Consider the following 72,089-nt stretch of genomic DNA (forward strand, 5'->3'; position numbering starts at 1 on the left):
CCGTCTTGCCTGGGAGAGGAAGGGGTGCCTCATTACTCCTCCCTACACAGCATTTACTAAACAACACAGGGGTGGAGAGATGGTGTCATTGCTCTCCTTAACACCATCACAACTGAGAGAGGTGTCATATTATCACCAAATGGTGGTGGAAGTCTTTGCTCTCTGCTTGGGCTTTGCTCACATGGGTGATGGTGAAGCTATAACTGAACAGAACAGGCTGGCAGAAAATATGTCTACTAATAACAAGTGAGTAAAGTATTCCCTGTTTTTACACTTGGACTGTTGCAATAAAGAATTCTAAATATATGAACATTAGGATGGGATTCAGTTCCATTTGTTTGACACATGGTTCTTTGTAGCTCATAATGGTAATACTGAATAAATATTTATTGAATGAATAATTATCATTTATTAGACCCTTGTGAATCCCTAAGCTAGGTACTTTGCTACATTATCCTTCTTCCTTACAACCGTATGTCAAGTGGGTATTATTACTACAATTCTGTACTTAAAGAAACAGAGGTTTTGAGACAAATTAGGTGACTTGTCTAAACTAATGTAGGTTAAAAAGATGGCTGAATTAGGATTTGAGTCCAGCACCACTCAAAGCCTGGGTGCTTGACCACAAGCCAAGGAGTGCTGAAGGGGGCCTGCCTGCTTGGGTGTGAGGATGAGTCAAACAGTGAGCAGAGGCACCCTGTTAATTGTCCTTCATTCGAGCCAAGAATCACATTATGTTGTTAATTAATACCTGCCAGTTGAGTCACTTAGGAAGGTACTTCAAGTTTGCCCTTTTAAGGGAGGGTGGTGGTTTTTCTTGATGCTGAGACCCAAAGACATTTGCCCCAAGTTTACCTTGGTTAGTTAGTTCTCTCTGGAAAGCCATAGGGTAGCCTCATGATTCCTGAGGAGAGGGAATTATTATTATATACCATTATTTCTGTCCAGCCCCTTTTTGTTCTTTTAATCCAAATCTTTGCCATTGATGAGTCTGAGTTTCTAGGTACAGCAGAGGGAAAAGAAAGTTAACTTTGGGTTCGACTTTTTTTATAATGCAACTGTATCAATGGTAAGTACCACTTTGGAACAGTGCCTTTTGTGTTGCCATAAAGTTGTACAGTCAATTATCATTAATTGAGACTTTATGATAATGGATATCCGGCTGGTTTGACGTTAAACTTTGATATGCCTTTGGAAATGTGAGTCTGTGCCAAAAAATAGTGTAAATAAGATTTCAAGTGGGAATATTTACCTATTTAAGACAATAAACTAATTAAAAACTGAGTAGTTTAACATAAAACCTACTAAAAGTAAATTGAAATAAATGCTTCTTACGCAGTTTGTCTTCTACATTTAAAACAGACCACTTTTATCCATTCACTGACGCTTTATTCAAGGCCAGATCCAGTTACTGCCTAAACTTGAAAATAAACTACTTCTTTCTAACTAGTCTATTTTATATTGTTCACTACAGTGTGAATGAGGTATTCATTGAGGATATGGGGGGAGTTCCCCAGTTCTGTTAACCAATTTAACAATCTATCCCAATCTGGAGACTAATGGTGTTGATGGGTTTCTGTGAGGCTTGGAGAGCTCTGAAGGTAAGAAACAAAACGACACCAAAAGCTACCTGTAGTGAATGGATTGGAAGGCTTGGCAGTGTTTCTATTTATTTATTTGTGCTTGTTTTTTTTACAGTAGGTCCTTGTTGGTTATCTGTTTTAAATATAGCAGTGTGTATATGTCAATCCCAAATTCCCAATCTATCCCTCCCTCCCACCCTTCCCCCTGGTAACCATAAGTTCATTCTCTAAGTCTGTGAGTCTGTTTCTGTTTTGTAAATAAGTTCATCTTCATCATTTTTTTAAGATTCTGCATATAAGTGATATCATATGATATTTATCTTTCTCTGTCTGACTTACTTCACTTAGTATAATAATCCCCAGGTCCATCCATGTTGCTACAAATGGCATTATTTCATTCTTTTTAAAGGCTGAGTAATATTCCATCATATATATATGCCACACCTTCTTTATCCATTCATCTGTCGATGGACATTTAAATTGCTTCCATGTCTTGGCTATTGTAAACAGTGCTGCAGTGAACACTGGGGTGCATGTGTCCTTTTGAATTATGGTTTTCTCAGGGTATATGCCCAGTAGTGGGATTGTGGGGTCATATGGTAGCTCTACTTTTAGTTTTTTAAGGAACCTCCATTCTGTTCTCCATAGTGGCTGTACCAATTTACATTCCCACCAACAGTGTAGGAGGGTTCCCTTTTCTGGCTTGGGAGTATTTCTAACCCAAGAGGACTTTCCATATCCTTTAATGTATACAGTTCCTTCTGAAAAATCCTTAGCCTTCTATAAAACTGTCCCCAGCAGATGAGGGTGGGTTTCTGCTAACTAGTTACCTTCCCCTCGGGTCCCACTTGTAGTTCCCAATCAGAGCTTGAGAAAAAGGGTCAAATTACATCCTACTCAATAATGGATTTAAATCTAGATCCTTAGGTGCAAAAGAATAATGATGTTTACTTTCAAAAGAGAGTGTTTGTCCTATTTTTGAAGGTAAGTTGAAGATGGTAAAATGTAACCCTTTGAGGAGTCATCATTTATAGGAGGGTGAATGTTTATCCAATATCAGGGTCTGAAATTATCATCACTCCTTTTAGGGATGAGGTTACAGCAGCCAGTACATATATGTAGCCAGGAAGCACTGGATTGGTCTCTGGTTTTGTTCAAGCCCATCCAGGCTGAGTCAGATAACCTAGAGATGAATGAGAGATGATCTCCTCGTAATACCTTACTAGCTGCAGAAATATTTTAAATGCAGTTTTTCTCTAAATGATAATTCTCACTCTGTGGTGAAATGGTAAGAAACACACTCTTAATGAGTTATTCTGGATTTTTAGCCTAAAACTTAAAAAATCAGGTTTCAGATACAGAAGCTTTTGAATAGGAAAGGAATTAAACCACCAGTAACTAGATTTAGGTAATATAGAAAAACACTTAAAAAACAAACAGGAAAGATACCACTCCCTTTTCTGTTTCCTGACCCATTCCACTGTGTATGTGTGTGTGTGCATGTGTGAATTTAAAATTACTCATGTGCAATTAATAACTTGAGTGAATTTGGCATTTTATTATAAATGGTGATATGTAAACTGTTACTGGGAGAGGCCCTAACAAAGGGCTTTGTTTTTCTAAATAGTCAGAGCTAGCTTAGTATTTGTGGAAAGAATGTAGTTTAATACTCTTAATTTGCTTTTGCATTTTCTGCTAGGGCCTGCTAGGGCCGGTACATTGAGAGTTGTCCTCACTTTTTAATTTTTAAAAATATAATTTTATTTATTTATTTAGTTTTGGCTGCATTGGGTCTGCATTGCTGCACACGGGCTTTCTCTTGTTGCAGCGAGCGAGGGCTACTCTTTGTTGCGGTGCGTGGTCTTCTCATTAAAGTGGCTTCTCGTTGCGGAGCACGGGCTCTAGGCACACGGGCTTCAGTAGCTGTGGCATGTGGGCTCAGTAGTTGTGTCTCGCAGGCTTAGTTGGTCCGTGGCATGTGGGATCTTCCTGGACCAGGACTCGAACCTGTGTCTCCTGCATTGGCAGGCAGATTCCTAACCACTGCACCACCAGGGAAGTCCCACTTTTTAATTTAAGAATGAACATTTTCCCCTAACTTCTTCAGCAAGATTTTAGATAAATAGCTAACTTCATAAGAGAACTTGATGCACTACTTAGATGAAAGCATCAGTATTAGATTATCTTTTATAAAGTTCAGTTCTGTAATTTGTTTTGTGCTGTGACACATATTTGAAAAATACCCAGGATTCTTTTCACCTAAAATAATAAACCACAATAAAATGCCTCTATCGCACTATATCGAAAGAAATATTTCTAAATAAAAAAGTTTCAATAGCTCAATAAACTATTATCTGAGAGAAATCTGGAAAAGCATGTTAATCCAGACAGTGAGAAAAAAGCAAATTTAACAACATCCCTGTGGAAAGTCCAGGTTACAGAATAAGAAGAATAAGGGAAAAAGTGGGTTTATGAGAATGAGCCTGTCATGTTGAAACTTCTGGAACAGTTTCCTGTTGATGTTTATTTTTTAATTGCAATAGTAAGCTCCAGAAATACTGATTTAACATCTATATTTATTTTTCTAGCTAATTAACACAGATCAACTCCAGATTTGTATTTCTATTACCCGTTTGTCCTTATTGATTTCTGGAACTACCTCTGAACGTTTACACTTTTTTGTTTAAAAATTTGTGTTTTGGCTCATTAAGAGATCTCCCTGAAGGTTTCTGCTTTCTGCCTGTTTGAAGTTAATTTATTTTTTTCCTCTTGTTTCATACTCTGCAATTATACTTAAAGTCAACTTAGGCCTTGTGTGATGGGGCCCCTGTCAAAGCATGTTGCTCTGAAGGCCCACTGGATCTTTTGCAGACTGGGGAACTTAAATGCCTTCTTCTTTAGAATTTTGCAGTCTATTCCAAATAAAAAGCTTTCTGTGGTACCTTGAACTCTATTCCCCTGTTTTCAGTTCTGTCCAGCAGTGTCTGATTGGTGCTTTTAATTTAATGTCCTCAAGAAGTTAATTTTATAAACAAATCAGAAGCATTGTATAGTAGTTGAAAATGCCCAGAGTTAGGGATCAGGTAGAATAGGTCAAATTATTCAGTCTCTCTGAGACTCAGCTTTCTTACCTGTAAAAGGGGGGCAATTATACTAATCTCATAAAGTTGCAAAGTTCAGATATTAAGTAAATATTCTAGCAGAGTACTTTGTACATACATGCACTATAAAAGGCCACTATTTTTTAAATCATAAGAATTCTACAGTTTAATCTTAAAACCCAACAGAATTTTTATGAATAGAGCTGTTTTTGCTCACTCCCTTTTCTAGGTACATGCTAACTCTACTGAATTTCTCCCTTTACCTAGTTTATGATGGGTCCTGAGTATCTATATAGCTAACCACAACTTCATTTTCTCATTGTCTTTGCTCTGCTCAGTTTGAGAAGCACCTTGGACGATTTTTGTTATAGTCTGCTTTCTTTCAAAGTACATGAGCCTAATATACTTTTTTTTTTTTAAACCCCATATTTGTTTATTTATTTATTTTTGGCTGTGTTGGGTCTTCGTTTCTGTGCAAGGGCTTTCTCTAGTTGTGGCAAGCGGGGGCCACTCTTCATCACGGTGCGCGGGCCTCTCACTGCTGTGGCCTCTCCCGTTGCGGAGCACAGGCTCCAGACGCGCAGGCTCAGTAGTTGTGGCTCACGGGCCTAGTTGCTCCACAGCATGTGGGGTCTTCCCGGACCAGGGCTCGAACCCGTGTCCCCTGCATCGGCAGGCAGACTCTCAACTACTGCGCCACCAGGGAAGCCCCGAGCCTAATAAACTTTTGACGGTTCTCAATGAGTTTCTGTATTTAGGCAATGGCTATTTGACACTTTAAAATTAAGTGCCTCTCCAAAATGTTTTGCTGCACAGCTATGCCATAAGAGGTATTCATCCTTCAGGTTATCTTAAAAGTTTCTCTCTCTCTCTTTTACTCTCTCTTGCCCTCTCTAGAAGCTTGTATTTTCCAAACAGTATACAACATCTCCCATTCCACATGCTCTTCTTTCAATGTGACTTTGACACTCCTCCCATTAAAACGTGGGCCCTATGCTTCCTCTTTGTCCCACTGGTGGTACTGTGTAATGTTATGTGACTTGCAAAGCCAGGTCATAAAAGCAATACAAATTCTGCCTGGTCTCTGGATGTGCTTGCCCTTGGAACCCAGCCACCATGCTTTGAGGGTGCCCAAACTACCCCACATTGGTAGACCACAAGGAGAATACACATACAGATTTTCTGACTGACAGTCCAGCTGAGGTCCCAGCATCAACTTCTAGACACAGGAGTGAAGACACCTTAAGATGCTTATTACAGCCCTTGGCTGTGGAGTTACTCTCCCCTACCTTCACGTCTTCCCAGCCGAGGCCCCAACATCATAGATCTGTGCTCTGCATGAAGTTCTGACCCACAGAATCAGTGCAAGTAATAAAAAATAGTTCTTTTAAGATAGTAAGTTTTGAGATGCTTTATAAAATTAGCAACAGTATCTAGAACACTTTCCTTCCCTTTCCTACTCCCCCTTCCCATGGCATGTCAATAGAAGTTAATTCTGTTACTTACCTGTATATTTTGAGTAGATGTGAAATGATGATTTGCTCTGTGCTATGCAACAATGATTCCAAGCACTTTATGCATCTTATTTAAATACTATAAGAGAATACTAAAACAATACCAACTATACTATGAGAGAACCGCCATTATTGTTATCTGAATTTATAAATGAAAAACCCAAAGGTCAAACATCTATTAATTGTTGGCTCCAAACCTCTCACTTTACATCCAAAAGTGCAGAGGCAAGTGAAAGCAGTAATGTATAATTCTAGGTCAGAGAGCTCAGTTTATGTTTTAGGTACATAGATCGAAAATATTAGATTCCAAATACACTAAAAATATTCATTTAAAACTATTTCCTTTTGAACTTTAAAGAAAACATAAGAGGTTACTTTTTCTTTTAGTAACTTAATAACAAATTGCTGGGATCTAGGGAACTGTGAATTAGTAAATCTAACCTTAGAAATCAAGATTAACATTACATTCTGTCCTTTACAAACATATTTCTTCTATTCTCAGATGCACATTTTTCAACATTTTTATAGCTCAAGAATGGGAATGCCTTTTACAGTTGATCATGTGTCATAGTTGAATTGGCAACACTTTAAATCATTTTTAGTGTTACACATAAAATAAGGATCTTACAATAGACTGTCTTGTTTTGGTAAAATGCACATATTTTACATTTTCAACCTATTAGATGGTGGAATCTGGCACTGTTGTTGCAACAATGGCATACACATACGAGGAAATGACAAATAACTCAAGAATCCTTCTGAATGATGGATGCAGCAGTGTTAAACTGAATAGTCAAAGACTGTCAAAAGTCTAGGAGGCTCTGAAATGAGACCAGCATTAGCCTCCCAGTATTGTCTTGCAAATACACGTATTTTTACCCAGAGAACTGTCATCACAGATAGACACTAGGTCGTCAGTATTTAATAGGGTCTCTGCTGGAACCAAGTTTCATAGGAACACAGCCAAAACCCAGTGAAATGTATTGGGGCACCTGATGGTGTTGCGAATTACTGCCCTTTTCTGCAAATAAAGGCATCTCTTGCATCAAAGAGCTCCAGTACCTAGTTTTATCCTGACATTTCTCTTGTAAAATTTATTTTTTATAAGTCAATTATCATAAATTTAGCTTTTCTAATCTATCACAGCAGGTTTGCAAGATTTTATATCAATTTGTAGTTTTTAAGCCATTGTGGTAGTGAACGGGCTAAATATTATTGGTTTTTGTTCCTCCACCGTATCTCATTTTCAGAGATCAGTCATGTTCCTAAAGACTTAACTTAGTGATTTTGTACACTACAATAAACCAGTCTAAGATCTTCATATTCACGGAAGGAATGATGACAATACAGTACGAGTTGGGATTCTTATAGACAGTGTTTTCAAAAGAAGGCATTTCACTGACCAGGTTGGCAAAGCAGCTGCCTGTAATCAGGACTATTGCATCTACTATGGCCATTGCAGATATGATCCCTGCCTCAATAACTCCAGATTTGTTAGTTTATATTCCTTCTTTTATTGGGGTTTTTGCTTGAAAAATAGAATTTCTTGACCGCTGAGGAAGCAAGGTTTTCAAGATTGGTTTCCTTTATGCTCCTCTGAGAATTTCTTGTTTTCAAAGGGGAAAATAGCAAATAGCTAATTATTTTTAAATTAAATGAAACCTCTATTTCAATTAATAATGTATCAATTACAGTAATTAAAGGTAAAATGCACTTTTAGGTCATTACACTCAATGTGATGAAATCCCTCAGAGATGTAGTGACATCTAAGGTCACATGGTTAGAAAGGGGGTGTGTATAACTGCCATGGTTTATTAAACAGCCCACAGCAGAAGAGGCAGTGCTCTGAGTTAAGATCAGAGGAACAAAAAGGAATAAATTGAAAAGCTGCCTGGCAAAGACTCTTTTAGGTAGGAGCAGTGAGTGCAAATAATCTGAGATGGGAAAGAGCTTCTTGGCATGAGAGAGCAATATAAGTGCCAGTGTACGTGGACACAGTGATCAAGAAGAAGACTGGTACAAGACTGTTGGATAGAAGGCCGGGAGAAAGGAAATGGATCAGTGGCACCTTACAGGCCATGAACCATGGACATTATTGGTTGCCTACCTAACTTTCATTTTCCCCTTACTGTGGACTACATATTTGTATTCCCCCAAAATCCATATGTTGAAATCTTAACTCCCAAATGAGATAATATTAGGAGGTGAAGCCTCTGGAAGATAATTAGGTCATGAGGGTGGAGCCCTCATGAGTGGGTTAGTGCCCTTAAAAGAAGAGACCAAGAGAGTGCTTTATTTGTCTGTCTGTCTGTCTGTCTCTCTCTCTAACATGTGAGAATACAAGGAAAGGACAGCTCTCTGTAGACCAAGAAGAGAGCCTTCACCAAAACCCCAAACGTGCTGGCACCCTGATCTCACACTCTAGCCTCCAGAACTGTGAGAAATAAATGATTGTTGTTTAAGTCACTCAGCCTATGATATTCTGTTACAGCAGCCTGAACTAAGACATCCTTCTTCCGTTTTTCTGATTTTCTGAATCTTTTCTATCTTCATGCATTGCCCATATTCTTCAGTGAGAAGCTGACCCCGTCTCCGGCTCCATGTATTTCTGGATCTTCCTTATGTGAGTCAGTGAATTCCCTTTATCATTTAAGTCCATTTGAACTGGGTTTTCTTATCTGAACATGCAGAGACATAGTCCACTGGGAAACCATTAAGTGGGTTTATGCCAGGGAGTGGTTTGCCCTTGTTCCATTTTTTTAAAACGTTATTCTAGGTTAAATAATAAAGAAGATTTATTGGCTTATGAAGGAAAAACTGGAGCAAGAAGAATAAAGAAGCAACTGCAGTAGTCTATGCGAAACGTTACAGTGAATAAGTCTAGAGGGTGACATTGGAGGTAGAGGAAAGGTCATATGCAAAGAAATATATTTCGGTGGTACCATCAGAAGGACTTGGTGAAGGGTTGGCTGTGGGGAATGAGAAATAGGAATAATCATGGGTGAGTTTTCCAAAGTCACGGGAAGGTTTTGGTTTGAACCATTAAGATGGCGCCACTTACTAACATGGAGTCTGGCGCCCAGTGCAGAAATCAGGACTGTAAGTAATATTTGTGAGTCATCAGTTTATCAGTAGGTTTTAAATACATAGAATTAGATGAGGTAACTTGTGGAGAGATTATAGGTAAAAAGTAAAGGAAGGCCTAGGATGGAGCCCTAGTGCTTTCCAAGTTTGGAGGTTGATCAGAGATTTGGGGAGGACGTTAGAGAAGATTGGCCTGGAAGGCAGGTAGAAAACCTACAGTATGGAGAGTTAAAATAACAAAAGTAGGGAAATATTTCAAGAGAGGCATCAGCCGTATGGAATCCTCCTGAGACTTTGAATAATAGGGAGAAAGGGAAATGTCTGTCTCTTTGCATGTGATGAAAATCTGAGATACTAGAAAGGTCTAAATAATCAAAGATTAATTTTATTATTTAAGACAGATATGTTCTAAAATCTATGCTTTGAAGATATTTCATGGATCATGAATCATAATTAAGCAGAATATTTGATCAAAGTAATGATTCTAACTCAAGTAACTCTCAGGTCTTATAGGTTCCATCCAACAAAAATAATTAAAAATTATTCCCATTTTTACTTGCACTTCTCAAAGAACATAAATGGATATTCATGTCATAACTCACTTCTCTTAAGTCCCTTTTTTCCCCCCTCTAATTGTCTTAAATTTGTGTGTGTGTGTGTGTGTGTGTGTGTGTGTGAGAGAGAGAGAGAGAGAGAGAGAGAGAGAGAGAGAGAAACTGTCTTTCCCTAATATTTTCACTAAATCTCCCCCAGATACTCGTCTGTGGTCCTAGTCCAAGCCATGTCAGGCCACTCTTGCATGACTAGAAAATTCAATTACTGCATTTCTCTGGACTTTCCTTCTGGAAGGAAATATAAGAAGTCCTTTGGAAATTCTATCTCACTCAGATTGCTTTCTCCCTGTGGTGAAAATCAGATGAATCAAATTATCTTCCTTCTTAAATCTAATTTTCCAGTTACCCTGGACGAGAAAGTTTATGGGTCAAACTATTTTGCTTTTTGGGGGAATAGTCATTTAAAGAAGTTTTCCTACTGTGACTCATTTTCAAAAGTCAAAATACCACATTTTAGAGGACCTAAAATATTTACTGTATTTATGAAATTAATTTTCATTCCAATGGCCAACTTGCTTTTCTTTGGTTGCTGCTTTGGAGAAGGTTATGTGTTTTCCATAATGTCACCATCCCATTGAAATCCATCTGTCTCCTTCCCCCTGCAGTGGGGCAGCTCTTTCAAGTCCAGCAGGGAAGCCAAATTAATTACCAGTCTCCCCCCTTTTCAGTAAGTATAGCAAAAACAAAAGTGAAAAAACAGGCCTACAAGGGAGAGACAAGTATGTATACTCGTGCTCTAAAGGTGTAATGTGAAACTCATATTCTGTTAAACCTGTTGAACATTTACTTAAATTTCTTCACCAGTGTGGTTCACATTTACGATGAAAAATGACCATATCATACTGTGGAAAGAAACAACATAAATTACTAGAGAAAGAAGACTAGATAGGCCACACTTTCTGGCTCAAGTTGGGAACCTGACTTGTACCCTTTTATTAGAGCTAAAGTATGCATGTACTTACACATCAAGGGGCTCTCCAAATGGGGGAAATCTAGTAAATCCCCAACAGACCTCACTACACGTCTGCCTTCCATCCTCTTCCTTTATTGACTGGGGCAGGTTTTAAGCAGAAGAGAAAGGAACGATAGGACCCATGGTTCATTCCCCTACCTCCTACAGCAGTTTAAATGCTGAGGTGCCCTAAAACTTCGGATATACTTTGGAAACTAAGCTGAGGTATGTTTTCTTATTCATTCTGGCCCAGTGCAAATATTTGTCTATTGAGAAATATATAATACATTAGACTTGTAAACCCACCATCTGCCTAAAATGAGCCAACACCCACCTGTAAGGAGGCGGATACAGGCTGGTATCCTGTTCCTCCAGCTCCTAAGTGAAGGCTGCTGACGCTATGCAGCCCGGGTTTGTTTGAGCTGCCCCATGCCAAGATGGCCTGGTCAGATTCCAAAGGGTGTGGACCTTTGTCACAGCCCATAAGGATTGCTTTCAGGTTCTGTTAGAGAAAACTTTTTGCAGTAATGGGGTCAAACGGAGGCTAAAAACTACTGTCAGCTTTGGGCATGTGGGTGCATTTGTGAATTCTTCAGGGGAATGATCTAGTGCAAGGGATGAAATAAACCAATCAATCACCTCCTGTTCTGCCATGGTAGCAACAGGTGTGATGGTCCACATTAGCTGAGAGAGAAAGAGATCGTCATTGGTAGAGAGGATGATAGCAAGAAAAGGATACTCTGCTCACAGTGGTTTGTCTTTTTAAATGACCAGAAGTCCTATTTGGCTGACCCTTGACCTTCGAGTTCTCCCTGAAAAGGTTGCTCTCGATACTTAACAATAAGCTTATAAAATCTGGAGAATGAATTTGTAGTGGAGCAGTGTTCCTTGAAGCAGCTGCCATTGCTTTGTTTTTTAGTTTTGTTTTGTTTTTGCATACCCCTTTTTATTGAAGTGTAATTGATTTACAGTATCATGTTAGTTTCAGGTGTACAGCACAGTGCCATTGCTTTTTAAAGAAGCCCCCCAGAGAACAAGAATTTCAGGATGATCACATCACGTACAGTGTTCCCCTGAAGGGCTTGCCTCTGAGATTGCCCTTCTTTGGAAAGACTAATACACAATGGATACAGAAAGATGACTAATTATTATATTTTAGGGCTTGAAAATTTTGAAACAAACTACCACATAATTTTTACAAAGGTTTTAGAGTGGTATTAACATGGCTGACCCAAGAAACATGATTGTCTAAGACTCCTGTGTGATTTATACAAGTTATTTGCCAAATATAGGCATGAAAGCAAATCAAGCTACATAACTTGCTCTTTTGGGGTGTGTTGCTTTACTCTGCATTTTTTTCTTAGGATACCAAAAAGTTTATGGTTAGTGTAAATAAAATTCCTAAACACCTTAGGATGAATAAAGTCAGAAGAGAGTAGCTTCAATATGGTTTCCAGGTTTTAGGTAGACAGCACAGGTGGTCTTAATGGGTCGTTGAAAGCCCATTAATTGTTAGTACCTGGAGGCACTGAAGCTTCAATAGATAGCTTCAGCTTTCCATGTTAAGGATGGGAACACAGGTGGAAGTACTAATCACAAATATCTTACAGAGGAGGGCAAAAGTCACTGATGTAAGAATTTACGCAGGGCTCGTCCCACAAGAGGGGCTCTGCGTAGCGCATGATTTCAAGAGGGCAATATGTAACCCGAAAAGAGGTCTTTGAGAATGTGAAGAATTCTGCCAAAGGTAAGCTGTCTTCTTGGAAGTTTTCCTATGGGTACAGCGCATAGCGTGGTAAAGTAGGAACAGTGGGTCACTTAGATTCGTGATTGTCAATGAGGAGGTGTGTTTGGGATTTGAAATCACACCGTCCTGTCCCTCTTCTCTTGGTTCCCTGGATGCTCATGTTGAGAATCAGTTGCAGAGTCATCAAAAGCTGGTAGAGGCTTGTCCTTCGGTCTGTTGGGGGTGGAGGCTCAAAGCCAAGAATGGCAGGACCGTGTACAATCTTTCCATAAAATGTTAATTGGAATCAATGCGAACTGCCCTTCCTTTATAAAGGACATACTCTACATGTTTTCAGTTATTGCACACTGTCAGTTTTAATTAAATCATATATTTTTTTTTACAACATACAGATCCAAAGCAGAATTATATGGTGGTGAAACATGTTGACCCTGGAGCCAAACTTGCTGGGTTTGAGCACTGGCTCTGCTAATTAGCTGTGTGATTTTTTTCCTTCTTTTTTCTCTTTTTATCAGATTATTGCACATTTTCAGGCCCCAGCTAATCATAAGTAAAATGAGGGTCACGGTATTTCACATTTGTGGTGAGGTATTAATAAGATAATCTCTGCAAGGACTTCAGCTCTGTGCCTGGAACGTAGAAAGAGTTCAGTATGTTTGCTTTAATAATAACGAAAAATACCAAATATAATAACTCTTTCTCTAGGTATGACTTTTGTTTCTGCATTAAAACCACAGTGTTAGATGTTGATATTTCATAAACCTAACTTAACTGATTATATACAGCTCTGAGTACTAAAATAACATCTAATTTGGCAGAAATTTGTTTGGAGGGTAGACTAGAACCAGACAAACTTATTGTGAAAAATGATTCTTCAGTTCTAGCAGGCCTTCTTTTTAAGTGTGTGATGAGAAGTTTTGGTGTTTCCTTACCTACCATGGGAATCATGAGAACTGGGGATGGGAGAGGGGAAAGCAGCTGGATTGGTTTTCTAGGGCTGTCTAACAAAGTACCACACACAGGCTAGCTTAAACAACAGAAATTTATTGTTTCACAGTTGTGGAGGCTGGAAGTCTGAGATCCAAGTGTTGGCAAGACTGGTTCCTTCTGATTGTTGTGAAGGACAGTCTGTTCACGCCTCTCATCTGGCTTCTTGTGGTTTGCCGGTAACTTGTGGCATTCCTTGGCTTCTGTAGCATCTCCAGATCTCTGTCTTCATCTTCACAGTATATTCTGTCTTTGTGCATATCTCTGTGTTCAAATTTCCCCTTTTTATAAAGATGCCAGTCATGTTGGATTAGGGGCCCACCCTATTCCAGTCTGACCTCATCTTAACTTAATGAATGATATCTCCAGTGACTCTATTTCCAAATGAGGTCACATTCTGAATTACTGGGGGATTTAGGACTTCAACCTATGAATTCTGGGGGAACATAATTTAACTTGTAACAGCATCCTATCCTTGCACTATAATATACTTCAGGAAGTTGCAGTAGTCAATACTCAGCAAAAATCCAGTAGCCTGATTTCAAAGCTGTGGGCAGTGGACTCATTTCTTCTTTGAAGAAAAGATGTCCGTAAACTGGTATTCATAAAGTTTATCACTGCCAGCATCGGGGGAGGTACCCACTTAATGGCATCCTCCTGTGGGTGCTTGCCGCAATCCTGCATCCCCGCACAGCAGTCACAGCTTATTTTGTGAGGGGGCAGTGTATGTGTGTGTGTGTGTGTGTGTGTGTGTGTGTGTGTGAGAGAGAGAGAGAGAGAGAGAGAGAGCGAGAGAGAGAGAGAGAGAGAGAGACTGATTTTTAAATCCCAAGGGCTTTTCACTTTGCTAAAAAACAGACATTGCATAAGAAACGATTTTTAAAAACAGAAAAAAAGCTTATCTTTCTCTACACAGTAAGGATGTCCGTGGATACATGGATTATGTATTATGCGTCATGTTAAGTACGGTTGTGTTCTAAGGAGTGCTACTGAGGACTGTCATGCACATCTCTATCAGTCTCTATAGTATGTAATCCTATATGTTAAAGAAGTTTGTCTGAAGCTTGACACAGTATCTTAAGCCTAATCTAAAATTCTCAAAGGCGTTACTAAGAAAACCTTGTATACTTTTGTATTTCAGAGTTAAACCAGTGAATGAGAATTTCTGTAGCCCCTATAATGTGCTTTATTCTCTGTCTCATCATGTGGATTTCCATAATGGTGGAATACATTCTTATTCAAGGCGCATGGGTGCTGCATCCTGTGTGAAGCCCCACTAGGAGTCAGGCCATCTCTCCTCTGCTTCCACATCGTCCTATTACATTATTTCTTAAGGAATTGTTTCTCCTCAGTGATCTCTCTTACCACTAAATTATGAACTCCTCTCGGGAACAAAACAGCCTTATTTTTATCTAATTTATCTTTGGATGTATAATATCAAACACAGTGTCTGGCATAGAGTAGAAGTTAAATTAGGAGACATTAAATGCTATAAAATAATTGAGGTTATTTTCTGGAACTCAGAAACTGAGAGGTTGATTTGAAATATAAAGAAATGTTGCAAAAAAACCCCCAACAAAACAAATGTTGCTATTTTAGGCAAAAATAAGGGGAAAGAGGAGAAGGAGGGGCATCTAGTGCAGTGATTCTAAACTGGGGTGGCCATTGTTAGCAAATGAAAGCACAGGTCACCCAGTTAAAAGTGAATTTCACATAAACAGCAAATACATTTTTTGCATAACTGTGTTCCAGATATTGCATAGGATGTACTTATACTAAAAAAAAAATGGTCGCTAATCTCTAATTTAAATTCAACTGGATGTTCTTTACTGACAATCCTATTCTAATGTCTTTTTCAATATGTAACTCTTTTTTATGATTAATTTCTTTTATTGCTGATTTAAAAATATAATATGAATAGACTTTTCACTCTCCCTTCTCATAAAATGTCTATTTAAAACCTCTTCCAGCCAACTCCTACACTATCTTCCCAGAACCGCATAACCACACTCTCCAACCCCGCCCTGCCCAGCTCTATGTGACTGCACAGAATCACAGAACACTCTTTTCTGGTGAATATCTAGAATGCCAGGGGATGCTCTCGACACACCATTTACAACCCACAGAACTCGAGCAAAGCGTCCTTTCGTTTGGCTGCATCACAGAATTTCCTGGCTTGTGATCTCCTGATATTTTTCTAGCATGTGATTCCATTATGCCTAAATTTAAGTTGCAAATATTTCTATGCCCAGAGCAAATTTCCTCTAATTGCATTTTCTGTCTCATATTTTTTTTTTAACATCTTTATTGGAGTATAATTGCTTTACAATGGTGTGTTAGTTTCTGCTGTATAACAAAGTGAATCAGGTATACATAAACATATATCCCCATATCTCTTCCCTCTTGTGTCTCCCTCCCTCCCACCCTCCCTATCCCACCCCTCTAGGGGATCACAAAGCACCGAGCTGATCTCCCTGTGCTATGCGGCTGCTTCCCACTAGCTATCTATTTTACATTTGGTAGTGTATATATGTCCATGCCACTCTCTCACTTCATCCCAGCTTCCCCTTCCCCCTCCCCGTGTCCTCAAGTCCATTCTCTACGTCTGCATCTTTATTCCTGTCCTGCCCCTAGGTTCTTCATGACCTTTTTTTTTTTTTAGATTGCATATATATGTGTTAACGTATGGTATTTGTTTTTCTCTTTCTGACTTACTTCACTCTGTATGACAGACTCTAGGTCTATCCACCTCACTACAAATAACTCAATTTCATTTCTTTTTATGGCTGAATAATATTACATTATATATATGTGCCGCATCTTCTTTATCCTTTCATCTGTCAATGGACACTTAGGTTGCTTCCATGTCCTGGCTATTGTAAATAGTGCTGCAATGAACATTGTGGTACATGACTCTTTTTGAATTGTGTTTTTCTCAGGGTATATGCCCAGTAGTGGGGTTGCTGGGTCATACGGTAGTTCTATTTTTAGATTTTTTAGGAACCTCCATATTGTTCTCCATAGTGGCTGTATCAATTTACATTCCCACCAGCAGTGCAAGAGGGTTCCCTTTTCTCCACACCCTCTCCAGCATTTATTGTTTGTAGATTTTTTGATGATGGCCATTCTGACCGGTGTGAGGTGATACCTCACTGTAGTTTTGATTTGTATTTCTCTAATGATTAATGATGTGGAACATCCTTTTATGTGTTTGTTGGCAGTCTGTATATCTTCTCTGGAGAAATGTCTGTTTAGATCTTCTGACCATTTTTGGATTGGGTTGTTTATTTTATTTTATTTTATTTTTATTTTTTTTCCCTTTGCTGTACGCGGGCCTCTCACTGTTGTGGCCTCTCCCGTTGCGAAGCACAGGCTCTGGATGCACAGGCTCAGCGGCCATGGCTCACGGGCCCAGCCGCTCCGCAACATGTGGGATCCTCCCAGACCAGGGCACGAACCCGTGTCCCCTGCATCAGCAGGCGGACTCTCAACCACTGCGCCACCAGGGAAGCCCTGTTTATTTTTTTGATATTGAGCTTCCTGAGCTGCCTGTATATTTTGGAGATTAATCCTTTGTCAGTTGCTTTGTTTGAGAATATTTTCTTCCATTCTCAGGGTTGTCTTTTGGTCTTGTTTGTGGTTTACTTTGCTGTGCAAAGACTTTTAAGTTTCATTCGGTCCCATTTGTTTATTTTTGTTTTTATTTCCATTCCTCTAGGAGGTGGGTCAAAAAGGATCTTGCTGTGATTGATGTCATAGAGTGTTCTGCCTATGTTTTCCTCTAAGAGCTTTATGGTGTCCGGCCTTACATTCAGGTCTTTAATCCATTTTGGGTTTATTTTTGTGTATGGTGTTAGGCAGTGTTCTAATTTCATTCTTTTACATGTAGCTGTCCAGTTTTCTCAGGACCATTTATTGAAAAGGCTGTCTTTTCTCCATTGTATATTCTTGCCTCCCTTATACCATAGGTGTGTGGGTTTATCTCTGGGCTTTCTATCCTGTTCCATTGATCTGTATTTCTGCCAGTACCATATTGTCTTGATTACTGTAGCTTTGTAGTATAGTCTGAAGTCAGGTAGCCTGATTCCTCCAGCTCCATTTTTCTTTCTCAACATTTCTTTGGCTATTCGGGGTCTTTTGTGTTTCCATACAAATTGTGAAATTTTTGTTCTAGTTCTGTGAAAAATGCTACTGGTAGTTTGATAGGGGTTTCATTGAATCTGTAGATTGCTTTGGGTAGTATAGTCGTTTTCATTGATGTTGATTCTTCCAATCCAAGAACATGGTATATCTCTCCATCTGTTTGTATCATCTTTAATTTCTGTCATCAGTGTCTTATAGCTTTCTGCATTGAATATGTAACTTTTTAAACTGTTTTATCTCTTTGAAATGCAATTGAAAGTTCCCCAAACTCCTCTGTGAAAAGGCCTATACACACAGAATTGTGCATACTGTTTCAGGTAGCTGGTGTAAGTAATTTAATTCTTAATATTGGATGTGTTAGAGAAAGAATAAATACTTTTTTGGAGGTTACAAGGCTAAAAGTAATAGAAGTAAAGTTATATATACACATATGGGTTCTATGCCTAGTCCTGCATTTCAAAGCTAAGGGTAACTACAGAAGTGATGGAATCTAAGCCACTAATTTTATAAAGTGAAGAAATTAGATAGAAATATCAACTAAGATATAGAATTTAATTGTTAAAGTAGAGTAGAGAAGGAAACTAAATTGGTTACAAGACTACCCTGATTAACATAACTTATTTTCAAATTATATACATATAAACTAGATGTATAGTAAATGTTAGTGTATGTATAATTATATGCATAATTGAATTATATGTAATTTAAATACATATGATAAAAATATAAAGGCACATATATTTTCATGGTAAAGAATAATCAATTTAGTAACATTTTTACACTAATTGAAGAAAAACAAGTGAATATTCTATTTTATTAGTTCTTAAATCAGCAACCTAATTGTCAACTGGTTCCTTCTTAGTTCACTGCAATGACCATGGACATTTTCTGCTTCTGCACTGTTTATGCAACAATGAAATCAGTTATATTAGTCTTCATACATTATATTATTAGAGTATGCCAGTACACTTTGGTCTCTTAGAATGCATTAAAAAATTAACTCCAGGGCTTCCCTGGTGGCACAGTGGTTGAGAGTCCGCCTGCTGATGCAGGGGACACGGGTTCGTGCCCCAGTCTGGGAGGATCCCACATGCCGTGGGGCGGCTGGGCCCGTGAGCCATGGCTCCTGAGCCTGTGCGTCCGGAGCCTGTGCTCCGCAACAGGAGAGGCCACAACAGTGAGAGGCCCGCGTACCGGAAAAAAAAAAAAAAAAATTAACTCCAAACTTTGATCTAAAATTAAAAAATAGGATATTTAATATTCTTTTGCAGTGGGAATACATGGATATCTAGTGTTGATGGTCTTGTAAACTGTTTATATCCAAATAGATCAGTTGCAGAAAGTCTGCTTAAAATGAACTGAATAATGATCAGATAAAACTTGGAAGAAACCTTTCTTTCTCTGACTCATGAAACATTGGACTTAATCAGACATCAGTATCATAGATGTTGTATATCTGTCTCATATAAATGTGTACCTTTATATTTCAAAACATCAAGTTATTTAAATGTAATCAAATCCTATGGATTAGGAAACATTTTCCCATCTGAAATATTCTCTCATTTCTGAGAATTATTCCCAGCTGATTATGGGGTTTCCATTAGTAATTAGAATTACTCCAAATGATTAGGGAAATTTTTTCATAAAAAATTAGGATTTTTGTGTGTGTGTTATTTAAAGGAATAGAAGACATGAATGTGATCCTACAAAAGCTTCCCCTGAAGAATTGAGTTGGTGGTTGAATGTTTAATAATTTCAGAATGGATAGATTCCTCTTCTGCTAGTTAACTGGAGGTATTCTTTAATATTCTGGAAGCAGTTACATTCTTCTTAAAATGATTAAAAGTGTTAAATATCCACCCAGTAATCAAGCAAAACATATTTAAAGTTTTAAAATATATTTTAAATTTATTGTAATTACTTTTTAAGTGTCTGTTTTAAAGTAAAAAAAAAGAAATAAATGGTTAACTCTAAAAGTTATGCTGCTAAAAGTTAAATAATAAGTGGCTAGAGATGCATCCATTTGCTTTGGCAACATGCAGATCATTTATGACCTAAACTTGCAGGTTCGATATAATAGAGGGATCAGAATTAAGATTAGCTTACTTGGTGGAATAGATGGTAGATGAGGAAATAGAAACAAGCAGTGTAGACACCTCTTATTTAGGTCTTCCTGTCTCCACTATAACTATCAGCAAGCTTTCTTTGCTACTGATGCAGGCAGAAATCAAACCACAATATTGTCATGCTCTGGTTTTGATATTTATTGAAATATCATTTTACCTTCCTAAGAATATTCAAACACATTAAAAGTCTAAATGGTAATGTTACAAAATTCATTTACCCGCCCATTAGTATTACTCAATTAGCCAGAAGTTTTTCTTCGTGACATTTGACCTCTTAGAGGTAATACATTATAACTCGGATTGAATAAGTTTTAATGCTTTCTTCATGTTTTCTATCACTGTAATAGAAGTAAATATATATTATTCTATTAGTAAATGAGAGTACCAAATTTTTTAATTAACCCCTGAATCTAAAATTGGCCCATTAAAATTAACAGCTATAAAGATTTGGGGATTTATCTGCAACCTTAAAGAATATTATGCTAAAAGTGTACATGTAAATTTAAGGATTAGACCATTCAGAGCTGGTTAATTAACTTAATGTTAAAAAATTTTATCAAAGGGATTTTGAGGGAGTATCTATTTTGTTAACTGATTATTTTGTAGCAGTATTGCTGGATATGACAGGCATAGCTCTCTTATTAAATATAGTTGATAGTGAATGTTGCAAAAATGAAAGTCCCAAGTCAGAGTGTATTTCCTTGCTTATAGGCATTAAAGGAAGAGAAAAGATTTAATTATGATCACTTTGAGGAAATCACATATAATCTTTCATACCAGAAGAATGGACTGACTTTCTTAAGGTTTAATTTTCATGTGTACTCTATTCTTTTTGGTGGTGTTAACATTTAGTGATCATAAGAACTATTAGAGATCCCTGTTGAAGAAAGAGATTCTGAGGTGCCCCAGAAATTCTGATCTTGATGGGAGCTAAGAGTTTGCATATTAACCGCTATCTCCACTACCAGCCCCAGGGACTGTGATGTGTGGGTAGCACTGTTTGTGGGGAAGCACCCATGTAGGGTATCATTGACCCTTCTAACAGTCAAGTGTTGCTAGTATCACTGTTCAAGATAATTTGTGAATACTTACATAGCGGTAAATCCTGAGGTTCATATGTATATAATCTGTTTGAGTATCTTCCAGTTATATCAGCTCTGACTGTTAAAGAAGGATCTGCCAAGAAAAAATAAGTACTTTACATATTATTTAAAATATTCTGAAAATCATTCTTGCCTCTAACTCTAAAACAAACGTTAAGCAAATTTATAAGCAAAATCAGTTTTCATACATGTGAATTTATTGTGAGTTAATCTGAATTCTCATTTTAGTGTGTCACAGGTCTCTGTCAACATATAATAGTTTAGAGAACAGTACTGAAACTACATTGGGATATTGATTTCATAGCATCAGTTAATTTAAAACATTAAAATTTAATATTTATAAGTTACAAGTTATAGATATAATGAGTTTGATTGTTGACCTAACAAGAACTGTTAATGACTGGGTTACTAATGACTTCCCTTTAAAAGGAATAGTAGGGCTTCCCTGGTGGCGCAGTGGTTGAGAGTCCGCCTGCCGATGCAGGGGACACGGGTTCGTGCCCCGGTCCGGGAAGATCCCACATGCCGCGGAGCGGCTGCGCCCGTGAGCCGTGGCCACTGAGCCTGCGCGTCCGGAGCCTGTGCTCCGCAACGAGAGAGGCCACAACAGTGAGAGGCCCATGTACCGCAAAAAAAAAAAAAAAAAAAAAAAAAAAGGAATAGTACTTGAACTAGCATTTAAAAGTAAATAAAAGCAAGAAGGCTACTGATTTTCTAAATCTGATGGAAAGAGATTATACAATTACCCACAAACATGATTCTAGGCACATATTGTCCATCAGGTGATAAATTCTTATCCGTGGTTTCATGCTAGGAAAAAGATGAAAAAAAAGAATGTTATTGGATTGGATTGTTTTTAACAGTTGATTTAAAAATATTTTATGTAAACAAGTCTTTCAGTAAGTTATATATTTTGGTCTCTTACAATTCTATATAACATTCTATATCCACTAATACTTTATAGCTCTTTTTGTCTTCAAAAAAAGACAAAAAAAGAGATTCAGCTTTTCCACTGAATTGAGATATTAAGAAAACATTGTAGAGGTCAGGTACCATGAGATTCAGCATGATGAAATTATTCTGAGCCATTTCTTGTATTTCTTTATTTTGGGCAAACACTTTTTTTAGTGCTGTGGGAGAAAACATAATGTCAATTAGTTTCAAGGATCAAGATGCCTTCAATATAATGTAGCAAAATTAAGCTAGTATTTTGCATTTGTTTGCATCTGTAACTTGGATGTAAATAGTTCATTGGCCCATTGCCACTTCGTCTAACTGGAAATCAATGAGGGACAGAGTCTATCCAAGAAGACATCAAGACAGAATCACATTGATGAAATCACCAGTTTTACAATGTCATGTAATTCATTGACTCATTGGTTAAAACAGCATCTTCTTTCAGCCATTTTTCCTACCTTTTTGTGGGGGGACAGGGGAGGAAGAAGGATATAAAATTCTAAAGGACATGTAATATGAATATATTCAATAGATTACTAACAATCACTGTAGGCTTTAAGCACCTTAGTAAAATGGTGGTACTCTAGCAGTTGTCCTTTTTTTTTTTTTTTTTTGGAATAGAGTTTCCTGAGTGCCTTCTTAACAATTTGTAACCAGGTCACTTTCCTACTTCATATTGGAGATACAATAAGATCTCAGGAGCAAAAATTACCTTGGCAGTATTGACAGTCCTCCAAGTGATGAATAACCATCAGTGGCTTGTTACTAAACAGAGAGAGTGTGGAATTGAGCCAAGTGATTAATCTGAGTTAAAATGTACAGTGAAATTAGATTTAAGATTCTCATACTTTCTATGAGACGTAAAGTAAACATCTTAGCCTGACAAATCACAGCGCTGTAGTCTGTAGTCCTCTTAGTCATAACATGGCCTCAGCACTGAAGCATCAGCGTCACCAGAAATGTAGCTCATTAGAAATGTAAATTCTCAGGCTCCCTCTTGGGCCCACTCAGTCAGCATCTGTGGGGGTGAGGTCCAGGAATCCTTAGCTTAACAAGCTTACCAGGTCGTTCTTATGTATACTGTAGTACAGTTAGAAAAATAAAAGTCAATTCTGTCTCCATAGATGAAAGGATATTATGAGCAAGATAGTATTAATTTCCAATGAACATCTGGTATAAAATTTTGGAATTGTCGAAGTTTTTACTTAGGTTTTTTGTTTGTTTTTCAAAAAGTCTATTAATATTTGACCATTTTCACAATCTTTTATTCTTGTCACAACTTACAATTACCAACAGTCTCAGGGAGAGTTCCCTTCCTATATATTTTTCAGTGTCATTTTGATTTTAACTCTCTGAAGAAAAGTTTTGGTGGTAGCTCATTGACTACCCTGCTGTTTAGAATACGAGAAAAATTAGAATGTTAACTACAGTGAAGGATAAAATAATTATGATTCGGGTATATAAGATGTTTTTAAAAATGTTTCTTTAATTTTGCAAGGATGCTAGGTACAAAAAGAGACGAGTGTATATGTATCAAGCATAAATCTTTTTAAAAACAACAGATGTAATCATATGAAATACTTGTTACTGAATAATCCTGTTTTTTCAAACTTTAGTCTCAAAAGTGTTAAATAACACACTTTGAAGTGTAAATAATTTCATTTAATCCTCAAACTTAGAATATAAGTTAATTTTAGGTAAGAATAAATCCTACAACTTATCTCTTAAAATTTATAACATAGAAAGCTAACATTTGCCAACAACTTCACATTTACTGGTGAAAGAGCAGATTAGATATCCAATGAATGAAATATTATTACCTCTTTTTAATTAGTAGAAAACTGAGCCTAAGAATATTCACTGACATTTCTTTAGAGACACATACAGAACTTAGACCTCCTAAGCACCAGGTAGTAATTCTTTTACTAGATAACTTTTTCTCTGATTGCACTTAGGTAGATAGAGGTGTCCTGTGATGGAGAGCAATTCAGGGGCATGAGTCATTCTGATTTCCTGAACTGCTACCCTTTCTTCCCAGCACAACAACTGGAAATAAGGATAGCTCTGTGTAAGGAAAGACATTGACGTAACTCTTGGAAAACTAATTTCTCCATCAGATTTCTGGCCAACTGGAGTCCAAGGAAAAATGTATCAAGACCACAGAATACTCAGTCTTAATAGTTCAGCTTTGAATGGGTTGTTCAGACAGTCAAACCAAGACAGTAATCCGTTTTAGGAAAAGCTTCTGTTTCTGGCAGACACTGAATTAGGAACACCTGAAAAAGGGCTCAGAAACTTTTAAAGCAAAGAGGCAGATGGTAAGTTATTTGAGGTTTTGCAGCCCATGTGGTCTTGTTCACAACCGCTCACCTCTGCTGTTATTGCACGAAAGCAGCCATGGACAGTATGCAACAAGGTGAGAGTGGCCGTGTTATAGTAAAACTTAATTTATAGCACTGGAATTTGAATTTCAAGTAACTTCCATGTTTCACAAGATATTATTCTTCTTTTGATTAAAAACATTCTTTTAATGTAAAAATCATCCTTAGCTCACAGACCAAATTATCAATAAAACAGGTGGTCCCTAGTCTTATGGTTACCAGGGGCGAAGGGGAGGGGGAGAGATAGACTGGGAGTTTGGGATTGACATGTACACACTACTATAGATAACCAACAAGGACGTGCTGTATAGCACAGGGAACTCAGCTCAATATTCTGTAATAACCTAAATAGGAAAAGAATTTTAAAAAGAATAAAAAAAATAAAGCATTTTAAATTGTGAAAAAAAAATCTTATGAAGTAGCACATCAGATTATGAGAAACTCGAGTGAGAGAAAGAGTAAAAATTTTGGGGAGCTGTACTTCTGAGATGCTCTAAAACCAGAGCCTTCCAAGCCTAGCTGCTTATCAGCATCATTTGGTGAATTATCTTTTAAAATTCTACATGTTTTTCATTGAAAATAAGTTACAAATTCAGATGGTTTAAAATTCAAAAGTTAAAAAAGTAAAAATTCTTTCTCCCATCCTGCCTTCAAGAAGTAAGCAGTGTTACCATTTTCTAAGTTTGCTTCCAGAGTTTTTCAGGTCATATAACAAAATACACATGTGCATATGCATATGCTTGTGTATATACTTATGTAAATGTATATGATTATGAATTGTGTATGTTCATATGCATGTCCATATGTATATATATTTATCCTTTCTTTTTTAAAAATACAAATACTAGCACGCTATACACATGTATTTGCATTTGGCTTTTTTAGCATAATCATATATCTTGGATGTTATTCCCTTGTGATTTTGTATAATATTCCATTATATGGATCATCTTTACTTTATTAGTCTCCTCAAAATAGATATTTAAATTCTTTTCAATCTTTTATGTTTAGATTGTTTTCAGACATTTAAAAAGATGCTTTGGTGAACATGATGTTACTTACATATAATTTTGCGCATGGGTGGGTATATTTGTAAATAAATTTCCAGAAGCGGAGTTTCTGCGTCAGAGTATGTGCATTTATAATTTTGATGCACTGTATATACTTTCCTTAGAAGCTGTACCAATTTATATTCTCTCTGATAATGTGAGAACTAAGTATTTACTCTCACTAAAAGTGGTTATTGAGCTTTTAATTCTTTTATCCAGTAGGTGAAAGAGGGAAGTTAATGTAGTTTTACTTTCTTATAAAAAATAGTCACCATATGATCCAGCAATTCTACTTCTGGGTATATACCCAAAGAAAATGAAATCACTATTTCACTATCTCAAAGGGATATCTGCATCCCCATGTTCATTGCAGCATTATTTACAATAGCCAGGACATGGAAGCAACCTAAGTGACTCTCAGTACATTTGTGACAACGTGAATGAACCTTGAGCATATTATGTTAAGTAAAATAAGTCAGAGACAAATACTATGTGATCTCACTTATATGTAGAATCTGGAATTTAAAAAAAAAAGTAAAAACCAAACTCATAGAAACAGAGAGTAGATTGGTGGTTTCCCAGGGTGGGGGATTGGGAGGTGGGGAAAATGGGTAAAGGTGCTCAAAGGGTACACACTTCCAGTTATAAGATGAGTGAGTCCTGGGAATGTAGTGATGACCAGAGTTAACAATACTGTATGGTATACTTGAAAACTGATAAGAAAATACATCTTAAAAGTTCTCAACACACACACACACACACACACACACACACACACACACGTTAACTATGTGAGGTGATAATTAACCTTATTGTGGTCATCATTGTGCAATATATACATACATCAAATCATCACATTCTACACCTTAAATCTGCACAATGTTTATATAAATTATATCTCAATAAAGCTGTAAAAAATAATCTTACTCATATGTTTAGGTTACTAATTTTTTTATTCTGTGTACTATCTTTCCTATCTTATGTTCATTTTTTCAAGGTCATTGCCTTGACCTTTTTCTTATTAATTTATATGAGTACTTTGTATATTAGAGAAATTCACTCTTGTAATATGAGCTATAGTTTTCTGTTAGTTTTGTATTTTTTGCCTTTTTCGTTTGCTTATGATAAATTTCTGGTTTGCAGAAATTTGCATAATCAAAAATATTAGTCATTTATTTTAGGATTTTTCTTTCTTCTTTTTTTTTTTCCTTTGGCCGTACTCAACTCTAAAGGAGGACTAGGGTGAGGCAAGGGTAGCATCTAGGGCACAAAAATGAAGTGTTTGTTTTTGCGTCCTAGACATCCCTCATGCCTCACCCTAATTGTACCCTACTCCAAGAATTTAAAGGAATAACAGTTTTGTAATAGTGTCTTCTAGTACCTTAATGGTTTCATCCTTATAATTAATCTTTATAATTTATTTTGATGTAAAATATGAGGTATAGATACAAATTTTTTTATTTTTCACAAATGGCTATCAAATTCTAACAATTATTTTACATACTCTATCTCTCCTACTCCTGATTCAAAATGCCACTTAATCATGTAAACAATTTCTGTAGTATCCAGTTTTCTGTTCTCTCCATTCTATTCAATTCATTTACCGGTAACATACTGTGTTATTAAAATGTTTCATATTGATTAAGGGCTAGTCCCCACTGATTTCTTCTCAGAATGTTCCTAACTATTTAAGTCTGTCTATGTTTCCATTTCAATTTTAACATCACTTAAAAACTTGTACTAATATATTGTGATTGTCTTAACAAATTTTTTAGCTATAGAGAGGATTGACATTTTTACGATATTGAATCTTCCTCTCCAAGAACATGATATCCCTTCACATAGGTTTGTAATTTCTTTCCTCACTAGTACATTTAGTTCATACAGATTTTGTACATTTTCTGTCAAGTTTATCTTGGGATATTTCATCTTTTTTTATTGCTATTTTATATAAGGTATTTTATAACTGCCTTTAACTATTTTGATTTTATATATATATATATATATAAATGCTGTCGGTTTCTAGGTATTAATTTAGTCTCATCTAATTTAACTGAATCTTCGTAGTTCTGATACTTTGGGCTGATTCTCAAGTTTTTCACAAACACAGTCATCAGCTGCAAATGAGGATTCTTTCACTCTCTCCTTTGTAAGTTTTTCTCATCTAATTGCATTGGTTAGTATCTCCAGAACAATGTTAGTAATTGTGGTGATTAAAGAATCCATCAGTGGGATACTTTAATTGTTTTTCCTCAGTAAGCATGATGTTGACTTTTTTGCTGGGATGGATAAGTTTTTTAACTTCAAATATGGATTTGGCATTGTATTAAATGCTTTTTCTTAGCATTTGTGGAGATAGGAGATACTTGTATGATTTGTGTCCTTATAAATATTAAATTATTTTAATTAATAGATTTCTTAATCTTGAATCTTTTGGCTTTCCCAGACTGAATCTCACTTTATCAGGGTATATTTTTTTAGTGTTCTGATGTCTGCTCTTTGCTAATATGTTGTTTGTTTTTTACATTTCTATTTGGAAATAAGATTATTCTGTAGACTTTTTTTTTTTTTTGTAATATTTGTCTGGTGTTGAGAGTGTTTTAGCCAGTTCTTATTTGGAATCTTTTCTTTTTCTTCAAAGAGTTGAATTGAACATTCTTTAGATATTTGATAAATTCTTGGGGTGCTTTTAAAAGTACAAGTTTCTCAGCTCCATCCCCAAAGATTTAGTAGATCTTTAGTAAATCACATCACTCTTGGTCACTGAGTGCCTGGCACATAGAAGTGGATACTCAGTAAGCAGTTGACCCTGAATATGGATTTTTAAAAAAGCTCTCTGAGTCGTTCTGATGATCAGACAGCCTTGAGAAGTGCTGCTATAAGTCAGGTTCCTGTTTAAGCTTGTATAATGCCCAGTGAGTGATGCTGTTTTGTTTATACAATTTATATTCAAAGTTTGTTTGGTGGATGTTAACTAGACTTATTGTGGTAATCATTTTGCATATATACAAATATCCAATCATTAAGTTGTATATCTGAAACTAATATAATGTTAAGTCAATTATTCCTCAGATAAAAAAGCTTGCTTGGATAATTAAGAAATTAATACAGAAGTGTCTAGAGCTGTTGTTTATTAAAAAATTCTAATAGCAACTCTTAGTCCAAACAGCATACAATATCAGAGCAAATTCTTATTGTATCCTCTGAAAAGCTAACATGCTAGTGTTTGGCTCTCCTGTGAGGAGGTATCTGTATCATCTGTCAAAGTTAACTGAGAGGTGTTTTACCTTTTTTGAATATGAAAGAGACCTTCCTCATAAGTCTGCATCCAAGTGATGTCATCTCCCCATCCTAAACAGAAGAGAGAAATCAATGTGTTAACTCAGGACTACCAAAGAGTTCTGAATTGGGGGTGTGATAACCAGGTATCTATCTACAGATATTTAAGCTACCAAGCAGTTGTCTGACATAAGGTATGGAGGATACATAATTATAACTAGATACAAAGAGGTTGTGTCCTTTCAGGTGATATTACTGAGGTTTTGTGACTATGTTTTAAATCTTAAGGCCCATGGCCTTGAACCCAGTAAGTGTTCAGTAGATGCTATTATGATTAGTGGTGATTGAAAGGACATCTCTGGACCATGCAAGAGCTCTCACTTTCAGAATGTACAGGAGGAAATAACAGTTAATCTTTGCATACTCTGTAAATCTGTCGGGAATACTTTGGGCTATACTGAACAGCGTCCTTGAATCTTGAGTGTCAAGAGATGTTGACTCCTTCGAAGTCATAACACATCATTGAAAAAAAGGAATTTCAAATTTTACTTTGAGTTTTAACGGAAAACAATTCTGGCATGGGAATTTCATGGTTGAGAGACTCAATAAAACCCTTGTTTTGGAAGCATCCAAAAGAGTGGAGGAGAGGGAAACAGAACACAACGAGTAGAGAGAGAACCCACTAGCTTTTTTTTTAAAGAATCAATTTTATTTATTTATTTATTTATTTTGGTTGCATCGGGTCTTCATTGCTGCACATGGGTTTTCTGTAGTTGTGGTGAGTGGGGACTACTCTTCGTTGCGGTGTCCAGGGTTCTCCTTATGGTGGCCTGTCCTGTTGCGGAGCACAGGCTCCAGGTGCACGGGCTTCAGTAGTTGTGGCGCACAGGCTCAGTAGTTGTGGCTCACGGGCTTAGTTGCTCTGCAGCATGTGGGATCCTCCCGGACCAGGGATCGAACCTGTGTCTCCTGCATTGGCAGGCAGATTCTTAACCACTGCACCACTAAGGAAGTCCCCCCACTAGCCTTTAAAGAAATGATGTGAGTAGTTGGGAATGTGTATTAGAGATTGAAGAATAAGACCATTGAAGAGAAGAATGCACAAAACATCCAGAAATATTTCCAAGTATTTTCAGGAAATGTCTCAGTCTATGGATGAAAAAGGTTGAATTAATTTGAAAATAGAAATAGTTTCAGGCTATTTTGGACCCAGATTTTTTCATAAGTCTCATATGTTGTCAGACTGGAGTTCCTGGTTTTGATACCATGGCTTAAAGATGTCCAGGACTTATGAAGCAGAATTATGAAGCAGGATAAATATGATCCCATGATTTCTGCCTGCTGGGTTTTGGTTTGTTTGTTTTTTAATAACAACTTTATTCAAATATAATTCATATGCCAATACAGTTCATCCATTGAAAGTATATACATTCTTTTAATATATTTACATAGTGTGCAATCATCACCACAATCAATTTTGGAAGATTTTCATCACTTCAGAAAGAAACCCTGTACCCTTTAGTTATCACCATGCAGTTCTTTCGTCTCCTACAACCCTAAGAAATGGCTAATCTACTTTGTCTCTATAGATTATCTTATTCCAGACATTGCATATAAGTGGAATCATATAAGATGCGATGTATCTTATGACTGGATGCTTTCACTTAATACAATGTTTTTAAGGTTCATCCATGTTGTGGCATGTATTAGGACTTCATTCTTGGGCTAAATATTATTCCATTTTATGGATATACCACATTTTGTTTATCCATTTATCAGTTGATGGACATTTAGGTTGTTTCTAGTTTTTGGATTTTATGAATAATACTGCTATGAACATTTGAGTGCAAACTTCAGTGTGAACATATGTTTTCATTTTTCTTGGGTATAATCCTTAGAAGTAGAATTGCTGGATCAAATGGTAACTGTAACTTTAACTTTCTGACAGTTTTTCCAAGTGAGTGCATTATTTTACACTCTTACCAGAAGTGTTGTTGGTTTGTTTTTGCCTGACCTTAGAATCCTAACATTGGAAGACATCTTACATTAGCTTAGTACCCCAACCCTAGCAGGAATACTTCCTATCTGTAATAACCCTGAAATACTTTCTTTACAACTTTGCCCAAACACATGTAGTAAGTTTATGCCACGTTTTGCATTAGATAAAAGTTATTTTGGAAACAGCCAGTGAGACTGTGTTCCTACTTAATTTCCCTATTCTGTTGCAAATATCATTCAATGCCAGAATGTCAGCAGTGGGAAGAATTACTGTTCTCTGCTCCTGTTTAACTTAGTTCCACAAATATTGAAGGAACATCTGCTATATGCCTTGCTCCACTTAGCACTGGGTGTATGCAGGTAAGACAATACAGTCTTATTGTTCTCTGTTCATTATCATGATTCCTAATTCCTAATCCATTACTGGCTATGCTTACTTATCTTCTGAGATTTTATTCATTCTCCAGTATGTATTTATTGAGTACTTACTGTATGCCAGGCACTGGACCAGGTGCTGGACACAGAGCAGTTTTGGTTTAAAAGGACGTTAAGATTTGGGGTTCACTTTTTTATTGAACCATTTCTTACCTTTTTCCAATTAATACTCCCTTTTCTCCCTAACACTGTGTCTGTTTAACTGGGGCTGCTCTGCCCTCTAAGAGGCTCCATATGCTACTTGGTACACTGTAGTCAAATTTCCCTTTCACCCGTACCTTAAATCCTCATTCTCAGTTGTTTTCTATGTGCCAGTAGAAGATAAAGGCTTAACCAAATGCAAACCATTTCTGAATAATGGAGTTCCCAGCTGCCATCAGTCATCTCCCCTATTGACATAGTTTAACTGAAATAACAGACTCATCACGTTGTTTAAAATTTCTTGTACGTATTGAGTATATTTTTCATAAAATTCACCAGTTTTAATGGACATTTGGAAGTGAATACACAGAATATTGGTACCTTAATTATAGTTACAGCATGCTGCTTAACTCAGCCCTCGAGGGTCTTTAAGGGCAGTGACTTTGATCTTTGGCACTTTAAGGCTACTGAGTTCATTGTTTTATAACTGCTGTATGTATATATGGAGGTACATGATAAATTACACTTAGGAAAATATTTCCCTCTTTTATTTATTTTGCAAAACTTACCAAGTTTTTTAGACTTATAGTTTCTGTGATTTTAAACTGAACACTGGCTGAACACTGACAGGCAATTGGCTGGTACCCAATACATCTCATCTGTTAAGGAATGAATTAACTTGGAGAGAAAGTCAATATTTTAAAATTTGAAATTATGCTATAGTTGATCTCCATTTGTTTGCTCCAGTCACATTACCATTCCAAGTACCAGTCAAGTGTTTTTTGGTTTGTGTTACTAATTTAGGATTAGCTATTTGGAGACAAATGATTTTCTTTCCATTTCTGGTAGCTGGAAATGTAGGAATCAATTCTGAGAATTTTCTTTATGAATTATTTCTTTGCAGATGAAGATATAATTGTTTCTCAGGCCAAAGTAAAACAGTTGGTACAAAATAGAAATGTTTTCAATGTAGCCAATGACAAATCTAGATTATGTCCTCTAAAAATACTGCAGCTGTTTTCTGGAGTCAGCATAGCCAACACTTGGTTAACCAAAATTCTTGGAGGGTGGAGATAAAGTATAATTTTCTGGGGACCCCAGTGTAAAATCATTCCAAATTATTTTCTTGCCTGAATAAAGAGAGGACAGGGCACTGGAACAGATTTTGAGGGAATCCTGATTGCATTTAGGATATCAATATAACATAGCAATCAATAGCATTTTGCAGGACTCTGGTTACCAAAGTTATAGGCAATGAAACCAGTTCTCCACTATTTCTACAGAAGATGCAGCAAATTGTTGTTTTTCATTTCATGTGGCTCACTCTTTAAAATTAACTGATCCTCTCTGTTGTTTTTTTTTTTTCTCCTATTTTAAAGTGATACACAACAAAAAATTTCAGTTAATTGAGTTGGCTTTATAGCTAGACTACAGGCAAGAGATGATGAATTTTAAAACAATCCAAATGACTGAGTCCAGAAAATAAAATGAGATTCCAGTACCTCTTGAGAGTGTCTGAGGAGGTCTTTTTCCCTTTTTGATTGCCATGGCAAGGTTAGAAGAAACCGTGATGAGTAAGAGACAGACGACCAAAGCTGAGTGTAACATCATATCTTCTTAAGAATCCCTCAGAAGCAGCTGGATGGTAAAAAATAATTGTCAGAATCTGGTAGGTTACCTCAGGCTGTCATTAAGACATTTGTTAAGAGACCAAACCTGTGCTGCCAGATTGCTCTGCTTGTGTGAATTGACATGGTACAACCACCTAGAACTTTCACATTTTATTTGTAAATTATTGTAAAAATACAGTCAACTCAATAGATGTCCACTTGATGAAAAGCCACATTCCTGGCATCCTGGGAGCAGTACAATGAAGTTGAAAGAGCACTGGACCAGGGCACCCAAAGCCTACTTCTGATGGTATTCTAGTGCTCACGGAACTGCATTAAAACTCAAATAAGGTGATATTGATTAAAGGCCTTGCAACTGCTAAGTGCAATGGAAAGGTGACGTTTGTCATGCATAAATATTCTTTGCCCTTTGATTCTTCTTGATCTGATAGGTTAAGATGACATTTTAACTCTGCCAAGACAGTAAGATTAGGCATGAACAAATACTGCTTAAATTAGAACTGAGGAAAAACAGAATATGGAGGTTCTTATTCTTCAGTTCCTCTACAGTTGCTTATCTTTTTTATCCTTCCATCATTTACTCAGCCTTTTGCCCTTAAATTTACAACCCTGCCCTATTTAAAATTCATTCCTCTCATTTTAGTATCTTTATCTAGCCAGTAGTACATCCCTCTCCTGGATTGAAAATGGTTAGTTTGGTCCTATTTAAATTATTTTCTTTCCTAATCTGCAAGGGACCCACTTTTAAATTATTTTGTATTGAGAAACCCTGTTAAACAATAACCATGGTGCTGATAAGGATCGCAGTTTAAGTTCCTATAACTTATTAATACTGTGAAACATTTCAGCATGCCATCTTTTACCTTATGGGCGTCATCTTGTACCATAAAGACTGAAACAAAGAAAGGGTAGATTTCAGTAGGGGATAAAGACAGCTGACTCTGGAACACAAAGTCCAACGTGGGGAGGGCAGACTCTGTCAGAGTGAAAGTTGCAGTGGAAAAATTGAAGCAACCATCTAGGGTAGGGTCTTAACTTGGGTCCAGTGAGCTTCTAGAAGGTCTATGATTGAGCTCCTGGAGTCTCAAAAATCCCTGAATTGTCTGTAAAATTTTATGTGCCTTTGTTCTCTTTTCTGGGGAAGAGAGCCCCTAATTGCCTTAAGATTCTCCGAGGGATCTCTGGAAGTAAAGAGTTAAGAAAAAGTTAATCTGGAGGAAGCATTAGGAAAAGTTCTTTATGAGAGAGACAGAGATTAGTAGGTAGAATCTACAGCAAAAGAGAGAAGTGATAACTTCACCATCTTCTTATTTTAAAGCTGCCAAATTTAGAATGAATAGGAACTGAATTTTTTTCAAATTTCAAGTTGCTATGTATTATTGCCAGATTGTTCTACTTAAAAATCAAAAAATTTTTTTTCTGTTTGACATTGATAAATTGTAAAATAGATAGTAAATATATTCTATGACAAAGCCAATCAATTTATATATTATTATCTTTGGATGAACAGTAATTTCCCTGGTAAGCAGACCATGAGTTAGTTATGATCCTATAGTATCAGATGCGTGGGTAAAGCTCCTTGGGGCACACGGATGAATACGACACGGTCATGGCCCTGGAGCAGCTCACGTTGCCCTCCGCAGGCAAATAACCACACGTCTACAATTAAGTGTTAAAAACACGGATAGTTAGCATTTTCTGACACAGTATTTCACTTTTCAAAAGTAATTCAATGTAAGTCATTTACTTAAATATTATGTAAAAATTCTCTATAAAAGAAAACTGGGAGTGAGATTTTACATTCTTTTTTAATATTCTTTTCCGTTATGGTTTATCACAGCATATTGAATATAGTGCCCTGTGCTATATAGTAAGATCTTGTTGCTTATCCATTCTATATATACTAGTTTGCATCTGCTAACCCCAAACTCTCACTCCATTCCTTTGTGCTCTTTCCTGGGGAAGAGGGCCCCTAAAGAATATTAAAAAAAAATGTATATATATGTATAACTACATCACTTTGCTGTACAGCTGAAATTAACACAGCATTGTAAATCAACTATACTTCAATAAAAAAATAACAGGGAGGAACAACTGTTGCTTGCAGCATAATTTTTAAAGGATCACTTTTGGTGAATGTTAGTTTATTATAATATCATTAATACACATAAAGAATAAAAGTATGAAGCCAACAAAGGAAATCTAGTTCATTAAAAGAAGAAAAATATCATTTCATTGAACTTGCCCTCTGCTTTACTGAAGACCTCACTTTTGTACAGCGATAATTTGATCCTTTAAGTATAACTGAGCTTGACCACTGATTAAGTAATCTGGAAATTTTGCTTGCTTACCTGAACTTGTCAGTGCTCTTGCTGGAAGTGTATTCTGGATATTTCTGGTTAAAAATGGGTGTGGATTTATAGACACACACAGGCACACACACACCTGATCTACAGCCCCACCTGCATTGAAACAAGAGCACAGTCCACCTGCGAACTTAAAAAACAGCCTTGTCTGAAAAATCCGTGCTTCTTTCCAGTTCTCATGCTCTCACACTAAAAAAAAAAGCGTCCTTTTTCTTTCCCTAAATTAAGATTGAGTGTCCTCATAGAATGAGGCCAAATACCACCTTTGTGCTTTTTTCTCGTCTACCTTTTGCTTCCCAAGGTAATTTAATGTTTGGCTGGAGTTCAACACCCAGAAAAAAAAAAAGAAATGGTGGCAAGAGTGGGGAAGGAACGGGTATAAATGTAGGAACTGTGTGTGCACCATTGTTCTTGATGAAAGGTCAGTGAGGCTTGCAGATTAGATATAAAACAAATAGAAATTCCTCAGGTTTACTCTCTTTACAGGAGTATAATTAACAGCTAAAGAGAGCAGGTCCCCCACCCTTTTTTTTTTCGTGAGAGAGAGAAAAAGGAAAAGAGAGAAATAAATAAAAATGCTGTTTTAAAAGTTAACATTTTTATAATTTGATGATTCTTTATAGTCTCTCTGTAAAACCCCTTACCTTACCATGCCAAAAAATAGGAAAACAGGCCATTAGAGATTATATTTATCTAATAGTTAGATTTTTTAAATTGTATAATTAATCCATGATCATGGTAAAACATTTTTAAAGTGTGGAATTGTGTCAAAATAAAAAGTAAAATTCTCTTCCCCTTCACCAGCATCACCTTTCTCTGATCACTCCAACCCCAAAGACACACACACACACACACACACACACACACACACACAAGTTCTACTTCCTGGACTTAATTACTGTTAAAGTGATCTAGGACAGGGTCATCAAATCTGGCCCACCTGTTTTCGTACAGACCAAGAGCTACTAATGGTTTTTACATTTAAAAATGGCTGGGTGAAAAATAAAAAGAATCATACTCTGTGACATCTGAAAGCTGTATGAAATTAAAATGTCAGTGTCTGTAAATAGAAATTACTGGATGCAGTGCAGCCATGTCCATTTCCTTATTATTGTCTATGATTCTTCTTGCATTCTAAGTGGAGTACTGAGACAAGGACTGTATGGTCTGTGAAGTCTAAAATATTTACTCTCAGGTCTTTTATAGAAAAAGTTGGCTCATCTTTAATTTAGGTGCTTGTTCAACAAATTTTTCCCTTCCTTCCTCCCTTCTTCCCTCTCTTTCTCTTTTTTTTGCTTAATGACTCACTATATTAATAAATGTACTGCTAAAGAATGGAGGTGGTGGCTATCTTCTGACATTAAAGAGAGTATGCTTTGCTTCTAGTATTTTAACTTTGGATATAGATCTGGTTTGATTTACCAGAAGAAGGCAGCCATTGTTCCTATACTACGTCTCTTGAAAGCAGGAATGTTGGATTTTGTTCTATAAAGATGGATAAATGTACATAGGGTAGCAAATTGATATAGTAAATGTATTCATTTCATATAGTAAATTTATAGTTTTCCTATTGAACCTTTCTTGTGATCCCAAGAGAAACCCCATGTAGCCAGGTTGTATTATTCTTTTACTGTACTACTGATTCATGTATTCATTTAATTGTGCTTTCTTCCTTCTGTAGAATTCTTAAAGGGAACCTTCCTTGGAACATGCTATTGAAATAGAATTCTCCTGCTGAAGGTTAAGGAACTTGACCAACAATTATAATTTTATGTCCAGCACTTACAAAGCAAAGAAACAGCTATGCAGTCGTCCCTAAGTTTTCCTCTTAAAGAGAGGGGCACAGCTTTCACTTTCTTCTTGACTGGTAGTGGTTTATAGAAAAATCTTTTTCTTTTTTTACCATCTATGTTGGAATATAATTGCTTTACAATAGTGTGTTAGTTTCTGCTTTATAACAAAGTGAATCAGCTATACATATACATATATCCCCATATGTCCTCCCTCTTGCATCTCCCTCCCACCCTGCCATCCCACCCCTCTAGGTGGTCACAAAACACCCAACTGATCTCCCTGTACTATGCAACTGCTTCCCACTAGCTATTTTACATTTGGTAGTGTATATAAGTCCATGCCACTCTCTCACTTCATCCCAGCTTCCCCTTCCCCCTCCCCGTGTCCTCAAGTCCATTCTCCACGTCTGCATCTTTATTCCTGTCCTGCCCCTAGGTTATTCATGACCATTTTTTTTTTTTACATTCCATATATACATGTTAGCATATGGTATTTTTCTCTTTCTGACTTACTTCACTCTGTATGACAGACTCTAGGTCCATAATCCACAGTTTCGTTTCTTTTTATGGCTGAGTAATAGTCCATTGTATATATGTGCCACATCTTTATCCATTCATCTGTCGATGGACACTTAGGTTGCTTCCATGTCATGGCTATTGTAAATAGAGTTGCAGTGAACATCGTGGTACATAATTCTTTTGGAATTATGGTTTTCTCAGGGTATATGCCCAGTAGTGGGATTGCTGGGTCATATGGTAGTTCTATTTTTAGTTTTTTAAGGAACCTCCATACTGTTCTCCATAGTAGCTGTACCAATTTACATTCCCACCAAGAGTGTAAGAGGGTTCCCTTTTCTCCACACCCTCTCCAGCATTTATTGTTTGTAGGTTTTTTGATGATGGGCATTCTGGCCGGTGTGAGGTGATACCTCATTGTAGTTTTTTTTATTTTCAACATCTTTATTGGAGTATAATTGTTTCACAGTGCTGTGTTAGTTTCTATTATATACCAAAGTGAATGAGCCATATGCATACATATGTCCCCATATCCCCTCCCTCTTGAGTCTCCCTTCCAATCCTCCCTATCCCACCCCTCTAGGTCATCACAAAGCACCGAGGTGATCTCCCTGTGCTATGCGGCTGCTTCCCACTAGCTATTTTATATTCGGTAGTGTTTATATGTTGATGCTACTGTCACTTCTTCCCAGTTTCCCCCTCCCCCTATGTGTCCTCAAGTCCATTCTCTATGTCTATGTCTTTATTCCTGCCCTGCAACTAGGTTCATCAGTACCATTTTTTTTTAGAGTCCCTGTATATGCGTTAGCATACGATATTTGTTTTTCTGACTTACTTCATGCTGTGTGACAGACTCTGTGTCCATCCACCTCACTACAAATAACTCAGTTTCATTTCTTTTTATGGCTGAGTAATATTCCATTGTATATATGTGCCACATCTTCCTTATCCATTCATCTGTCTGTGGACATTTAGGTTGGTTCCATGTCCTGGCTATTGTAAATAGTGCTGCAGTGAACATTGTGGTACATGTCTCTTTTTGAATTATGCTTTTCTCAAGGTATATGCCCAGTAGTGGGTTTGCTTGGTCATACAGTAGTTCCATTTTTAGTTTTTTAAGGAATCTCCATACTGTTTTCCATAATGGTTGTATCAATTTACATTCCCACCAACAGTGCAGGAGGGTTCCCTTTTTACCCCACCCTCTCCAGCATTTATTGTTTGTAGATTTTTTGATGATGGCCATTCTGACTGGTGTGAGGTGATACCTCATTGTAGTTTTGATTTGCATTTCTGTAATAATTAGTGTTGTTGAGCATCTTTTCATTTGACTCTTGGCCATCTGTATGTCTTCCTTGGTGAAATGTTTAATTAGGTCTTCTGCCCATTTTTTATTGGATTGTTTGTTTTTTTGATATTGAGCTCCATGAGCTGTTTGTCTATTTTTGAGATTAATCCTTTGTCCATTGTTTCATTTGCATATATTTTCTCCCATTCTGAGGGTTGTCTTTTCATCTGGTTTATGGTATCCTTTGCTGTGCAAAAGATTTTAAGTTTAATTAAGTCCAATTTGATTATTTTTGTTTTTATTTCCATTACTTTAGGAGGTGGGTCAAAAAAGATCTTGCTGTGGTTTATGTCAAAGAGTGTTTTTCTTATGTTTTCCTCTAAGAGTTTTATAGTGTCTTGTCTTACATTTTTTAATCCATTTGGAGTTTATTTTCATGTATGGTGTTAGGAAGTGTTCTAATTTTATTCTTTTACATGTAGCTGTCCAGTTTTCCCAGCACCACTTATTGAAGAGGCTGTCTTTTCTCCACTGTATATTCTTGCCTCCTCTATCAAAGATAAGATGACCATATGTGCGTGGGTTTATCTCTGGGCTTTCTATCCTGTTCCATTGATTTATATTTCTGTTTTTGTGGCAGTACCGTACTGTCTTGATTACTGTAGCTTTGTGGTATAGTCTGAAGTCCGGGAGCCTGATTCCTCCAGCTCTGTTTTTCTCTCTCAAGATTGGTTTGGCTATTCGGTGTCTTTCGTGTTTCCATACAAATTGTAAAATGTTTTGTTCTAATTCTGTGAAGAATGCCAGTGGTAGTTTGATGGGGATTGGATTGAATCTGTAGATTACTTTGGATCATATAGTTATTTTCACAATATTGATTCTTCCAATCTAAGAACACAGTATATGTCTCCATCTGTTTATGTCATCATTGATTTCTTTCATCAGTGTTTTATTGTTTTCTGAGTACAAGTTTTTTGCCTCCTTATGCAGGTTCATTCCTAGGTATTTTATTATTTTTGTTGCGATGGTAAACAGGATTGTTTCCTTAATTTCTCTTTCACATTTTTCATTGTTGGTGTATAGGAATGCCAGACATTTTTGTGCATTAATTTTGTATCCTGCAACCTTGCCGAATTCATTGATTAGTTCTAGTAGTTTTCTCGTGGCATTGCTGGATTTTTTATGTGCAGTATCATGTCATCTGCAAACAGTGACAGTTTTACTTCTTTTCCAATTTGTGTTCCTTTTATTTCTTTCTTTTCTCTGTTTGCCATGGCACGGACTTCCAAAACTATGTTGAATAAGAGTGGACGTCCTTGTCTTGTTCCTGATCTTAGTAGAAATGCTTTCAGTTTTTCACCATTGAGTATGATGTTTACTGTGGGCTTGTCACATATGGCCTTTGTTATGTTGAGGTAGGTTCCCTCTATGCCCATTTTCTAGAGAGTATTTTTTATCATAAATAGGTGTTGCATTTTGTCAAAAGCTTTTTCTGCATCTATTGAGATGATTATATGGTTTTTATTCCTTAACTTGTTAATGTGCTGTATCACATTGATAAATTTGCGTATATTGAAGAATCCTTGCATCCCTGGGATAAATCCCACTTCATCATGGTGTATGATCCTTTTAATATGTTGCTGGATTCTGTTTCCTAGTATTTTGTTCAGGATTTTTGCATCTATTTTCATCAGTGATATTGGTCTCTAATTTTCTTTTTTTGTGATGTGTTTTTCTGGTTTTGGTATCAGGGTGATGGTGGCTTCATAGAATGAATTTGGGAGTGTTTCTCCCTCTGCAGTTTTTGGGAACAATTTGAGAAGGAGTGGTGTTAGCTCTCTCTAAATGATTGATAGAATTCGCCTGTGAAGCCATCTGGTCCTGGGCTTTTGTTTGTTGCAAGATTTTAAATTATGGTTTCAATTTCATTACTTGTGATAAGTCTGTTTATATTTTCTAATTCTTCCTGGTTCAGTCTTGGAAATTGTACCTTTCCAAGAATTTGTCCATTTCTTCGTTGTTGTCCATTTTATTGGCATATAGTTGTTCATAGTAGTCTCTTATAATCCTCTGTATTTCTGTGGTGTCAGTTGTGATTTCTCCTTTATAATTTCTAATTTTATTGATTTGCATTATCTCCCTTTTTTTCTTGATGAGTCTCGTTCAGGGTTTATCAATTTTGTTTATCTTCTCAAAGAACCAGCTTTTAGTTTTATTGATCTTTGATGTTGTTTTCTCCGTTTCTATTTCATTTATTTCTGCTCTGATCTTTATGATTTCTTTCCTTCTACTGACTTTGGGCTTTCTTTGTTCTTCTTTATCTAGTTGCTTTAGGTGTAGGTGTTTATTTCAGATTTTTCTTGTTTCTTCAGGTAAGATTGAATTGCCATAAACTTCCCTCTTAGAACTGCTTTTGCTTCATCCCATAGTTTTTGGATCATCCTGTTTTCATTGTCATTTGTTTCTAGGTATTTTTAATTTCTGCTTTGATTTCTTCAGTGATCTCTTGGTTATTTAGTAGTGTATTGTTTAGCTTCCATGTGTGTGTGTTTTTTAGAGACTTTTTCCTGTAATTGATATCCAGCCTCATAGCGTTGTGGTCGGAAAAGACACTTGATATGATTTCAGTTTTTTTAAATTTACCAAGGCTTGATTAGTGATCCAAGATATGATCTATCCTGGAGAATGTTCCATGAGCACTACAGAAGAAAGTGTATTCTGTTGTTTTTGGTTGGAATGTCCTATAAATATTAGTGAAGTCCATCTTGTTTAATGTATCATTGAAAGCTTGTGTTTCCTTATTTACTTTCTGTTTGGATGATATGTCCGTTGGTTGTAAGTGGGGTGTTAAAGTCCCCTACTATTATCGTGTCACTGTCGATTTCTCCTTTCATGGTTGTTAGCATTCCCCTTATGTATTGAGGTGCTGCTGTGTTGGGTGCATAAATATTTACAATTGTTATATCTTCTTCTTGGATTGATCCCTTGATCATTATGTAGTGTCCCTCCTTATCTCTCGTAACAGTTTTTATTTTAAAGTCTATTTTATGTGATACGAGTATTGCTACTCCAGCTTTCTTTTCATTTCCATTTGCATGAATATCTTTTTCCATCCCCTTACTTTCAGTCTGTATGTGTCCCTAGGTCTGAAGTGGGTCTCTTGTAGACTGCATATATACGGGTCTTGTTTTTGTATCCATTCAGCCAGTTTGTGTCTTTTGGTTGGGCTATTTAATCCATTTACATTCAAGGTTCTTATTGATATGTATGTTCCTATTACCATTTTCTTAATTGTTCTGGGTTTGTTTTTGTGTGTCATCTTCTTCCTTGTGTTTCCCACCAGAGGAGTTCCTTTAGCATTTGTTGTAAAGCTGTTTTGGTGGTGCTGAATTCTCTTAGCTTTTTCTTGTCTGAAAAGCTTTTGATTTCTCCATTGAATGTGAATGAGATCCTTTCTGGGTAGAGTAATCTTGGTTTTAGGTTTTTCTCTTTTTTCACTTTAAGTATATTCTGTTACTCCCTTCTGGCCTGCAGAGTTTCTGCTGAAAAATCATCTGATAACCTTATGGGGATTCCTTTGTATGTTATTTGTTGTTTTTCCCTTTCTGCTTTTAATATTTTTTCTTTGTCTTTAATTTTTGTCAGTTTGATTAATATGTGTCTTGGTGTGTTTTTCCTAGAGTTTATGCTGTATGAGACTCTCTGTGCTTCCTGTACTTGGGTGACTATTTCCTTTCCCATTTTAGGGAAGTTTTCCACCATAATCTCTTCAAATATTTTCTCAGTCCCTTTCTTTTTCTCTTCCTCTTCTAGAACCCCTATAATTTGAGTGTTGGTGTGTTTAGTGTTGTCCCAGAAGTCTCTGAGGTTGTCTTTAATTCTTTTCATTCTTTTCTCTTTTTTCTGCTCCTTAGCAGTTATTTCCATCATTTTGTCTTCCAGCTCACTTATTCGTTCTTCTGCCTCAGTTATCTATTGATTCCTTCTAGTGTATTTTTCATTTCAGCTACTGTGTTTTTTATCTCTGTTTGCTATTTAGTTCTTCTAGATCTTTGTTAAACATTTCTTGTATTTTTTCAATTTGTGCCTCCATTCTATTTCTGAGATTCTGGGTCATCTTTACTCTCATTACTTTCAATTGTTTTTCTGGTAGATTGCCTATTTCCTCTTCATTTATTTGGTCTTGTAGGTTTTTACCTTGCTCCTTCATCTGTGACATATTTTTTTGCCGTCTCATTTTTCTTTTTCTTTTTTTTTTTTTGTGGTATGCGGACCTCTTACTATTGTGGCCTCTCCTGTTGCGGAGCACAGGCTCTGGACATGCAGGCTCAGCAGCAATGGCTCACGGGCCCAGACACTCCGCGGCATGTGGGATCTTCCCGGACTGGGGCATGAACCCACTTTCCCTACGTCAGCAGGCGAACTCTCAACCACTGCGCCACCAGGGAAGTCCTGGTTTTTTTTGAGTGGGATTGTGTTCCTGTCTTACTGGTTGCTTGGCCTGAGGCTTCCAACACTGGAATTTGTAGGCTCTTGTGTGGACCTGGATCTTGGTTCTGAGATGAGTATATCTGTGAGATCTCACTCTGATGAATATTCCCTGGGGTCTGAGGTTCTCTGTTGGTCCAGTGGCTTGGACTCTGAGTTCCCACCACAGGAGCTTTGGCCCGACCCCCAGCTCATGAACCAAGATCCCGTAAGCCACGTGGGGTGGCAAAAAAAAAAAAAAAAAAAAAAGAACAATAACAAGGTAAAGCATAAAATTAGACTAGGAAACTAACAGATATGTTAGAAAGAATATGAAAATAAAAATATAGATGAAACAACAACTGGAAGGTACAACAGTACCACGATAGTAAAAAAGAGGAGGAGGGAAAAGAAGAAAAAAGGGGGTGAAAGGGCTTGGCTGTGGAGGATGGGGCCTAAGCAAGAGCGAGGTTTTGGTGGTGGATGGGGCATATGCTTAGGACCCACAGGCCTGGAAAAGGCCCTGGGGTCTTTGGAGGGGTGGGACTTACGCTCACCTGAACAGAAGGGGCCCAGATGTGCCCCCATCCCCTGTTATCAGAGGGTGGGGGACCTCATGTGGGAGCCCCAGAGCCTTCCTGGGCTCGAGCCAGTGGGGCAAATGCACTCCTCTCCTCTCCTGCTTCTCCCAGATGGCCCCATCTGCCTCTCCTGCTCTCCCCGGCCAAGGACCCATGCAGACTGGAGGGGTCTTTGGAGGGCAGGAGATCAGCCTGGGAGCTCAGCAGGCTCCCCGTGTCCAAGTGGGCAGGGCAGATGCCCCTTGTTCCTCTCCTCCCAGAGGGCCCCTCCTGCTTGCCTCTCCTGATCTCCTCAGCCTCAGGGATGCCGATCCTGTCTGGCCTCCACTTCTCCTCCTCCCTCAGTCCCCTATGTCCTACTGGTTCACTTGGGGGTTCCTCCTATCTCCTTGGGCATCAGGGTCCCCCCACCAGTGGCTGGCAGGCGCCCTAGTTGTGGGGAGACACTAGCTCGGCATCTTCCCACACCGCCATCTTCCAGATTATCTATTTTAATAGATAGTGAGTGAGAATAAGAAAGTCAAGTACTTAAGGTGTAGTTAAATTAGGTCTCAATGTGTCTGCACTGATCAATATCATTGGTTTTTTTCCCACTAGTGTGACTCTGTAATATATCCTGTAAACCAGGACAACTTTGAGAGTAAAAGAAGGTAGTAAAAGCTATTGGAATTATGTAATTTTAGATAGTATTTTGAAATATATATTTGTCAGCCAAAATTGGTTTTATTCTATAATAGATCACAAATAGCTCTATTAATGATTATTCTCTGTGTCCACCTAGAGGGGTGGGATAGGGAGGGTGGGAGGGAATTGCAAGAGGGAGGAGATAAGGGGATATATGTTTATGTATAGCTGATTCACTTTGTTATACGGCAGAAACTAACACACCATTGTAAAGCTGTTATATTCCAGTAAAGTTGTTAAAAAAAAAAGATTATTCTCAAGAATAAAAATCTTTAAAATATATTCATGTATATTTTGGCAAAAATTAAAAAAATATTCTTTGTATATATATTAATGTTAATCAATTTCTTAACTATACTTGTCTCTTATACCAGGTGGTTGGTATTTTTCTGAAGATTTTTCTGGTATTATTGGTTTTTATTTTTCAGTGTGATCTTATATTTATTTTTTTATAAAATTGCATGCAATCATCTTCAAAGTTGTCCTTATGGTTAATATATTTAGAATTGTCATCAGCTTCAATTGGTACTCCTCTGTAGACCATACTATTTTTAATTAAGAAAATACTCTTTCCATAGTTGCTTGGTTACCTGCTAAATTCAAGAAAATTTATTTCAATGGAGAATAATATTTTTAATCTTATAATCAATTTTAATCTTATTGAAAAATGCTCTCAAATACTTTCTTTCTCTTTTTCTTTTTTTTTTTTTTTTTGCGGTATGTGGGCCTCTCACTGTTGTGGCCTCTCCCGTTGCGGAGCACAGGCTCCGGACGCTCAGGCTCAGCGGCCACGGCTCACGGACCCAGCCGCTCCGCGGCATGTGGGATCTTCCTGGACCGGGGCACGAACCCGTGTCCCCTGCGTCTGCAGGCAGACTCTCAACCACTGGGCCACCAGGGAAGCCCTCAAATACTTTCTTTTAGTTTCTGTTTAAAGTCATTTCTTTAACATTTCATTCCATTTGGGAATAGAATACAAATTTATCTAATTAAAAACTCCTTTAATAAGTCAAGGTAGTCCACACTTGTTAATTCTTTCAAGGTCAGTGACCCATATTTTTACAAGATTAATAGGTCACATAAACCGTAAATTGAATTTAGGATTACCTATCCACTCTGTGTGTGTGTGTGTGTGTGTGTGTGTGTGCGCGCGCATGCACACATGTATTTGTCCATCTGTCTGTCTGTGTTTCAATTTGTCTCTCACTGAGAATATACAAAAAATAAACAGTACAAAAAGGTTGACAGTGGAAAGTAGGCATCCCTCTATCTTCCAGTGTATGAGTCTCCTTCTTAGGGCAATAATGATTATCAACTTCTTGAGCTTTCTTCAGGAAATACTTTCTCTATATTCAAACAGGACACTATCAATTTATTATCTATCTATCTATCATCTCTGTATATACCTACATATTATATTTTTTATTTTAAAACAAATGGCACCATTCTATCAATATTTCTAATCCTCTCTTTTTCATTTAATAATATTAAATATTGTACCACATAAGAAGAAGAATTTTTGAAACTATTAGTAAATGAAAGAGAAAGAATATACAGTAGAAAATGTTTATCCATCTTTATTTTCTAAATCCTGTAGAGGCAAATATTTATTTTAAAAATATTGATTTTTGGGAAAAAAGAGAGTCTTTGCTTTAAAGGAATAGGTGTCTCCAGAATTGGTTATTGAGCCGTGTTAATTTATGTCAAACATTTAAAAGCGTAGTCTTTTTTTATAAGCTTCTCATGTTCAGGGTCTGCAACCTACAGATTCTTGCTCTGTCACAAATGGTTACATTTCCCAATGCAAAACAATAGCCCTTTCATTTCCAGTAAGTATCTTAAGTCTCTTAACTTTCGGGATACTACAACTAAACACTTGATAAATGTGCAGTATTTTCACAACATGGATAAAAATGGGATTTATTCCTTGGTACTTGCCCTGTGGCTACATAAGATTAAATAGAATTACAAATGTCATTTTTGGACTACAGATTCGGTCCTTCATTTAGACTCTTACCTGTAGCTTTTTCCTTTTATCCCTAAAAATGTTCCTATGCCTACAAATAGGCAACACATTTTTCCTCTGATGGAGGGAGATCTGGGACCTAGACTAGCCACTCAGTTTCCCCAGATTCAGTTTGGGGAGAGCCTATTTTGGAAATTGTGGGTGACGTTCAAATGGAATGTAGAGAGCTGGGAGGCAGCCATGACACGTCCTCAGAGGGATTTAAAAATAGTTTTCAAATGGATGAAGAACATATACGGAAAGTAGGAAGAAGAACGGAGCCAGTGAGTCACAGAACCAGGGAAAGGAGAGGAGAAAGCAGTGGGTCTAAGGATAAATGGGGACAGGGCTCTCGGATGATGTTAGGACAGCTGGCTCTGTTTAAATAGGTGGAGAGAGTGTGGATATGGCCTTATTATCATGAGATTGGAGGATGAAAAATCTTAAGATGGTATCTATAATGTTCATAATGAGATAAATTTGAGTTTCAAAGCTTATGGTTTAATTTGTAAAAAAAGTAAATTATATTCATAAGCTGCAGTTGTGAAAGCACCAAGACACAGAATAAATTATGTTTCTAGGGGAATGATACATCTTTGTATATATCTTCAAAAGATATTAACAGAGGAGTGTTCCCTGAAAAGGATACTGCTCTTGCAGCTGATCTTCCCCTTCACACAGCCAAATGCAGTTCTTGGTCAGGGTTCTTAGGGGCTAAATGTTGTACATACAGACCCACAATGAAAATTAATGTTTAAAAACAAATTCCTATAAATCAAGTAAATTGCATATTATAATTCTTCTCAATACGGACTGATACTTTGTGTGCTTAATGAGTAAACAATGTAGTAGCAGACCTCAGTCCTGTTAAAGCTCTTCATTCATCTTCCCCCTGTTTTGTTTCAGACAATACAGGATTTTAATTTCATATTTTGCATTTGCTTATATCCCTTTTACAGAATTACTGAACTAAATACTACTGGTTGCTTACTTAAGACTATTTTTCTTTCATATACGTCTCTTTTCTGAAAGACACGGATTTAGTTCAGATATTCCCTTGTCTCTGTGCTGCTATATATTTAGGGGAGGTGGGCCTCATAGCTAGTCCTAAATGGAAATCTTGATTGGTCTATTCCAGTGGTTTTCAATCAGGGGACATTTAGCAACGTCTAGAGACGTTTTTGATTGTCACAACTGGAGAGGGTATTGCTGGCATTTAGTGAGTAGAGGCCAGAGATGATTTTAAACATGCTTCAATGTACAAGACAGCTCCCACAGCAAAAGATTATACAGCCCTAAATGCCAGTAGTTCTGAGGTAGAGAACTCTTGGTTTATTTTAACCCAGTCATGGTGGTTCCATTCTAAATTAGTGTTGGTTTACGCATGAACGTGTGATATGATTCTGGCCAATGAGCTGTGAGGGGAAATCTAAGGAAAGTTTTTTTCTCATTAATGCCATCAATAAATGTAAAGAAAATGGCTCCTTTTCCCATTGTATATTGTCATCTCTGGATGTAATACATGCAACTGTGGCAGCCACCTTGGTACCATGAGGGTGGTTAAGGAGGACAAAGTGGATTTACTTTAAAGAGCCTGATAGAGAGATGGAAAGAGTGCGTGTACCTGTGTGTGTGTTTAAATATCAGAGTCACCGTTTTAACCCGTCTTGGAACCATCATGATTTAGGGCTTGTTATACAAAAAAAAATTTTTTTTCCTATTGTTTAAGCCAGCTGAGTCAGAGTTTTCTGTCACTTTTAGTCAACAGCATCCTAATTGATAAAATTTTTTAGCATTTGCTTGTTTTGTAATTAAACTTTCAACCATTTTGGCATTTAGTTACATTGGTTTCATTTCTTATTGACATTTCTCTTTTGTCATATCTTTCTCATCAGAATTTTTTTACTTTGTGGAATTTTATTTATTTTTTTAATTTTTTATTTATTTATTTATTTATTTTTGCTGCTCCACGGCATGTGGGATCTTCCCAGACGGGGGCACGAACCCGTGTCCTCTGCATAGGCAGGCGGACTCTCAACCACTGTGCCACCAGGGAAGCCCTACTTTGTGGAATTTTAGAGCAAGGGTACGTGGGTGATATTTACTGATCTGTGTAAATCTAGACTGTCTTTCACTCTCATGGGAATGAGAGTTTGGATGTTGAATTATTTGTGGTAAATTCTAGATGTAGCTGTTTAGTGTTCTGCTTGTTTAGTATACAGTATTTTCTGTTTAGTGAAGAAAGATTCAAGGCCAATCTGACTCTTTACTATGTGACTTTATTTTTCTATCCAGATACTTATGGGAGTCTTTTGCTTATTCCTAAAATTAAAAAAATATTAATCAAGATATTGTAAAGTATACATTTCTGCTCCTTAATTTTACCTAGAACTCGATGAATTTGTTTAAAGTAAACACCAAAGTCTGCATTCAGTTCCTAGAAGTGTTTTCTCTTACTGTGTAGCTGGTCATTGATTTTCATTCTGTTCACCTTTTTCTTTCTGGAAAACTTGTTTTGTATATATTGGATTTCAGACACTATTATCTGTGTGTCCTTGATAATTTTCATCTCTTTAGGCTTTTCCTCAGAGGCCTAAATTTCTCAAGATTGTTTTCTAACTAACTGATTTGATTCTTGTAGTATTGAATTTATTACTTATTGCTTCCTTTACAGTTAAAAAGTTAGCAGTCACACTTTTAAATTATAAACCTCCTTTCTGTTTTCAAATTGTTCTCTGTGTATGACTACAGATCCTGTTGTATATGTGAGGCAAGATGCCTTTGTAGAAGTGTGTCCATCCAGATATTAAACCTTGGGAGTGACCTCACTTTCTTAAGCCAGTGTCTTTGCCAAATTTACACTGTGAGTGCCTTTGTGGCTCCCACTGTTTGAAGCCTCCAAGTTTTATTGCACTTGCTGGAAATTCCAGCAAAATTGAAATTCACTCCCACAACTTAGCCTTATTTTCAGGCCCCACTGCAAACCTGCTGGAGGGGTCCCTTCATTTATGCCCCTGAAAGCTTTCCTTTGTAAATTTTAGACCATGGCCATATCAGTCCTCTCTCACAGTGATCCTGCCTGTGCTATCTTAGAGAGATTCTTTGAATTTTCAGTTTGGCTAAGTATATCTTTCTGTAGTTTATAAGGAGGTATAATTTTTTTCCTACTGTATTCAAAGGAGAGTTTAGAAGCATGTGGGCTTAAGTTGCCATTTTGAACTGAAAGCTACCATTTACTGCACTTTAAATTGAGCCTAAAATGGGTTCAGTGACTTGCCCAAGCTCACGGTGACAGAGCCTGGTTTCATACTTAGATCTTTTGAACGCAACTTTTGTGTTTTTCCCACTCAGGGAGGCATCATACATGGTGGTGAAGAGTGGGGGCCCTAGCGAAGGGGAGCAGACAGGTTCTAACAGCTGGAAGGGTGGTCCCCATGATGGGTCACCATGGAGAACTGATTCTCCAGTGCTGATTGGAGGGAAATCAAGAACTTGAAAGGGGAATTTTCTGTTTTGTTATATGCTTCACAATGGGACCCCTGATTTTAATCCCATGTTTTATAATGCTTCCTCGAACATTTTCATCATTGCCTTAACAATTGTCATGACAAAACGATGTCACTTAAGGAACAATGATCGTGGGACCATTTGTCCTCTCCTGCCAGCCTCTAGTTGTCCTTCTGCTCTAGGGACAGGATGTCTGAGCTCATATACTTGATTAGTAGCTGGATAAATTATTAATGTAAATAGAAATAATGTTAATGTTCATCTTACAGAGTTGTGAGAATTACATGAGAGAAAACTTGAAAAGGGACAGAAAATGAATAGTATCTTCCCAAACATGTGGCTACCAGACTTTCTTATAGTTACTGGCAATAAGACAATATAGAGAATTGCTTTCTTTTTTGGAAGAAAAAATAAATATTTTAAAATGCTGTTTGATGAATTCCCAATAAATATTAGTTCCCTTACTTATTATTATAACTATTATTCAAATGAGCCCACTAAACCCAGAAACTAAATAAGAAAATGCTTTATCAATAGGGTGGACTAATGTAATATTTTAGTTATTTTCCAAAAATGTACACTTTTGTAAAGGGGAGACTTCCCTCAAGAAAAGGCCCACTTTGAAAATGTATCATTCTTATATAGTTTCAAATACTAATTCTATTTTCATTTTAAACTAGTTTAACTCAGTTTTAGTCACGTTTTTCATGGCCCAACAAATTATTCTAGTGCAGTCTGTCTTCACTAGAAGGTGAGGTTGTAATCTGAAGAGCCCCGTCAGTTGGGAAGCTTGACGGAGGTTGAGCTGATCTCTGATTCTGACGTTAGGTGTCACTACAATCAAAGAAAAACAGAGCAAACAAATGAGTGGTGAAGTGGACCTTGAACCTGGAGGGAGAAAGATACACATTTAAATTGTGCTTTGAAGTACCTGGAGAAGAAACGACGTATCCACATTGCCATGGTGAAGAAGGAACATCTTAATACATGGATGGCAACAGCACCCATTTTCCTAAACGTTGATTAGAAACAACTAGTAACTACTTTGCAATTTTTGCTATTTCTTCCCCTAAAAATGCTGAAACTGATAGTGGCCTCCAAGGATTTTTAAAGCCGAATAATCCCAATAGGTTACAAATGAGATTTTCACAGACTTGCTCGCTGAGAGTTTATTTCTTCTAATGAGCTTAAAGCTTAAACTTTAAATATTTAAAAAAATATTTAGAACTTATCAGGTGTTTCAAAATTCCCTTTGCTTTGTAAAGATGTGAAAAATCAAGAGATTCAATGGGCTTAAATTAAAAACTTGTTTCATACTTGGAAGGAAGTTATTTTTGTTTCTCCCACATTACTGACATTTCTGTGTTACCAGGTATGTTCACATTTGTTTATTTAAGCAAAATATCTACAAACAGTTGAAGACAATGGTACCCACCTAATGTTTTCTTCTATTGTTAGGCAACACTGTGAACTGAAAAGTCCATCCTCCCAAGAGGTGTACTAAAATGTATTTTCCCATGTATATGAATTGGCACACACTGTTGGAATAGATTCAGAGTGTTTAACAATTGATACACTGTAGGTACTGACAAATCTAATGAATGCTAACATTAGTGCTTGGGGTTCCAAGGGCAGGGAAGGGTGCTCCATATGTGTGTGGCGGAGGGGACTTGGTGGTGAGCAGTGGTGGCAGCACCTATTTATCAGCTCAGGGAAGAAGTATTTCAACAATTTAACAACTGGGATGGCTGTATGAGTACCTACCATTGAATATCAGCCTTGTGTGTGTGTATGGAACTTGGCTTATCAAGGGCCCACAAGATCTCTGGTTTAGACTCCAAATACAAGTATCAAAATTCAGTCTTGTTTCCCTCTTGATAATGGTCTCTACTGCCAATTTTTGGTTAAGAATGACCTTAGTGGTGGGAAGTTATACCTGGGGAAAAACTGAAAAATACAGGGAAAAGCTTGGTCTGTTCATTTCTACAACATCTTCCTTCCTCAGGCTGTGATGGAGGCCTTGATTCATCTTCTGTCATGATTCTGATGGGCCTGATGATGAAAACATTGCTGAAGATTCAGAAAGCCACATTAATATCTGACATAACTACATTACCTTGGCGTTTGCAGGGGTACACTGATATTGGGGACAGGGGTGAGGTTCTCAGTATTGGTAACATATTCATTTGTTTTAAAGTATCTTGAACACTGATCTCTTTTCTTTGTTCTACTTGGTAGCTAATATACCAGCTTGCATTACATGCAAACTGTTGCATTCACATTGGATGGACAGGAAAGACTGAATTGTACAGGCTTAGAGGGCAGGCATTGTCATGTTCAAAGTGTTTCTGTGTCATTTGCAGTGATTAGATTATGAGTCCATAGTAGTTGTCCAACTCTTATTTGATATTTGATACTTCTGTTGATTGTCCTTGTTGAAAAGAAAGGGACATAAGACATATCTCAGATCAGTGATTCTAGTATTGTTTGGAATCTGCTATAATTACTGAATGCTGAATTACTGGATACCTGTATCATTATCTTGATGAATCACAAGCAAACTTACAACTAAATTATCCAGGTTATATTAACCTTTATACTGTATTAGCATGCCTTAGAAGTGATTGTTTTCTATAAAAGGAAGGTGTGACATATCTACGTATGTCTCATGCTGCCTCTGCCAAGCTGTTTCAACAGTTATATTCACTGCCTAAATGTGGATGTGTCATACAATTTAGAAAGTATGAATATATACTTTGACCTTATGACTTTAAGAATTAATGATCATCATGATATTGGAGGGCTTTTTCTCACCAACATCAGGCACCTTTTGATGTCACAATAAGTGTATTTTTTTCTCTGTATGTGAAATTACTCTCTTTTAATTCCACCATTTAGCATTCTTTACCCACTTTGACTTAGGTGTTTTTCTCTAAATTTCGTTGATACATGTATACAGTTTGTTCCAGTGTCTTGACAGTTCCAATTCATAAGGTTGACCCCATTGTACATTTATGGATTTCACAGTGTAAGTTAGTGGTACTCTTGTCATGATGTGAAATTACCCTGATGCTATGGTAGCTCCAAGCATGCTGCCAGTAAACTATTTAAGAGGTTGGAGTAAGAAAAGTCTCACAGACCAAATTAAGATTCTCAGATTACACGGTTTATTGAATCAACAGAGAGAGAAGCAAGCAGAAGGAGTTAGCATAGGTTAACATGACTTGGATGGGTTATATACTGAGAGGAAAGGACTACGATACCTAAATCATGTGCTATACAATATCCATACTTCCTGCTGCTTTCTACTGTATCACTCTTTTTTTGCTAATGGTAGGTTTATGATCATTGAAGTTGGAGATGGCCAAGGGGACTCAGCAGAAGGAAGGTGCTCAGAGTCAGCTTGCTCTATCCAAGAGACAGGACAAAACGTCTGGCCAGTAGCTCTCACCAAATAGCAGTGGCTTTTATCTGTATGGGGTAGAAAACTTGAGGGACCAGTCTGAGTGTCAGCAACGGGTAACTGATTTAAGGTTGCCATAACTGAGGATGGCATGATCTGAACCTAGGAAATTTGTCTATTTTTACACCTTAATTGAGAGTAAATTTGCAAACAATTAAATGCATCCATTTTTAAGTTACACTTCAGTGATATTTTGAGGACACTTTTATCTCATATAACCACCCTCAGAATTAAGATACAGAATATTTCCAACTGCCCAGAAAATTCCCTCATGCCCTTTTACAGTTAATCTCCCACCCCCAGTCCCAGGCAACCACTAGTCAGCTTTCTGTCACTATAGATTAGTTTTGTCTTTTCTAAATAAATTTATATGCGATGTAGGCTTTTGTGTTAGCTTCTTTTGCTAACCACAGTGGTTTTGACATTCATCCATGTTGTTGCATGCACGAGTAAATCATTCCTTGTTATTACTGAATATTATTCCATCATATGGAAATACCTCGATGTGTTTACCTGCTTATCTATTGTTGAACATTTGGGTTGTTTCTAGCATTGGGTTATTATGAATGAAGCTGCTATAAGTATCCAAGTACCAGGCTTTGTGTGGATATGTTTTCATTTCTCTGGGACAAATATCTGCAAGTGGAATTGCAGGGTTGTATGATAAGTATATGTTTAACTTAATAAGAAACTACTAACCTGTTTTCCAAAATTGTTGTACTAATTTACAGCGCCACGTTGTTCCACACACTTGTCAACACTTGTGAATCTTTAACTTTCGACATTCCATGGATGTTTAATAATGTCTCATTGTAGTTTTAATGTTCATTTTTCTAATGATCAGTTATGTCAGGTATCTTTTCATGTACTTATTGGTTATTCATGTATCTATTTTAGTGAAAAGTCTATAAAATATTTTCTCCATTAAAAAAAATTAGGTTGTTGTGTTCCTACTATTGAGTTGTTAAGAGTAGTTTTATATTCTGGGTACAGCTCCTTCATCAGAGAGAATACTGTCTCCAATGCGTAGCTCCCTTTTTATTTTCGTATGTTGTACTGAAAACTGGTTTTAATTTTTATAAATTCTAATTTATCATTTTGAATTTTTTGTCTTTTCTGTGTTCTAAGAAATCTTTGCCTACTTCAATATTGCAAATTTTTTTCTATATTTATTCTAGAAAGTGTATAGTTTTAACTTTATGTTTAGGTCTATAATCCATTTTGAATTAATTTCGAGTTGGTGTGAGGGAAGCGTTGAGATTCATGTTCTTCACATACGACTATTTAGTTGTTCCAGCATCATTTGTTGAAAAGACTAATCTTTCTCCACTGAATTACTTTGGCACATTTATCACAGTTGAATTGACCGTATAGATGTGGATCTGTCTGGACTCTGTTCTATTCCACTGGTCTATATATCTTTATACCTGTGCCATACTCTTGATTGCAGTAGCTATATAGTAAGTCTTGAAATCAAGGCACTGTAAGTTTTGTTTCTTTTCAAAGTTGTTTTGGCTGTTCTAGAAACTTTACCTTTTTGTATAAATAACAACTTGTCAATTTCCACACATACGAAGAAACAAAACAAAACAAAAAAATCTGTGGGGATTTTGATTGGGAATGCATTGAATCTACAGATTAATTTGGGAAGAATTGGCATTTTAAGAAATCGAGTCTTCCAATCCAGAAACATTTTATATCTCTCCATATCTTTAAGTCTTCCTTAATTTCTCTGAGTGATGTTTCACTGTTTTCAGTGCACAGATCTTGTACATATTTTGTTAAACTTATGAAGTATATCATATTTGTGGATGACATTGAAAAAACATTTTAAAAATCAGCTTTCCAATTATTTTTGTTACAATATGGAAATACAATTGATTCCAGATATTGTCCTTATACCCCTGTGACTTTGCTAAATTCACTTAATAATTTTAGTAGTTTTTGGTAGATAATTCACAATTTTCCACATATGTATTTATGATTCTATGAATAAATATAGTTTTCTTCCTTTCCAGTTTTTGCTTTTTCTTCCTTATTGTGTCGTCAGTACAATTTTGCCTGCTTGTAGTGAAAGCAGAGATATTTATCTTGTTCTTTATCTTATGGTAGGACATATAATCTTTCATAATTAAAATGATATTAGCTATAAATTTTTTATAGATGCCATTTTATCAGATTGAGGAACTACTCTTTTATTACTAGCTCCCTGAGAAATTTTTTATAATGAATGAGTGTTGAAATTTTTCAAACGCCTTTTTCTGCATCTGTTGAGATGATCATATGTGTTTTCTTTTTTCTTCTGTTAATATGATAAAATGACACTGAATTTCAAATGTTAAACCAACCTTGCATTCCTAGTATGAACTCCACTTGGTAATGATACATTATTGTTTTTATATATTGTTGAATTTAATTTGCTAATATATTTTAAAGAATTTTTGCATCTATATTTATAAGGTATATTGATTAGTAATTTTGTTTTCTTTTTAGTATTGGCATAGAGTAAAACATAAAAATAATTGAGAAGTGTTCCCTTCTCTATTTTTTGAAAAACTTTGCAAACAACTGGTATTATTTTTCTATTTTAACTGTTTGGTAGAGCTCACATAAAGCCACCTGGGCCTGGAATATTTTTAGTGGAAAGTTTGAAGAATGTTTCAAAGTTTTATTTTGAATTAATTGTATATTTACAAGAAATTGCAAAGACAGTACAGAGAGGTTCTGGGTAGCCATCATCCAGCTTCCCATATTGGTCACATCTTCTTACTTAATTATAGTACAGTGTCAATACCAGGAAATTGACATTGCTTATAAAGTGTGCAGCATAGTACTGTGTAATTTTGTCACATGTGTATATTTGTGTAACTACTACTGTAGTCAAGATACAGAAATAATCTGTCATTACAAAAATCTCCCCTGTGCTGCCCCTTTGTAGTCACAACCTGCCCTCTCCTTGTCTACATCCATACCCCATGACAATCACTAATCTCCTTTTATGGCCCTTTATTCTCCCCTACTTATAATTATCTTAAATATTTCTTCTATATAAATTGAGAATTACTTCAGGGAGTATTGAAATATTTGTTTTAACTTTCAAATATAACTTAGAAGACTCAGTATAAAAAAGTAAGTCTATTGTATTTAGCCATATTCTTACTCTTGCTGTTGTTTTCTCTTCCTTCCTGATGTTCCAATATTCCATTTTTTATAATTTCAATTCTGTTTGAAGAACTTCCTTTAGCCATTCTTTTAAGATAAATCTACTGACAACAAATTCTCTTACTTTACTTTTATCTGAGAATATCTTGATTTCTCCTTAATTGTTGAAGGGTACTTCACTAGATATAGGATTCTGAACTGATAATTTTCTTTTTTCTACTCTTGAAAAATGTCCATTTCCTTTTGGCTTTCATGGTTTCTAGTAATAAATCTGTTATTTGAATTGGTTGTTTTTTTTTTTCCTCCACCTTTAGGTAATGTTTAATTTCCCTTCTCCTTTCAAGATTTTTTTCTTTGTATTTAGTTTTTAGAACTTTGACTATAATATGTCTTGGGATGGATTTCTCTGGGTCTATTCTGTTTGTGGTTCACTCAGAATCTTTTTTTTTTTTTTTTTTTTTTTTCCTTTACGGGAAATTATTTTGATGGGAACATATTACAAGGAAGGAGAATGATACTAGAGTTACTGGAAACCTACATTCCACAATCATGCAATGAGAATACAACAAAAGTATGCTTACTGTTAAATGATACAGGGAAAACATCAAAGCCTGTTAGATAACTTAATAGTCTACTACATCTTTACATATACAAATGAAAGTCATCAATCAGCTTTAAAGTATTTTAAAACACTCAGAATCTTGAATCTGTAAGTTTATGTCTTTTACCCATATTGGAAACATTTCAGCCATTGTTTCTTTGAAAATTTTTTCAGCCTCACTCTCTTTCTCTGAAGCTCTGTTCATTTTTTTTCCTAGCTCATTTTCTCTTGATGTTTCAGATTAGGTAGTTACTTTCATTCTGTTAGCAAGTTCACTGATTCTTTACTCTGTTCTCTCCATTTTGCTGTTGAGTCTATCCAATTAGTTCTTATTTGAGCTATTATGATTTTCAGCTCTAGAATTTCTGTTTGGTTATCACTATGTTCTATTTATCTATTGAGACTTTCTCTTTCTTTGCTAAGGATTTATACTTTTACCACTTGTTTTCTCATGTTAGTTATTGCACATTGAATAATCTTCAATTCTTCAAAATCCTTCTCAGATAACATCTCTGAAGGTGTCCAATGACACCTTTAGATTGTTTGTTTTCATTCAGGTTGATATTTCCCTGTTTGTTGGTGAGTGATTATACACTGAAACTTGGACATATTTGGTATTTTATGAGAATCTCCACCATATTAAATTTTCTGTTTTAGCTGTTCTCCTCTGACTCCATTCTGATAGGGGCAGGAGTTGAAGAATAATGCCCATTATTTCCAGGGAAAGATGGAAGTCCAGTTTCCCCAAATGACAACTGAGTTGAGAATACCACCTCCCCACAATGCCTTCACTAATGCCATTCTGCCTGGGAAGAGTAGGAGGGCTTTGTTACTTCCCCCATATGGCTTCCATTTATGCATCAGCGGAGATGGCCTCATTACACTGGGTGATAGTGAATGTCTATCTCTGGGCCTTTGACACTAACCCCACAGGAAATGGGAGGAGTAGTTTGTTAGCACCTGGTGGGTAAGGAGGTCCATGCTCCCCGTGTGATATCCACCAACACTGTAAGAGTGGGCCTCATTATCACTTCATGGATATCAAAATCCAGGTCCCTTTTTGGCTTTCTCTGACATCACTGTAATAGGTGAGGTGAGGTACCTCTTTCCAACCTGGCATGGTTTAGTTCCTCACTCAACTTCTGCTGGTAGGAGTAAGTCTTTTGTGGGTTTTTTTTTCTGTGATGTTTGGCTGGAGTAAAGTGGATATTGTCTAAACATTTTTTTTTTTCCTCTATAGCCAGGTTTCCCCTTTATTGCTTTTGCCTAGAGTGAGCTGTCTTTTGTTGGAATTCTTTTTGCTCTGTACCTTTTGGTATTTTTGGCTTGCTGGCTTCTTTGGCACTAAGTTTGGGATATAACAGGCAAAAAGAAAATCCAGGAAACTTCTAATTACCATGTCATTTCTCAGGGCCTGAGTTCCTTAGCTTGTCTGTTTTCATCTCTCCATCTTTCAGGGTCATCTTATCTTTATTTTATGTATAATATCCAGAGTTTTTAGTTGTGCTTAGGGGAAATAATAGGAAAGAGTATTTCTAATTCTGTATTTCCAGAAGTGGAATGTAAAGTTTTTAATTATGAATTCAGTTTTGTTAAATTGGTATAATGTTACTCAGGTTTTCTGTTTGTTGAGTCAGTCGTTGTAATTTGTGTATTTCAAGGAATTTGACCACATCATTTACATCAAATTTATTGATATATGATTCTTCATAATATTCCTTCCTTATGACTAACAGCTCTGCCATGTATATATAGCACATCTTTTTTATCCATTCATCTGTTGATGGACACTTAGTTTGTTTTCATATCTTGGCAATTTTAAATAATGCTGCTATGAACATTGGGGTGCATATATATTTTCAAATTAGTGTTTTTGTTTTTGTTTTGGGGTATATACCCAGGAGGGGAATTGCTAGGTCATATGGTAGTTCATTTTTTAATATTTTGATAAGTCTCCATACTGTTTTCCACAGTGGCTGCATGAATTTATATTCCCACCAACAGTGTACGAGGGTTCACTTTTCTCTGCATCCTCACCAACATTTGTTTTTTTTGTTCTTTTTGATGATAGCCATGCTGACAGATGTGAGGTGATATCTTGCAGTTTTGATTTACATTACTATGATGATTAATGATGTTGAGCATCTTTTCATGTGCCTATTGGCCATCTGTGTATCTTCTTTGAAAAATGTCTATTTAGGTTTTCTGCCCATTTTTTAATTGAGTTGTTTGGTTTTTTAATGTTGTTGTATGAGCTATTTATATATTTTGGATATTAACCCCTTATCGGTCATATCGTTTGCAAATATTTTCTCCCATTCAGTAGGTTGTCTTTTTGTTTTGTCAATAGTTTTCTTTGCTGTGCAAAACTTTTAAATTTAATTGGGTCTGATTTCTTTATTTTTCCTTTTATTTCCTTTGCTTTAGGAGACAGATCCAAAACAAAACTATGATTTATGTCAGAGTGTTCTGCCTATGTTTTCTTCCAGGAGTTTTATAGTATCCAATCTTACATTTAGGTCTTTAATCCATTTTGAGTTCATTTTTGTACATGGTGTTAGAGAATGTTCTAATTTAATTCTTTTACATGTAGCTGTCCAGTTTTCCCAGCACCACTTGTTGAAGAGACTGTCTTTTCTCCATTGTATATTCTTGCCTCCTTTTTCATAGATTAATCATGGGTTTCCTTCTGAGCTCTCTATTCTGTTTCATTGATCTATATGTCTGTTTTTGTGCCAGTACCGTACTGTTTTGATTACTGTAGCTTTGTAGGATAGCCTAAACTCAGGAATTATGGTTCTTCCAGCTCTGTTCTTCTTTCTCAAGATTGTTTTGGCTATTCAGGGTCTTCTGTGTTTCCATACAGATTTTAAAATTATTTGTTTTAGTTCTGTGAAAAATATCATTGGTATTTTGACAGGGATTGTATTGAATCTATCACTTATCTCTCTCTCTCTTATATCTTTATTGGAGTATAATTGCTTTACAATGTTGTGTTAGTTTCTGCTGTGCAACAAAGTGAATCAGCTATATGTATACATATATCCCCATATCCCCTCCCTCTTGAGCCTCCCTCCCACCCTCCGTATCCCACCTCTTTAGGTTGTCACAAAGCATCGCGCTGATCTCCCTGTGCTATGCAGCAGCTTCCCACTAGCCATGCATTTTACATGTGGTAGTGAATATATGTCAATGCTACTCTCTCACTTCTTCCCAGCTTCCCCTTCCCCCATGTCCTCAAGTCCATTCTCTACGTCTGCATCTTCATTCCTGCCCTGCTACTGACTTCATAAGTACCGTGTTTTTAGATTCCATATATGTGCATTAGCATCTGGTATTTGTTTTTCTCTTCCTGACTTACTTCACTCTGTATGACAGACTCTAGGTCCACCCACCTCATTACAAATAACTCGATTTTGTTACTTTTTATGGCTAATATTCCATTGTATATATGTGCCACATCTTCTTTATCCATTCATCTGTAGATGGACATTTAGGTTGCTTCCATGTCCTGGCTATTGTAAATAGTGCTGCAGTGAACATTGTGGTACATGTATCTTTTTGAATTATGGTTTTCTCTGGGTATATGCCCAGTAGTGGGATTGCTGGGTCATATGGTAGTTCTGTTTTTAGTTTTTCAAGGAATCTCCATACTGTTCTCCATAGTGGCTGTATCAATTTACATTCCCACCAACAGTGCAAGAGGGTTCCCTTTTCTCCACACCCTCTCAAGCATTTATTGTTTGTAGATTTTTTGATGATGGCCATTCTGACCGGTGTCAGGTGATACCTCAATGTGGTTTTGATTTGCATTTCTCTAATGATTAATGATGTGGAGCATTCTTTCATGTGTTTGTTGGCAATCTGTATATCTTCTTTGGAGAAATGTCTATTTAGGTCTTCCACCCATTTTTGGATTGTGTGGTTTGTTTTTTTGATATTGAGCTGCATGAGCTGCTTGTATATTTTAGAGATTAATCCTTTGTTGTTTCGTTTGCAAATATTTTCTCCCATTCTGAGGGTTGTCTTTTTGTCTTGTTTATGGTTTCCTTTCTGTGCAAAAGATTTTAAGTTTCATTAGGTCCCATTTGTTTCTTTTTGTTTTTATTTCCATTTCTCTAGGAGGTGGGTCAAAAAGAATCTTGCTGTGATTTATGTCATAGAATGTTCTGCCTATGTTTCCCTCCAGGAGTTTTATAGTGTCTGGCCTTACATTTAGGTCTTTGATCCATTTTGAGTTTATTTTTGTGTATGGTGTTAGGAAGTGTTCTAATTTCATTCTTTTACATGTAGCTGTCCAGTTTTCCCAGCACCACTTATTGAAGAGGCTGTCTTTTCTCCACTGTATATTCTTGCCTCCTTTGTCAAAGATAAGATGACCATATGTGCATGGGTTTATCTCTGGGCTTTCTCTCCTGTTCCATTGATCTATGTTTCTGTTTTTGTGCCAGTACCATACACTGTTTGCAGATGACATGATACTATACATAGAGAATCCTAAAGATGCCCCCAGAAAACTACTAGAGCTGATCAATGAATTTGGTAAAGTAGCAGGATACAAAATTAATGCACAGAAATCTCTTGCATTCCTATACACTAACAATGAAAAATCAGAAAGAGAAATTAAGGAAACACTCCCATTTACCACTGCAACGAAAAGAATAAAATACCTAGGAATAAACCTACCTAAGGAGGCAAGAGACCTATATGCAGAGAACTATAAGACACTGATGAAAGAGTTCAGAGGTGATACAAACAGATCAAGAGATATACCATGTTCTTGGATTGGAAGAATCAACATTGTGAAAATGACTATACTACCCAGAGCAATCTACAGATTCAGGGCAATCCCTAGCAAATTACCAATGGCATTTTTCACAGAACTAGAACAAAAAATTTCACAATTTGTATGGAAACACAAAAGATCCCGAATAGCCAAAGCAATCTTGAGAACGAAAAACGGAGCTGGAGGAATCAGGCTCCCTGACTTCAGACTATACTAACAAAGCTACAGTAATCAAGACAGTATCAGTTATCTCTTGATAGATTTCTCCAAGTTCAAGTTCATTTGAGTTTACAGATGGGAAACTGTGAAAACTAAGATTTATTGCTAAACTAGCAAAAACAAAAAACCTAGTCTTTCTTCCTTTTTCCCTTCTGTTTTCTCTCTAATCATTTCTCTAGGACAACAGTGACTCTCTTCCATTGTGCGTAGTTGACTTGTTACTCTGCTTCTAGATTAGCAATGGTAAATACACTATATGAGTGTCACCACTCCTCCATTCCATCCCCATGCACATGTTGTTCCATGATCACAGCCTCTTTTGATGTTGGGGAGAAGCCCTCTAGCTCTGAGCAGCGGCTCCCTCATCAAGAAAACTGGGGTGCCTAGATCCACTCAGCTATTCTGAAGTGTTCATTGCCTTTTGCTATTTGCATTAGCGTTTCTAGGGCTCCATAATCACCAGAAGATACTCCTGGGGTACAGTAAGTCTCAAAGTCTCTATTTTAAGGTTCTGATTATTTAGGATCTAAGTTATTGGGGAAGGATGTTTATGAAAGATACTGTAAAGTAGAACAGGCTTTAAACTATGTTAAGTTTGGTAAATATTACTGTCTGAGCTGAAATTAAGATGTTTCCTTTACTACTCTGATGATGCTGGCTTGTGTCATGAAGTAAATAAAACTTATGAGTCTGAAAGCCAGAGTGGTTTTAGTCTCCACGATGTTACTCCAACAATTTCTGAGAAGCCAAGACTATTTACTGTGAAGAATTGTAGAACTGGTTAAAACATTTCCCAAAGCATTGTCACAAAGTGTTAAAATGTATGATGTAACATATACCATAGGCTATGGGTACAGAAGAAGCCAGAATCTTCTCTGTGATTCTGGAATCCTGGTAGCTTCATGAATATAAAGTATCTGGATGGGGTCTCTGCTGACGATGAAGCTGCAGCTGCAATAGGCTCAGCCTCACCCCAAGGTTTGCTGGAAGGACATGGGGTGCATAGTTGTTTCCTGTGGTCTACATGTGGGCTTTACCGACGGGGACATCTTGTGTTCAAAGAGAGCTGCCCGCAGGGGAGTAGCAGTGCACGGGGAGAAAAACCCAACACTTCAGGGTTGAGGAAGGAGTTGAGAGTGACAGCCCAGCATGGAGAAGCACCTGCCGTAGTCGAGGGAACTTCAGAGAAGTCTCCAGTGAGAAGCTCCTCTGAAGAGCCTACGTCCGTGTCCCTGCAAGAGAGTTAGCCCTGAACTTCTGCCAGCCCCAGAGTGTGGGAAGCCTGCTTAAAATAGTCCCAGTTCAAGTGAAATATTTCTCAGCCGTTTTCTATACTTGGCACTGCCTCATCTTGTCCGCATATTCCCCCCTCCTGCATGCTTACCCATCTCAGAAGGAAAAAGAAACTAGCTAGGAAACAGGGAGGAGACAGGAGGGAGAGATGTGCCTGAGGGAGAAAGAGAATCCAGCTGTGCTTTTTTCCCCCCAGTGTAGGCTTCTCCAGAAGCTAGCCTAAACCAGGGGAAGGGCGAAGACTGTGACGTTTATTCAAAAGAGATTTTTTGTTTGTTTTTGCGGTATGCGGGCCTCTCACTGTTGTGGCCTCTCCCATTGCGGAGCACAGGCTCCGGACGCGACGCGCAGGCTCAGCGGCCATGGCTCACGGGCCCAGGCGCTCCGCGGCATGTGGGATTTTCCGGGACCGGGGCACGAACCCGCGTCCCCTGTATCGGCAGGCGGACTCTCAACCACTGCGCCACCAGGGAAGCCCATCAAAAGAGTTTTGATTAATATTTTGAATTCAAAGTTTAATTTTTGAAATGAGTCTGTAGGCGACCTCCAGTGTATATGCAGAACTGCGTATCACCGAAGAGTGAGCAGAAACGGCACGGAACCTGCTGGTTTTCCAGGAGCAGAGAAGGGTTATCCCCACTGACTACATGTTAAAGTGTGAAAGGAGCCCAAAATACAGTTGTGTTTTGAATACGGCATGATTGATGCTTGGTTAACATACCAGAAATAGTATCGAAAGGAAGAAAACTGCTGGGCTCTGAGGCTGGCGTGGGGAGGACAGTGTGAGGGCTGAATACATCAGAAGCTGTGTTTTTGTGTGCCGGGCTCTCCGGGAGCCCTTGTTCTCGAGTTCCTCCCAAGCAATTTGTGTGATCTGTCAGGCATAGAAGCGCCTCACTGTCCTGGAAAAGCCCAAGAGAGTTTTCTCACATCTCAGATCTGTCCTGATTTGCTCCTGAAAAGGTATATGTCAAGAGCCAGTGTTTAGGTACAGCTTCTGATAAAGGGAGTGTTTGGTTTTTGTGTTATAACAGGGAAATGAGAGAAACAACAGGCTCTGGTCTAGCTCACTAGGGTCCATCCCAGGCGCCTGGGGAGAAAACCTTACTCAATTTATTCAAATAGTGTTCATGACCCTGGAGTGTCCTTTCTTGTCCCGAGGGGTGATGGCATTAAGTGACTGAATGGGCTATGGAGTACTAGCGTGTAAGTCCCCAATTTATCTTCACTTCAGACATGACTAACACTTTTTTTTAGATTGAAGGATAAAGTCTCTTGCTGTGTTGAATTTATTTTTATCAGATAACCTTTATAATCAACACATAACATTTGTCTATTAGAAAAACGTAGAATCCTTATGCTTGCCCCTTGCTTGCTTTTTCTTCAACTTTGGCATTACCTATCTAACTTTGTAATCAATAGTGTCACAACAGGCAAATTACTGGTTTTTCCCTGTGGCAGTTCAGAAAAATATCTGATCATGAAAAGGTCAAATTTTAAGTATGCAAACAACCTACTTCTTTCTCTTTTCTTCAGTACTGGACAGACTGTCTCATTAACTCAGTTCCTTTCTGCTCACACACTCAGTGGAGTTTGCATTATTTCTCTTTCAGGTTGCCTTTTATTTTGAATGCTGTTCAAGGTCTTTGTTCCCTTTGACTCAGTGGGATATCACTTTTCATTCTTTATTTTCTCAAAACAGAAATGGGGTCAGACTTGTTTTAAGCTTTGAATGGATTCTGGATACAAGCAGGATTTAGGAGTTAAATTAGCTTTTTAAATGGTTTGAATTAGGTCATTTGTGTGTTTGGTGGTTTAAGATGACCTGACTGTAAATTCATCTAGCAAGCCTGTCTTTGAGATGTCTTTTCCACAGTGTTGGCAATACTATAGCACTGTGGCACTATGTGTGACATGGAGGCAACGTGCTTAAGGATATGCACTTTGAAAGGGCGAGACCTCACTTTGAACCCTGTTTCTGTCTCTTACAAGCAGTGTGTGCCTTGGGCCAAGAATGTAACTTACCTAAGCCTCAGTTTTCTCCTTTTTAAAATGGAAATAACACACTTTCTGTTTGTTAAGATTAAGTAAGAAACTTATGTGAAGACCCACTAAAGTGTCTACCCGGTAGAAAATACCCAATCCATGTTAGTTAATACTACTATACTAATAAAGATAATGTTTTAAAGGCCCTTTCTGTGTATCAATTTAATTAAATTTCTTAGGATTTTAGAACTTTGGAGGTAGCTTGCTAATACCAAGAGTGATAAAGCATGACAATGAAAAAAAATTATTCCAAGCATGACACTGACAAGAAATTAATAACTTATTCCAAATTTCCTATATAATAAAGGGATTAAAGAAAGTGGCCATTGTCACCTTTTTAATTTCAGTGAAGTAATATGTTGGCAGCGCCATCTGCTGATCAAAAAAGCACTTCTGGAATATTTTGCGAAGCAAGAAATGTAATTCCATCTTCTTTTGCATCTTTTTCAACAAGGGTGGGCCAATCTGTCATTTTCTTCACTTGGGAAATTTAATTTTATTGAAGAGCTTGATAACATATAGCTATAACATTCTTTTGAAGTATCAGTCACTGTCTGTAAGAAAATGATTCTCTAATGGTGTCATCATTAACTTCTTAATCCACTCAGTGACTGACTCTTATTACCAAGGGATTGAAGGGGGGCAGAATTTACCACCCCCAAATTTGCCTCCTTAGCACAAGGATTATTTTAGCCTGGTTACTTTTAAGAAACAACAGACAAGGGAGAAGCTATGAAAACCAAGTAGAAATTACCCTTTTGTAAGAGATATTTACGTTTATAAGGGTGTCTCCTTCTCTGTACCTGGAAGAGAAGAATGACTGTATCTCCAGAAACTCTTCTCTATGGAGAAGGCACAGACTTAGATCTGCACGACAGCCTAACCCTTGTCGATTGTGCTTTTCATGGTGACCTCCCATAACTGGCCTCTCTGTCCCCATCCATATATCTTTCTTTAGCCTTTAGTTGGAGAAGGTACTTAAGGTGATGGCTTGGGCCGTTTCTGGGAGTTGCTCAGTTTTTCTGGGTCTCTCCCATGCAACCAGGAAGCATATATGGTATTAAACTTCTGTTGTTTTTCTCCTGTTAATCTGTCTTTTATTGGTGGTCGGGGGGTGGGGGGTGTCTCAGACAAGAGCCTAGAAGGGTAGAGGGAAAATGATTTTTCCTCCCGTACGTGATCAATTTCTTTAAGGTATCTTGATCTCATATTAAAATTAGAAATAAAAGGTCTGTGTGAGCCTGAATTTTGTATGGCTTTTCCTGCTCACTCAGAGGCTAGTCCAGGATCAGGTTACTCTGGCCAGTTGCCATTGATTAGCTTTCTACTCCTTTTTACAAAACAAGCGATACGTCAGCAACAGATTTTAGGCTGACAACAGAAGCCCACGTGGTAGGAGTCCTGGGTCCGATTCTGAGAAATCGTATAGATGTTTGTGTTATACATCGTAGACTGGACCCTTGAGAGTGAATGAATAACCCGAGGCCCAAAGCCACTTGGAGCCAGAGCAAGATTTGGGGTGTCTGCCAGCATAGCCGTAAGTTGAAGTGACTATCTATAAAATGTGGCAAATAAATGAATGTTACATGAAATACATTGTCCAATATTCTTCATTGTAAAATTCACATGACATTCATCATCGTAACTATTTTAAAACGTACACTTCCACAGCATTTAGTACATTCACAATGACATGTAACCATCCCCACTATTGAGTTCCAGAATATTTTCATCACCCCCAAAGGAAACTCGGTACCGACTGAGCAGTTACTCCCATTTCTCCACAACCCCTAACAACCACTGTTCTTTCTGTCTCTGTGGATTTGCCTACTGTGGGAATTTCGTACAAACGGAATCATACAACATGTAGCCTTTTGTGTCTGGCTCCTCTCACTTACCATAATGTATTCTAGGTTCATCCATGTTGTGGCATGTATCCGTTCTTCATTTTTATCGATTACTAATATTCCATTGTACATATAGACCAAAATTTGTTTTCGTCCTCATCCACTGATGGACATTTGTGTTGTTTCTACCTTTCAGTTATTGTGAATAGTGCCACTGTAAATGTTCATGTATAAGTTATTGTTTGAAAACCTGTTTTCTAGGTTCTTTTGCTTACATACCTAGAAGTGGAATTGCCGGGTCATATTGTAATTCTCTTTAACGTACTGAAGAACCACCAAACTGTTTTCTGTGATGGTTGTGCCATTTTACATTCCACCAGCAGTGTAGGAGGGTTCCAATTTCACTCCATCTTCAACACTTTTTTGAGTATAGCTGTCCTAATGGGTGTGAAGTAGTATCTCATTCTAGTTATGATTTTGCATTTTTCTAATGACATTGAGCAACTTTTCAAGTGCTTTTTGGCCATTTGTATATTTTCTGTGAAGAAATGTCAAGTCCTTTGCCCTCAGTGATCTTTTCAGAGGATGAGACTAGGGCAGAGAGAATTGTGGTTAGGCTCTTTAAGGTTGTAAAGGACAGAACCTACTCAGGTCATCTCAGGTAGAGTGTGGTAATTGCAAGGCTACATGGGGAAAGAAGGAAGCCCGAGTGCCAATCTCAGCAGCAGTCCAGGTCTCCTGAAGAACTGGGATGCAGTTTACTACTGTTCATGCGTTCAGCCGTTATTTGAGGGCCCCAGCGCTTCCCCACAGAGGACCATTGCAGGCACTGGGAACCATGGTGAAGTGTGACAATCTGGTCCCTGGAGTTTGGTGTCCACTGCTCCCTCTTCTACTCACTCTGTCCTTTTTGTCCCTCAGCTTTTCTCTCCTTGTTCCCTTTCTCTCTGTTTTTCCACTCCTGTTCTTTTCCTTTTCCTTTTACTGCTTTCTTGGAGTCTTGCACTCAAAACTCCCAGGGAGAGAATCTGATTCCTTTGCTTGGTCACCATCCATACTGGAGCATCTCACTGGGCAGAATCCTCACCCCAGGCTTCCTCGTAGCCTTGGGCCTCCTTTAGTGTAATTACAGGTGGTCCCATCGTTGTGGTTAGGCCAGTGGACACCAAATTCTAGGGACCAGGTTGTCACACTTCTCCAAAATATATAGGCAGGGCTTCCCTGGTGGCGCAGTGGTTGGGAGTCCACCTGCCGATGCAGGGGACGCGGGTTCATGCCCTGGTCCGGGAGGATCCCACATGCTGCGGAGCGTCTGGGCCCGTGAGCCGTGGCCGCTGGGCCTGCACGTCTGGAGCCTGTGCTCCGCAACGGGAGAGGCCACAACAGTGAGAGGCCCGCGTACCAACAACAACAACAACAACAACAAAAAAAAATATATATATATAGGCAAAGTTTTCCACCATGAGCCTCTCAAATCCTCACTTGTTCTCCAATCCCCAAGATGAAAAACACTTTACCTAAGGAACTGACTGGGCATTCTGCTCAACTAGAGACTGAGGGTGTTTCATGGGCTGTGTACTATACTGTTTCAAACTTTTCAGACATTTACAAGTGGGTCTGGTTTAGTTTTCTTGTTGTTGTGTATCCAGTTACCATACTCTTAGTGGTTTTAAACCACACAGATTTCTTATCTTACAATTCTGGAGTTCAGAAGTCTGAGATGGGTTTTCGAGAGTCAAAATCAAGGTGTTGGAAGGCCCGGTTCCTTTGGGAAGCTCCAGGGAGAATCTGTCCTTTGGCTCTTCCAGCTTCTAGGGACTGCCGGGTTCACTGGCTCGAGGCCACATCACTCTGATCTCTGCTTTCATCATCAACGTGTCTTCTTCTGTACCTGATCTGCCTGGGTTCCTCTTGTAAGGACCCTGGTCTTTACATTAGCCCCACCTGGATCATTCAGGACACTATCCCTGTCTCAGGATCCTTGACTTAATCATATATGCAAAGTCCCTATTGCCACATAAGATGACACCCATGGGTTCTGGGGATTAGGTGGTGGCTGTCTTTGGGGGAGTTGTTATTTGGTCTACCACAGAGTCATAGCAAGGCAAAACTAGATCACTTAGACCAAGGGGTTTTAGTCTTTAAAGCATTAAGTGGAAGAGTTTAGACAAGTGAATGTAATTCCATTTCTGAGGTTTCTTTTAGTGCCTTATTTGCCAGACTGTGGTTTGCAAACAAAATTTTTGCCTTTTAATGTTCACATTTTGGAAGTGAGCCATGAAGGGTTGAACCCAAAGTAAGTACTGTTTGGCAAAATCAAAGAAGTGGCTTACTCACAGGAATTAAGCAGTTCTGAAAGCAATTAGGCCACCCCAGGAGTTCTTTATACCTTGTGGATTCATTAATATTTAACAAGTCATCCTGCAGGAGGCAAAGTGCCTTGCTGTAGTTCAGCTTCCTCATGGGTCTCAGAAGTTACCTTTGGAAGGAGGGTTGGTTTTGGAAGCAAATCATTTCCCCTTTTTTTTTTTTTTTTTTTTTTTTAGCTAGAGAGCCCAAGCCCTCAAGCCCTGAAGAGAGGAGTCAAATTATACAAATCGTATGGCATTCCATAGGCGTTTAACTAGTTAGACCTTCCTACAGCCACTGCCTTGCAGAAGTGGGGTGGAGTGTTATCTACACAAAGGAAATTAAAACACGTCTTTTTTTCCCCTGTTTGTTTTAAATATTTGCCTAGGGAGTATTAGGAAATGTGTTTTACCTGAAATATCTTATAGGTTCAAAGTGTTTCTCTCGTGAAGGACTAATTTTTGTTTCTGCTTATATATGACCCCACCTCGATTCCCCAGAGCTACAGGACTTCTAGCCCTATAACTACTTTTTGAATACACACACACACACCACCTTTCATTTCACTTTGTCACATTTGTCCTCCCCACACTTCTATCTACTTAACCCCAGCCTGGGCATGCAAAACTTTATCTCTGCTCTAAGTGGTAAGAGGTGACTTGTTTGGTCTCTAAATCCCTGTCCATTGCAAGCAAATGGGAGCTGGTGGTCTGAGTATACCTTGTTGTAAAAGCCAGCCTATGTCTTGCTTTCTTCAGCTAAGATCCACTTCTCCGAGCAACACAGAATACAGTATGGTAGTATGGGTCTGTCCCAAAGCTGACTTCAAATTTCCACTTCTGGTAAATGAATCTTTCAGTTTCTATCCTTCCTACTATCTCATCTGAGGTCTCAAGGATATTTAATCAGAGTGTAAGTTCAAGGTGCTGACTTTCTTCACCCTAGCAGTTTCTGTATGATAAACGTGGCTTCTAACCCACCCAGCCTGGGAATGGGAATTCAGCTTGAATCCCACCACTTTTCCTCATCCCATTACAGTTTATAAAAGGCGATGGCAGTATGATGGAGGATGCCGAAATTTCTCCTGGAAATAGGTCTAAAGGGTTGCCTCCAATGACTGGCTTCCCCGCCAATTGCACAATAGCTTCACTGATACCGTAGTTTGGGATCCCATGTGGAGCTCTGAAGCATTAGAAATCTGATATCCTCAGAGCTGGATCTGAAGGGACTGATTCATAAGCAAGGCTTGTGAAAGACTCATATGTAAAACCAGAATGCCAGTTTATTGTTTTACCATGAAGAAACATTTCATTTCGAATAAGGCAGGTGAAGAGAGTGATCTTTGGAATCAGGCCAGTGGTGCCTCTGGTCTCTAGGCCTTGATTTAGTCAGATGGGAATAAGCATGGCACCTACGTAATGGGGTTGTGTGCAGAGTGATGGAGAGAATTCAGGAGAAGTGTTTGGGTGGTTTAAGTGGGGTCACCATTACTATGCTCATTAGTCACACCATTTTACACCTGAGGAAACTGAGGTGGAGCATACTTGCCTAATTACAGAGTGGCAGAGCAGAACTGGAGCCAGGATGTCTGATCCTGTTTCTGAAAGGGCTATGTAGCCCGGGGTCTCATGGTGAGTTTCCTAAGAGGGTCTTTCCACTGTCCAGGGCTGCCTGTCATCAGCCTACTTTGCCTTACATGAAAGTACAAATGTAACTTTCAAACCTAATTATCCATCAGACTGCAAGACGGAGTTCTGAAATTTCCAACTCTTTTGAATCCTTTTGCTACTAATTTTAAATTCTCCGGGCAAGTTGCCTTTTTTATATACCAGGGTATTTGTCTCAGGTCAGTATTTGTGATTAAAATGACATGTAGCAATTGAGGTCTAAATTCACTGATAGAATTTCAGACCTCCCTGGTTCTCTCTTATTTCCCATCTTCTAACTCACAACTCCTCCCAGAAATGTTTCTTTAAAGTATGACTTTTGTGTATTTTATGCCTCTTTTGTTCCTTCTGGTGATGGTATGTAAGTAACAACTCCTGACGTAAATAATCTCCTTTTCTGGGCCCACTTTTTCTTTGGAAAAATTTCATCCAAATATCTTTTCCTGTTTATTTGGGGCTCTTAGTCTTTTCAGTTTGGATTCTTCTAGTAGACGATAATTTGAATGTAGAAGGTGGCAGTGGAGGACCGTAGGAAGGAAACTGGGTTAGAATCCAGGAGATTTGGTTCTCTTCCCAGCTCTAGCTTTGCCTGACCTTGGGCAAACTACCTCCCCCCTTAAATGC

At 37.4% G+C, this 72,089-nt stretch overlaps 1 protein-coding gene across 1 annotated transcript; it reads right to left on the reverse strand.

Annotated features, from left to right (window-relative positions):
- Positions 1 to 20,139: 20,139 nt before the first annotated feature.
- Positions 20,140 to 32,805, reverse strand: AGR3 (anterior gradient 3, protein disulphide isomerase family member). Its single transcript, XM_060156138.1, has 7 exons — positions 32,697 to 32,805; positions 28,629 to 28,692; positions 22,624 to 22,676; positions 22,008 to 22,084; positions 21,701 to 21,764; positions 20,944 to 21,027; positions 20,140 to 20,189 (listed from the first exon to the last, which is right to left on the reverse strand). The coding sequence occupies exons 1-7, from the start codon at positions 32,803 to 32,805 to the stop codon at positions 20,140 to 20,142; spliced, it is 501 nt and encodes a 166-aa protein (XP_060012121.1).
- Between the last annotated feature and the right edge of the window lie 39,284 nt (positions 32,806 to 72,089).

Source organism: Lagenorhynchus albirostris, chromosome 8 (assembly GCF_949774975.1).
Source record: "Lagenorhynchus albirostris chromosome 8, mLagAlb1.1, whole genome shotgun sequence".
In the NCBI taxonomy this organism is placed as follows: domain Eukaryota; kingdom Metazoa; phylum Chordata; class Mammalia; order Artiodactyla; family Delphinidae; genus Lagenorhynchus; species Lagenorhynchus albirostris.

Coding starts and splice junctions, on each gene's coding strand:
- AGR3 (XM_060156138.1), bottom strand. CDS start 32,805: ATGATGTTACACTCAGCTTTGGTCGTCTGTCTCTTACTCATCACGGTT. Junction 21,765..22,007: donor TCATCATGCTGAATCTCATG/GTACCTGACCTC, acceptor TCTTTTTCCTAG/CATGAAACCACGGATAAGAA. Junction 21,028..21,700: donor GCCTAGAATCATGTTTGTGG/GTAATTGTATAA, acceptor TTTTCTTGGCAG/ATCCTTCTTTAACAGTCAGA.